Here is a 72,089-nt window from a genome sequence, read left to right on the forward strand (position 1 = left end):
ATATCCCCCACGAAAGTCAAGGGACCACTGTAAACCACTTTGGTTCAGGGGACGATGAGATCATGAGTTCTAGATTCCCTTTGCCATAAAAGCCAGATGAGTTACCTCTCTCAGTCCAACACACCTCACAAGGTTCTTCTGGTGGAGAAAATGGGAGGCAGAAGTATTACGTATGTTTGCAACCTTACCTTAACTATTTCTAGACATACATAACTACCACACACACACACACACACACACACACACACGGGCTGTGGTAGCTTAGTGGATAAGACACTGAGCTTGTCAATCAGAAGGTCAGCAGTTCAGTGATTCAAATCCCTATAGCCGGGTAAGCTCCCCTTACTTGTCCCAGCTTCTGCCGACTTAATAGTATGAAAGCATGTAAAAAATACAAGTAGAAAAATAGGGACCACTTTGGTGGGAAGGTAACAACACCAGGGGAAGAGCCTTCTCTGTGGCGGCCCCAACCCTCTGGAACCAGCTCCCCCCCCAGAGATTAGAATTATCCCCACCCTCCTTGCCTCCTTGCTCCTTAAAACCCACCTCTGCTGTCAGGCTTGGGGGAATTGAGACACCTCCCCCGGGCCTATACCTTTTATGCATGGTATGTTTGTGTGTATGTTCTTTGCTTTTTCATAAGGGGTTTTTAGTGATTTTAAATTCTTAGATTTGGTATACATTGTTCTATTGTTGTTGTGAGCCGCCCCGAGTCTACGGAGAGGGGCGGCATACAAATCAAATAAATAAATGAATGAACAAACAAACAAACAAACAAACAAACACTCAGTGCACCTTCGGTGTTGAGTCATGCCAGCCACAGGCCCATGGAGATGTCTTTGGATAGCGCTGGCTCTTCAGCTTTGAAATGGAGATGATCACACACACACACACACACATACACACAAAATCACTTTAATGTCAACTTTCAGTATGCTATGTTTAATTGTGCATTTATCATACCCTGTATGCAATAACATTTACAGTTTAAATTTCTTTGCCCTAAAAAAAGCAACCAAATTATTCTGGTTTGTTCTTAAAACCCAGAATACCGAGCACACAATATACAGGCAACAATTCTTCCGATTGCATAAGGGGCGTGCATAAGTGCACCAGAGTGCCTTCCGTCCCCTGTCCTAATGTTTCTCTTTTACTGGTATCATGTATGTAAATATAATTATATCTTTGTATACCACCAAAACAACAAAGAAACAAACAAACAAACAAACATACATAATAAACAATTGTACTGCAGTGAATACATTCATTCTTGAGGGATTTACTACCACCATTGCACATATTTTTTTCCCTTTAAACAAGCCTGGTCTATGATTTTTTCTGAGATTGGTATACCTGATGATGTCCCTTGTCCAGATGTTGGAGTTTCTTATTTTGTTGACAGAGTCTCAGAGTGGATAGACTTGCATCTTTATTTTTTCTTCAAGTAATTCATTTAGTTTACATTTGGTACATGTCCTTTGGGGCTTCTATGGGCATGCATATACAGTATACATGAAACATACCTTGCAAATTACAAAACTGCCAGTCTCTTTTTCTGTGATTATGTTTTCAAGGCTATATTTTCATAGAAACATAGAAGATCGATGGCAGAAAAAGACCTCACAGCATATATGCTCCTCCGAAAATTTTAAAACATTTTAGAAGTTCATTTAAAATTTAAACATTTCAAATATTTTAAAAACCTTGAAAGATTCCCCCACCACCACCACCACCAATTTAAAAATTCTAAAAAAAGAAAATTCAGTTCCTCTCCTTTTGGGAGCCTCTTGTGAGTGGCTCAGTGGCTAAGAAAGCACTGTTTCGAAAGCATGTAAAAATAGATACAACCTTTGGTGGGAAGCTAACAGTGCTCTGCGCACCTTCAAAGTTGAATCATGCCATCCAGACTATGGGGAAGTCTTTGGACAGCACTGACTCTTTGGCTTTGAAATGGAAATGAGCACTGCTCCCTATCATATTATCATATTACCCTGGATTGCTGCAGCCATCATAAATACAAACTTGTTGCCAAGTGCCTGAATTTTGATCAAGTAACTACGGTCATAAGAATGAGAACTGGTTTTTGGTCACTTTTTTGTATGATATAAGTTTAAATGGTAACTAAGGGAATTGTAGTTCATGTATTCCCCAGTCTGCTCCAGAATTCTCTGTACTAAATCCAGGTGACTATTTCATCCAATATTTTCCAGAGATACAGTGTTCCCTCGATTTCCATGGGGGATGCGTTCCGAGACCGCCCGCGAAAGTCGAATTTCCGCGAAGTAGAGATGCGGAAGTAAATACACCATTTTTGGCTATGGGCAGTATCACAAGCCTTCCCTTAACACTTTAAACCCCTAAATTACCATTTCCCATTCCCTTAACAACCATTTACTTACCATTATTACTGGTATTCACTATTGAATAAGACACTTAGTGATCCTGATATTTATAAACATAATTATTTATTAACAATAATTTTTTTTTTGTTATTTATTCGCAAAAATTATTAGTTTGGCGATGACGTATGACATCATCGGGTGGGGAAAACCATGGTATAGGGAAAAAACCACGAAGTATTTTTTAATTAATTTTTTTTTAAAAAAAGTGGTATAGGCTATTCGCGAAGTTCAAACCCGCGAAAATCGAGGGAGCACTGTATTTTTTTTAAGGGCCATCTTATTATGAACTAAGTTGACAACAATAGAAACAATATCACAACACAGCAACAACAATAATGTTACATGTGCCAGAAGATGGGACTCCTCTTTACTCCTCTTTCAGCCAAGAGTAAAAAGAAAGGTTAATTTTGTCACACAGCCTATCAGGAATATGAATCCCAGGAGTTTTAAAACAAATAGCTAATTAACAGCATAATTCCTGGTAGACATAGTCAATTCTTCAGACGGGAGTCCTCATTCTAAGCCAACTTAGATAATTCTGAAAAGAATCGAAGAAGTGCATTTTGTTTCTCCTGAAGTGTTTGTAGGATACTGAGGTAAATGATCATATATTTCCTCAACCAATGTGGCATTCAGTGTCTGTTTAGACAAATACGACAGTCAATATAAGGATATGACAACAAAGGTAAACCTCTACTGAAATGTTGTGGTGTTTGAAATGTTGAGTTGAAATGTTTCCTTCTGTCTTCCAGACTATACAGATTGAGTTCATTAAGTCTTTCATAAAACTTATCAGGAAAGACTTAATGAACTCAATCTGTATAGTCTGGAGGACAGAAGAAAAAGGGGGGACATGATCGAAACATTTAAATATATTAAAGGGTTAAATAAGGTTCAGGAGGGAAGTGTTTTTAATAGGAAAGTGAACACAAGAACAAGGGGACACAATCTGAAGTTAGTTGGGGGAAAGATCAAAAGCAACATGAGAAAATATTATTTTACTGAAAGAGTAGTAGATCCTTGGAACAAACTTCCAGCTGACATGGTAGATAAATCCACAGTAACTGAATTTAAACATGCCTGGGATAAACATATATCCATCCTAAGATAAAATACAGAAAATAGTATAAGGGCAGACTAGATGGACCATGAGGTCATTTTCTGCCGTCAGACTTCTATGTTTCTAAAATCAAATGTATTCAATCCATTTGATGAAATATTTTTCAAGATGGTGGTGTAATTTTTCGACTCTAGATTATTTAAAAAAGAAACATTCTGGTGTGCCTGTGTGTTGATTCTGCCTAATCCTTATCTTTATTGGCCTGCTTACAAAAATGCCTCTCCAGTTAACCCTTGTTAACAGCTAATGGTTCTTTTATTTTTATTATTATTATTATTATTATTATTATTATTATTATTATTATTATTATTTGTGTTTTTTTACAAATATGACATACAAGAAAAAAGAAAAAAACATACATAGAGACATACACATATAACATTTGGGAAATGAAAGCTTCCCCACATTTTGGATATCTGATCTGAGAATTTTACTTCTTTTACATAATATTAATTTTTCAATTCTTTTATTTGACGTGTTGCTTTGCAGAGATTTTTATTTATTTCTTTATTGTTCTTTTCTTTAGCCAATCATAAAATTTTGCCCATGTTTCATAGTAATCTGATTCTTCTTTTCCCTCTAATCTTTTGGATAGTCTGTCCATCTCTGCACAGTCTAGTGTCTTTTTAATTATTATATTTTCTTCCGGTAATTTGTCTATTTTCCACTGTTGGGCATATACTATTCTAGCAGCTGTTAGTATATATATAACTAAGTATCTCACCTTTTTTTCTATTTTTTTTATTAAAAATGCTCAATAAATATAATTCTGGGTTTTTTTAAAATTTCTTCATTTACTATTTCTTTTAGCCAATTTGTTATTTTATTCCAAAACTTTTTTGCCTTTGTGCATGTCCACCATTGGTGGTAGAACGTGCCTCTTTCTTTTTTACACTTCCAACATACTGGAGAGGTTTTGGGGAACATTTGCGATAGTCTTTATGGTGATAGATGCCACCTGTAAAACATTTTTAATTGGTTTTCCTTGAATGCAGTCGATTTTGTCATACGCCAATTATTAATCCATAATTTTTCCCATTTTTCTAGTTCAATTGTATAACAGCTAATGGTTCTTGATACTATGTCCAGACTTACTGTCACCTGAGCTGCTCCTCTGGAGAGGATTGGCTTTCTAAAGAGGATGGGTGGTTTTAAGCTTTTTACATTGCTTTAGTGGTTCCTGACATTGTCCTTTTGGGGTGTGCTTCCAATAGGCAGAATGCAAGCTTGGCACTCTATCTGATTTTTTTACTGCCTTTCTGGGAGTATATGATCTTTCCTAAAATTTGGATGTTTTCCTTAGGATATCTTACGAGATGAGTGAGATCAGTTGATATCTTTAAGTAGTGCAAATGGATCAAAGGATTGCTTCTCCTGGGAGTGAAAGGGTGCTTTGTCAGTTCACTGTACACAGGAGTCTCTTGTCTATGGGTAGTCTTCAGTCATCTACTTTCATGGTTATCCCAAAGCAGTGGTGAGTTGCTACCGGTGAGGTAGGTGACTCCACATTGGTAGCAGCCACCAAATTGCACAATTTGCAGGTGACTGCTCCAATGCCAGTCCTTCGGGCACTGCCATTTTTTTCTGGAATTTAGGGTCTTTTTTGCTTCCTGCACATGTGCAGAAGCAAAATCTCATGAGGGGACGTGCAACCCCTCACAAGATTTCAGTGTGTTTTTGCTTCCTGCGCATGCACGGAAGCAAAATCACACTGGGGATGTGCACACGTGCATTAGCATAGCACACGAATGCACACAAGAATCTTTATGCTGCACGCACAGCACAATTCCCTTCAACTTTGAAAACGAATTTTACATTATTTTCTCTTTCAGGAAAGAATCAATTAAACCAGTGAAATGATTGGAGGAAACTGCACTGAGGTGAAAGAGTTTACTCTTCTAGGATTCACAAATCATGTAATGCAACAGTATGTGCTCTTTGTAATATTTTTATTGATTTATGTTATCACTATTGTGGGGAATATTGGGATTATTGTGGTTGTGAAAAATGATTCTCACCTTCAAACCCCCATGTATTTCCTTCTGAGCAATTTATCCTTCTTAGACCTTTGCTACTCATCTGTTGTCACCCCAAAGATGCTGATGAATTTCCTGGTACAGAAGAAAGTCATCTCATACACTGCATGTTTCTTACAGCAATACTTATACTGCTGTTTTGCAACTACTGAATGCTACCTTGTGGCTGTGATGGCCTATGACCGATATGTGGCCATCTGCAACCCATTGAAGTATACCACCATTATGTCCAAAACTGTCTGCATTCCATTGGTGGTGTTCTGCTATATAGCTGGACTTCTGAATTCATCCATACAAGTGGGATTTCGTTTAAGATTAACCTGCTGTAATTCCAACATCATCAACCATTTCTTCTGTGATGGACCTCCTCTGCTTCATCTTTATTGTTCTGACATACAACTCGTTCAGATTCTGCTCTTTGCTTTTGTAGGATTTAATGAGGTTGCAACTACATCCCTAGTAGTAATCTCCTATTGCTGTATCATTGTCACAGTCCTTCAAATGCGATCACTTGCAAGTATTTACAAAGCATTCTCTACTTGCTCTTCCCACTTGATTGTTGTCTGCACCTTCTATGGGACTCTCCTGTTCATGTACCTGCGCCCTAGTTCCAGCTATTCCTTGGAGCAAGACAAGATCGTATCGGTCTTTTACACTGTGATCATTCCTGTGCTCAACCCAATTATATATAGTTTAAGGAATAAAGAAGTTAGAAATGCCATGAAAAAAACATTTCAGAGAATAGCCACTTCCATGTAATTTGCAAACAAAATTTAGGAGAACATATTGATGCCACTTACTTGCCATAAATGCATTATATTTTTTATTTTTAAAAAATCCTTTGAAGTATCTACCATTGTTTTAGAGTTATTTTTTACTTGTCCTTCCAAAGATTTTGTACTGAGTTTCTTTTATGCATGCAATGGATGTTCTTTGTCATGTCACTGAGCAGAATAATTTATCTTAATGAAATCCACATTCCAATAATCCTAATCCAATAAACTTTTTCATGTTTCTAGAATGCATGGGGGAATTGCCAGCTATAAAGATCTTATAGCTTTCTGATGTCTGGGTGAAAGGAAGTGTTGGCAACCCAAACTCCCTGTGCCTCAAATTCTTATTTGAAACCCCATAACTGTGATTCTAGACCTGTATCAGGTGGCAAACTTTCTAGATCTTTGAGTGTGCTATGTTTAATTGTACATTTGTCACATCCATTATGTAATAAACACTACAATTTAAATATATTTACCCTAAAAAATCCACCCAATTACTCTAATTTCTTCTTAAAACCCAGAATACTGACCGTGCAATATATGGATGGCAACAACTGTACCTTGGTGGATGAATTCATTCTTGTTGAATTTACTGATCAACTGATCAGTAACTATCAGAACTATAGATCATCCTATACATAATCTCCCTTCTGGTTTATATTGTCATTATTGTGGGAAATACTGGACTAATTGTAATACAAAGGATTGATTCTCATCTTCAGATTCCAATATACCTCTTTCTCAGCAATTTGTCCTTCCCCATCATGTGCTATGCCTCTACCATTATCCCCAAGCTATTAGTGGATTTCTTATCACATGAAAACACATTCTGTATTCTAGTTGTTTGACCAAATTATATTTATATGTTGTTTCTGCAACCACAGACTCCTATCTCATTGCCACTATGGCATACAATGTAACTGTTTCTAATCCCTTGATGTATTATTATTTATTAGATTTGTATGCTGCCCCTCTCGGAGAACTGTCATCATATCTCATAGACTATGTGTATGACCGGTATTGGGGTTCTATGCATGTGGATTTCTAAACACAACTATACAGATAACGTTAAAAATATCATTTGACTCCAACATCATCAACCATTTCTTATGTGACTGGCCACCTTTAATCAAGCTGGCTTGCTCTGAAAGTTGTCTCAATCAAATCCATGTTTTTTTGTTGGATTTAATGAAGTTACTCCCACATTCATAATCCTCCTCTCTTACTTTTGCATCTTATCTCCCATCCTCAGGATGCAGACCATAGAGGGCAAGCACAAGGTTTTCTCAATTTGCACTGCATATCCGACCACTGTTAGTTTCTTCTATGTGCTGTGGTTAGCTCTGGCCCAGCTCCTGCCCCAAGGAACGTGCAGGTGGATGTAGGGGAAAAATCCACATACCACAGGCCTGTTTTGCTCCCGATGGAATCTGCCGACGAACCCTCCTCTGACCAAGGAAGTGTGAGTGACAGGGAAGAGGGGAGTTTGGCAGACAGCCCAGGAGAAGATCAATCATCTGTATCATCCTTGGATTCTGAACAAGAACCAATGACACTTCCACGCATGCATAGAGTGATGCATTGGAGACAACAACTGAAGGATTATTACAAGAGAAAATGAGGCCACCTGTGGTTGGGTGGGGCTGCTGTAATTAGTGCTACAGATAAAAGTGCAACCTGGTGTTTTAGCCTCATGGCAGTTTATCTGATTCATTGTTTCGTCAAGATCGTGGTTTTTGTGCTGTTCAAGATTGTGTATGGATTCTCTGGACTTTAGAATTGGACTCAATTTCCCAGTTATTCGGTGAGCAATTGGATTGCATTTAACCTGTGCCTTGTGTTTATCAGAAAATCTCTTTGACATTTAAAAAGGGAGCTGTTTCTGTTTTTCTGTTTATAAAAACTTTTGGGTTTTTCTTTTATCGTATGGTGTGTGTCTTCCTGGACTAATTACCCTGTAATTACGGGCAGTTGAAACACGCTGGCAGAACACTATGGAATCCTTCTCTTTATGTATTTGTAACCTAGCTCTAGTTTCTCCCTGGAACAGGATAAAATCATTTCAGTGATATATATTGTAACAATCTTCTTTCTCAATCTTTTGATATATAGCCTCAGGAACCGAGAGGTGCAGATTGCCATATTAAAAATAAGAGAGATTCAGAATGTCTCTGTGGATGTCACCTTAACTTTGACATTAAGTCTTTCAACTGTTATGAGAAACAACAAGAAGATAAACACTTTAAATAATAACTAAAGCAAACCAAATATTGAATAAAATAATGCTGAAATTTTGCCAAGAAAATTGCAGGGAGTTGTTGAGACAGTCTTCAAGACTTGAATATGACTGAACAAATATCCAGAATATCCTCTGGAGCAGATGTTACCTGTTCCACACTCACTAGATTCCTTATTTGTTGGGAAAGCTAATTGGACTAATTGTGGTGGTAAAGAGATGGGAATAACATTTATTTTATTATTTTATTAATTTATGTGCTGCCCCACTCCCAGTGACTCTAAGCTTTTGGAAACATGACCATACTGTATAAAGTCATATGTATGTATATTATATGTCTTTTTTTAGTGTATTTATAAATTGTTGTTTGTAAAGACTGTAATTTGCAGACTCTACGGTAGTAGGTATTTGTCTATACATATCCTTGCATGCCTTTTGATAAATCCAAATATTCCTTGTTTGACTTCTCTACAGGTAATTGTCAGCCACAGATCAAAAGAAGGCATGGTCAAAACTTGGGCAGACCTGAAATATCAATGTTTATTTACATTTTCTTTTAATGCCATGGAGTATGGAAGGAGCTTTTGTTTAAAAAAAATGTTTTTATTCTCTTGAGCAGTAATTAAAGTACAAAAATAATAAGCAGAGGAGAATGGTATGTTTTGATGTTCAAGACATGGAGTACCTTTCTGTGATCATATAAGACTCTAGAACTGTTTAATAGTAAAATCATCCAAAACACACACAAACACACACAAACACTTTCCCTTTATTACTGTATGGTTATAACTTTACTGAATATGCACTTTTAAAAGAGGATTAAAAGTAGTTCATAACTTTCCCTACTAATAACCAGGATACTAATGATATGTAATACCAAGGATAATGCCTAATTCCCAACTAACATCCAGGGTAGTTAAAAATGGTTCCCATGTCTCCCCACTGTTAACATCTAGAGGTAATGCATGAAACAACAGCAACTCTGGGTTCAAAATTGGTTGCCAAGAGTGTTGTTATCCGAGCCTACTCTTCAAGAGGCTTATTTATTAATCTGAGTAAAATCAGTATTGTACAATCAGCAGAGAGCAAGTGGCCTTAATGTATCTAAAGCCAGGGTGCTAATTCTTCTAAACCAGTGACAAAATTATTGATTAATCGGATAAGTTATATCTGGGGGAACTGGCCCGTAACAAGATAATAAAAGTGGGGAATACAATAGAACTATGTAAGTAAAGGGAATGTCTCACAAAGTAATATGTGAGAATTGTCAAAATTCTAAAACTTTAGAAATTCTGTCTATCGTAAAGATTGTCATCCCAAGTTAGCTGATCACTAAAAGCAAAAACATAAAATTAAAATCCATGATTTGATCTTGCAGAGACTTCTGCCAATGCTGGCACTTAGCCACCCATGCCTCAATTTACTGGTCCATTTTAGGCCACCAGGCATAGCTTCACCCAAGTGGTTTCATGCAAACTCTGCCTGGGTGGGCCCTGTGGAGGCAGTGGTGGATGGTGTCCCTGAGAACTGGTGGCACTACAACTCTATGCCCCCACAATAGGTAACCTTTCATGACTGTCAACTCATGTCTTCTGTTGAAAAAGGGCTAGAATTCCAGGGAAGGGGACACTCAGGGCCATCCCTTGCGCACCCAAACCAAAACCTGAATAATTACAGGGTCTGATGCCAAATGAGAAGCTATGTGGCCAGCAGTAATTGGAGTCTGGAGTTCCTCCACAAGCAAAACAGGAGAGGCAGGAGCAGGGTCATGGATTGGAATGGGCAAAGGGCAGCAGCATGGCCCATCTGGCAACCTGGGTGATAGTGTAATTGATAGAAAAAGGAGGTGAGAAATCCAAACCACTGGAACATGTGGGCACTGTTCACTCTAAGCTGCACGCCCGCGCGCCTGCGTGCCACAAAATAACCCCCCACGCACCTTTTTCCAAGACCGCGCAAGGAGCCAGGCATTGGGATTGGAGGCGGGGAGCGACGAAGGTGCGGAGGTGCCATGCGCGCTCCCCATCCCCCTGCAAGCCCGCAGGGGGCGGGGAGGTGTCAGCAGTAGACATGGGTGGAAGGAAAGGGAGCCGTGGCCGCCCCTGCCTGCCCACGGTGCCTCTGGCCCCCTTGCGCCCCTGGCCTCTCACTGCTGCTCCCCGCCCACCCGATCCGCCCCCTCTCCGGCTTTCTCCTCCTCCGCCTCCCACCTTGGGGTGCAACTTCTCCCACGGTGGTGGCTGCAGCGGCGGTAGCGGCTGCACTTCTCCTCCTCATCCACGCTCCCAACCAGGGGGCTGTGAGAGGGTTTTCTCTGTATGCTTCGGGAATGCCCGCCCCGTCCCTCTCACAGCCCCTTCGCTGGGAGTGCTTTCATCCCAGGCTGTCAGCAAGGGGGCTGTAGTAGAGGCAGGGCAGGCATTCCCGAAGCGCTCAGAGAAAGCGCTCTTGCAGCCCCCTCGTTGACAGAGAGAGAGAGAGCAACAGACAGAGCGAGATAGAAAGAAAGAGAGAGGGAGAGAGAAAGTAAGTGAGAAAGAGAGAGAGAGAGAAAGAGGGGGAAGAGAGAGAGAGAGATAGCAAGAGAGAGAACAAAAGAGAGAAAGAAAGCAAGAGAGATAGAAAGAAAGAGTGAGAGAGAAAGAAAGAAAGAACGAAAGCAATAGAGAGAGAGAGAAAAAAAACAACAGAGAAAAAGTGTGAGAGAGAAAGTGAGTGAGAGAGAGAAAGAAAACAAGAGAGAAAGAGAACAAGAGCACGCGAGAGAGCAATAGACAGAGTGAGATAGAAAGAGGGAGAAAGTGAGAAAGAAAGCAAGAGAGATAGAAAGAAAGAGTGAGAGAGAAAGAAAGAAAGCAATAGAGAGAGAGAAAAAAAAACAACAACAGAGAAAAAGTGAGAGAGAGAAAGTGAGTGAGAGAGAGAGAGAAAGAAAACAAGAGCGAGAGAGAGAGCAATAGACAGATTGAGATAGAAAGAGGGAGAAAGTGAGAAAAATAGAGAGAGAAAGAGGGGGAGAGAGAAAGAGAGAGAAATGACTCTTGATTTAAAGCATATGGTAAAAAGCACCCAAATAGTAAAAAAGAAAAAAGAAAGCCAGCCCTCACCTGTTATTGGAAATGGTTCAAGAGTTCACACACACACTCTCTCTCTCTCTCACGCACACACACACACACAAACACAAGGGGGGAGGAGACATGGATGGCACTTAGTTCATTGGAAATTAGTACTCCAAGCTCTTTGACTGAGTGAGGGTCCTCTGTGAATTCAGTTTGTCCAAGTGTGTATTTAGTATTTGTATTATTCTTACCAATGGGTAGGACAGAGCATTCGTTGGATGAGATTTGGAGTTGCCAGTTGTTAGACCATTCAGCTACATGGTCAAGATCCTTTTGAAGGGTAGAAGTGTTATTGGGGGTATTAAATAGTTTAACATCATCAGCAAAGAGAACACATTTACTTGCAATATTGTCACAGAGATCGTTTATGTACAGTATATAGAGAGTGGGTCCTAGGACACTGCCTTGGGGAACATCACTGTTAGCTGGAGCAGGATTAGATATGGCATTACCTGTTTTGACCACCTGTTGTCTGACAGGAACGCTGATATCCAATCGTACAGTGGTCCTGACATGCCATAAGATTTTAGTTTAATAAGAAGTTTGTCATGAACTACTGAATCAAAGGCTTTGCAAAAGTCTATGTAGATTGCATTGATTGATTTACCCTGGTCCATTTGGGTAGTCCATATGTTTTTGCAGTGTAAGAGTTGCAGGTTGCTGTATAATTTTTTCTTGAAGCCGAACTGAGGGGCTGCTGAGCCATCTCTGCATTTGAACTCGGGACCGTCTCTGGACACTTTGATGATTTCTTCCATAGGGAATACTGCTGCAATGATATTGCGAAACTTGTTAATATCAGGTTCATTTGTAATATCCAGGCCAAATAGGATGGCATTGTTACCTTTTTGTTACCTTTCAAGGGTGTGTTTGATTAGTAGGGATATGTTATTTGGGTGATTGGTGGATTGATGATGAGGTGCTTGATGTGGTTGCTCGTATGGTGGAGGTAATGGATGATGGGTTATTGGTTGAGATAGAGGTTATTGTTGGTCAATTGAATTTCTGTTTGCCTATGCTGAGATTTTGTTGTCCAAGGATGTGAAGCATGCTTGCATTCGTGCTTCTATCTGTGTTTCCATGGACTCAATATATTCTTTTTGTGAGGACAGGGTTGATTCGAGGTTGTGAAATTTATTGGACATGGTGATTAGTTCATTTAGCTTGGGTAGACATGTTTGGCAAAAATGAATAAAAGTGGGATGTTTTTGAAGGAAGCTATTTATGTTTTTGTTTATTTCCAGGCAGGAGTTGTGGGCATAATTTGAGCACATTTGGCATTTGTTACATTCTTCTATATATAAGGTCGTTTTGTTGCATTTATAGCAAATGGTATGTTTGGTAGCTGTATCTTCCATTTGGGGATGTTTGTAAGTGGAGGTTTTTGATTTCTTGTTTGGCGTGGTTGATGAGAAGTCTTTCTGGGGCTTTGGGAAGGTTCCTATGCAAACAAGGGCAGTTGCCTTTTTTCGTTAAATGTTCACCACTTAAGATTCACTCTTTACTCTTTACACTTTAAGTTCACTTTAAGTTCACTTTGCATAGGAGGTGGAGGATGTCTTCAAAAAAGGGCACCACCCCTGCAATCCTTGGAGTAGCAGCTCCATAAGTCTTTGGAATATGCCAGGAGCTATGCTCATGCCAAACTAAAGGCGCTTGCACCCACCCTGGTGGGGGACAATGGCTTGAGCCATTGCAGTTGCCTAATCCACTGGGAGCTGTTGGTAGGCCTGTGCAAAGTCTAACATAGTGAAAATGGAGCCCCTGCCCAAGGAGTGCAGGAGGTGCTGGATGACAGGGATCAGATAGGGATTGGCTTGCAGAGCCCCATCTGCCTGCCTGCCTGCCTGCCTGCCTGCCTGCCTGCCTGCCTGCCTATCTATCTATCTATCTATCTATCTATCTATCTATCTATCTATCTATCTATCTATATCTATCATCTATCTATCTATCTATCTATCTATCATCTATCTACTTACCTACCTATCTACCTATCTATCTATCATCTACCTACCTACCTACCTACCTACCTATCTATCTGTTCTGTCTGGGTCACTCTGGAAGCTAAAACCAACCCAAAAATATAAGCCACACATACCGGTAAAAGGCAAAGGCAGTTTATAGAATTCAAAGAAAACACAGGTAACAGAAAATGTCCTTACAAACAGGAAAACGCTGGAACTTCAAAGATATACAGGATTCTTGCTGCCAAGACGAAGCTGTAGATAGCAAACATACGCCTCCCACGAGTCTTCCAGACAGCTAGGCCATAAGCCAAGATCAGAGATGCCGAGAATCAAAGCAGGTCACCGCAACTCCAATTGATAACACTCCACATGGCTTCAAGGGCTTCCCTGCCTTTTAAACCCTGCTGATGAGGACCACACCCAAACCCAGCTGTTTCTAATTCAATGGTGATAATATTTCTTTACCTGCTCCTTTCGTTGCTCTGAATGTCTCTGTCGCATGTCAATGACAGCTTGTGCATCATCACCTAATGATTCCAAACTACTGGCTGGGGAGAGCCCCCCCCCCCGGGGCTCTCCTGCTGTTCTTCCTCATCCCATTCCTGACTGTCCCCTCCCCCATCTGACTGCTCAGCCCCCTCCTCTTCGCTGTCCTCCTCCTCCGGGCATGGAGCCAGCAGAGACGCAGCCGGTGCCTGAGCAGCCTCAGGCTGAATCACAACACTATCTATCTATCTATCTATCTATCTATCTATCTATCTATCTATCTATCTATCTATCTATCTATCTATCTATCTATTGGATTAGATAGATCATCTCCATTAAGGGTTGCTTATCTCCATTAAGATAATGTTTTATAATTGGCACAAATCCTAATTGACCCATTGGATTTCAGAGGGATTTCAGAGGGATGCCTCAACAGTTAAAATAGTGTCCTGCTCTGCTCCAGTTAAGAAAAGGGTTCAAATGCTTTTTAAAACAAAGGACATTTTTCTGGCCTCTGCAGCTCCAAGATATCAGCAGAACATCTTCTTAGGGATGATGCTCCTCAGAAACTAAGTAGCAAATGCTGATCCTTGGCACTCAGCTAAAATTGGTCCCTACTCAAATCCATCCTGTTAGAATTAAGGAGGGTACTTGTGAAGGGAGAGAAGATGAGGAGGCAGAATAAGCAGGGACTTATTATGAGGGGTATTTTATATGCCTCCTAATATTACTCAGAAGGAGCTCTTCAATGCTTATTAACAAATAGATGTCAAATAGGAGTGTATGCAGGAAACATTTCTCCTGCCTGCCTTCTTAATTCTTTCTTTCTTCTGCAGTAACTTAAGTGTTGAAAAGGTCTAGAAAATATGAGAGAAATGCCAGCTGTCTGAATGAAGATGGTGGTAAAATGGTCTCTCTTTGGTGGTGGTATGAGGAGCGAAAATCCCCAGACATTTCTTAGAAAAATTTTACCCAAAGGGAAATCTTTTCCTCCTCAAAAGTGTAGCACTGGGACTGGGGAATTACTCCTCTTTCAGGCCAAGAGTAAATAGGAAATTTAACTTTGTAACACAGCCTATCAAGAATACGAATCCTAGGAGTTTAAAAACAAACAAACTAATTAACACTATACTATAATTTGTTCCATAGTCAATTCTTCAGATGGGAGTCCTCATTCTAAGCCAAATTAGATAATTCTGAAAAGAATCAAAGAAGTACATTTTGTTTCTCTTGAAGTGTTTGTAGGATACTGTGGTAAATGCTCATTTATTTCTTCATCCAATGTGGCATTCAGTGTATTTAGACAAATAGAACAATCAGTCAATATGAGGATATGACAACAAAGGTAAACCTCTACTGAAATATTGTGGTGTTAGTAAAATCAAATGTATCCAATCAAATGTATTCAATACATTTGATGAAATATTTTTCAAGATGGTGGTGTTATTTTTCGACTGGATCATTTAAAAAAGAAGCAGTGATTACATTACAAAAAAGGTTTCTTTGCAATGCTTCTTCGTGACTCCTCACCCTCACCATTGTTCAAAACATGTTAGTGTCCTTTTAAATATTGCAGCTGACATTTTTATAAAATTGTCTTTTATTAGCAATCGAATCAAAATCACGCTTATTTAAAGATCTTCAATCTCAGATGAACCAGTAGGGTAGAATATGATATTTCAAAGATAGGAATTGGATCTTGTTTTCACCTCACATAGAGCATAAACAGCATTTTGAATCATGCCAGACCAGATATGTTTTATATTTTTATATTTATATTTGACAACAGAATAGATGTTTCCTATAATTTGTTGCAGTAATAGGTATAACCTGAAGTTTCAGATTTCAAGGGCAATCTTTTTGCAGTACAAATGGGATGTAAGCAGTGAAGGGTTATCTGTCTGTCTGTCTGTCTGTCTGTCTGTCTGTCTGTCTGTCTATCTATCTATCTATCTATCTATCTATCTATCTATCTATCTATCTATCTATCTATCTATCCCCCCCCAATCAGGGCAGCAACCGACTCCTGCCTGTAAGTGGAATTTGTACATTATGATTTAAATCTGACAGATCCAGGAAGAAGACTTGCTAGTCTTCAGGAAACGAAGAGACTCTTGAGCACCATCAGAAATGGAACAGCCAAACCCAGATTTCCAAATAATGAAGGAGACATTTCAAGAGAGATATTACTTTGCCTAGCATTCTTCTTTCAGAGAAGAATCAACCAAACCAGGGAGATGATTGGAGGAAACTGCACTGAGGTGGAAGAGTTTATTATTCTAGGATTTACAGATCATGAAACGCAACAATATGTGCTCTTTGTGTTATTTTTATTGATTTATGTTATCACTGTTGTGGGGAATACTGGGATCATTGTGGTTGTGAAAAATGATTCTCACCTTCAAACCCCCATGTATTTCCTTCTGAGCAACTTAGCCTTCTTAGACCTTTGCTACTCATCTGTTGTCACCCCAAAGATGCTGATGAATTTCCTGGTACAGAAGAAAGTCATCTCATACACTGCATGTTTCTTACAGCAATACTTATACTGCTGTTTTGCAACTACTGAATGCTACCTTGTGGCTGTGATGGCCTATGACCGATATGTGGCCATCTGCAACCCATTGAAATATACCATCATCATGTCCAAAACTGTCTGCATTCCATTAGTGGTGTTCTGCTATATAGCTGGACTTCTGAATTCATCCATACAAGTGGGATTTCGTTTAAGATTAACCTGCTGTAATTCCAACATCATCAACCATTTCTTCTGTGATGGACCTCCTCTGCTTCATCTTTATTGTTCTGACATACAACTTGTTCAGATTCTGCTCTTTGCTTTTGTAGGATTTAATGAGGTTGCAACTACATCCCTAGTGGTAATCTCCTATTGCTGTATCATTGTCACAGTCCTCCAAATGCGATCACTTGCAAGTATTTACAAAGCATTCTCTACTTGCTCTTCCCACTTGATTGTTGTCTGTACTTTCTATGGGACTGTTCTTTTCATGTACCTGCGCCCTAGCTCCAGCTATACCTTGGAGCAAGACAAGATCGTATCGGTCTTTTACACTGTGATCATTCCTATGCTCAACCCAATTATATATAGTTTAAGGAATAAAGAAGTTAGAAATGCCATGAAAAAAACATTTCAGAGATTACCACTTCCTTGTAATTTGCAAACAAAATTTAGGAGGACATATTGATTCCACTTACTTGCCATAAATGCATTATATGTTTTATTTTTAAAAAATCTTTGAAGTATCTACCATTGTTTTAGAGTTATTTTTTACTTCTCCTTCCAAATATTTTGTACTGAGTTTCTTTTATTCATGCATTGAATGTTCTTTGTCATGTCACTGAGCAGAATAATTTATCTTCATGAAATTCACATTCCAATAATCCTGGAGAATGGTGTGGCTGATGCTCCGTCTCGTGGTCAGTTGTCCAGGTTCTGAACGCTGGCTCCGGGGGCATGAGAGTTGCCAGACACCTTCCCACAGCATGGGCTTCTGAACATTGGAGGATCGAGGAAGGCAGGGCCATGAGCCTCTCACTAGCCCCCAATACCCGGTGGGCCTATCAGAACTCAGGCAAGGAGTTTTGGGATTTTCACCAGGCGAAAGGCTATGGTTATCTATGGCCTATTCCAGTTGAACTTATGGAGTTCTGTGTTTTGCTTAAGCAGTGCGGTCTTTCAATTAAAACCATCCAGAGTAAACTGGCCAGCCTGGCGTTTATTGCCAAGGCCCAGGGGTTTTATGACTCTTCATCAGACTTCCATATTAGGAGGATGCTAGAAGGTTGGGTGAGAAAGCAGCCCTGTGCTTTTATAGACAGCAGGCAAGCGTTGACCCTTCAGCAGCTTTCCAACATTAGTAAGACCTGGGCTAGGCTTTGTGTTCAATGTATGAGGCCCGCCTGTTTCGCGCCATGGCTACCGATCAGATGGGTTGCTCCGTGCCTTGCAGTTTTCTGATGTGACCTTTGAGTAGCAAGGGGTGTCCCTGCAGGTTAGGAGATCCAAGACAGACCAGCTGGATAAGGGAACGAAGGTCCTCCTAGCACCCACCTCAGACCAGGCAGTCTGCCCTGTGACAGCTTTATCCTCTTTCTGTATGTTTAGAGGCTCGGTGGCTAAGACACTGAGCTTGTTACATAGAAACATAGAAGACTGATGGCAGAAAAATACCTCATGATCCATCTAGTCTGCCCTTATACTATTTCCTGTATTTTATCTTATGATGGATATATGTTTATCCCAGGCATGTTTAAACACATATCCATGTTGAGGCAAAATTTGTCAAATTCCCTGATACTCAATCCATATTAATTAAAAGTCAATAATATTAGATTTATACAATCAGCTTGGTCATTCTCAGACTGAAAAATCTCCCCTGAATCAATGAAATGCAAAGAGAACAAAGCTCCTATATCATTAGCAATCAGAAGAATAAAGAAGTTCAACTGATAATGTTTTCACTGTTTAAATCTTCACCAAATCTTCCATCTTATTCTGGTACTGTAAAACCATAATTATAGTATTAATGTCTTATTACAATTAATATAATACTGAGTAAGTACACCAGGCTCTCATATCACTATATAATATTATAATTATAACATCAAATGAACCATTATAAACTTTTTGAAAAATAATTGTTGCATTCAATAAATACTATAGTATCAGAGACAATCACAGAGGAGAGATATGTAAAAAAAAATATCAAAATGAGCCAGGGTGGCGCAGCAGGTAGAGTGCTATACTGCAGGCCACTGAAGCTGACTGCAGATTTGAAGGTCAGCGGTTCAAATCTCATCACCAGCTCAAGGTTGACTCAGCCTTCCATCCTTCCGAGGTGGGTAAAATGAGGACCCGGATTGTGAGGGCAATAGGCTGGCTCTGTTAACATGTTGTAAGCCGCCCTGAGTCTAAGGAGAAGGGCAGCATAAATAAATAAATAAATAAATAAATAAATAAATAAATAAATAAATAAATAAATAAATAAATAAATAAATAAATAAATAAATAAATAAATAAATAAATAAATAAATAAATAAATAAATAAATAAATAAATAAATAAATAAATAAATAAATAAATAAATAAATAAATAAATAAATAAATAAATAAATAAATAAATAAATAAATAAATAAATAAATAAATAAATAAATAAATAAATAAATAAATAAATAAATAAATACATACATACATACATACTAGAATTAAAAACATCTGGGTATGGAAGGGGCCAACCAAATTGAGGTGAAGCCTGGACCAAAGGGCTTTTGGATCGTCCCAATCTAATATGGGGGCAGCAAGTTGGACTGGCCTAGACTGCTGCCAATTATGGCACTCAGGCCTCAATTTGCTGGTCCATTTTAGGCCACTAGGAACAGCTGCACCCAAGTGGTTTCATGCAAACTCTGTCTGGTGGACCCTATGGAGGCAGTGGAGGATGGCGTCCCTGAGAGCTGGTTGCACTATAATTCTATGCCCCCACAATAGGAAACCTTTCATGACTGTCAACTCACGTCTTCTGTTGAAAAAGGGTTGGCACTGAGGTCTACCCCCTGCACACCCAATCCAAAACCTGAGTGATTATAGGATCTGAGGCCAAATGAGAAGCAATATGGCCAGCAGTGACTGGGGTCTAGATTTCATCCCCAAGCAAAACATAAGAGGCAGGAACAGGGTCATGGATCAGAATGGACAAAGGGCAGCAGCTTAGTGCATCAACATGGTTCATCTTACAAACAGGGTGATAGTGTAGTTGGTAGGAACAGGAGGTGAGAAACTCAAATTATTGGAACATGCGAGGCCAGATGATGTGTGGGCTTGGTCTGTCACTGGGAATTAGACCAAAGATAGGTTGGTGGTCCATAAAGGTAATCATGCCATAAAGATAATGATAAATGTGGTGTATGCCAGCAACACAAACAAGGGGCTCATGGCCAAGTTGGTTACAATTACATAAAGTCATAAAAAGAGTTGTGAGTAGTATGCCAGAGGGCCCTCCGGGCCATTGGGCAACATATGGCTCAGGACTGCACTTACCCCATAAGGAGAGGCGTTACAAGCTAAGAGCAAGGGTAGGCTGTCTCTATATTGTACTAGGATAGCCTTGGATGTAAGGAGATTTTTGACCTTCTGGAAGGCCTTAGCCTCAGACTGTCCCCAGTGCCAGACAGTTTTGGCATCAAGTAAGCAATGCAGGGGTTCAGCAACAGAGGCCTTATGAAAGAGGAAAATTGAGTAAAAATTAAATAAGCCCAGGAACACTTGGAGCTTGGCTCTGGAGGAAGGAGGGAATATGGTGAATAACCTCAGCATTAATCAGGGACCTTAGGAACTATCTTGAGGACCCTGATATAACATTTGTCCTTCTGCAATTTAAGGCCAACCTCACAGGAATGGAGGAGGACCACACTCACTTTGCATAGGAGGTCAGAATGATTGGAGGTGGAGATTAGGATGTCTTAAAAGAATGTAACCCCTAGAGTAGCCATTCCAAAAGGCTTTGGAATATGCCAGGGCTATACTCATGCCAAACTGGAGGTGCTTGCACCCCCTTGGTTTGACAATGGTTTGAGCCATGGCAGTGGACTCATCCAACTGTGGGAGCTGTTGGTAGGCATGTGCAAAATCCATCTTGGCAAAAATGGAGTCCTGGCTCAAGGAGTGCAGGAGGTGCTGGATGACAGGGATTGGATATCAGTTGCCAGGTGAGCTATATTCAAGAATTGGTCTAGCAAATGTTTTGTATGCTTTGGTTAGTAGTGTAATTTTGCCAGAGCAAAAGCTATGCAAGATTAGATTAAGGAAGAACTCATGTGCCATCCCAAGGCCTTCTTAGGGACAGGAGGCTTATGAATCCATTGTTTTATAATAAAGGAGAGCATGCTGATTTTTATTCTGGTATACTCTAAGTAATACTTTCCCTAGCAGCAATCTTCAGGAAATACCTTACAAAGATACACAAACACAAATATAGGAATGCTGGAACTTCCTTTAGGTTTCTGATGAATGCATTTTCTCAGTTAATGCAAAGGATGGGTTTTTATGAGCACTCGGTTGTTTTTATATATCACTTGGTTGAAAGTACATGAGAAAAATCTATTCAGCAGGTTGATGGGGAGAAAAAAAAATTCTTCAACAGCCTTTGAAAAGCTCCCTTTACTTTTTTGTTCCTCAGACTATAAATCAGAGGATTCAACATGGGGATCACCATCGTGTAGAAGACAGAGGTAATTCTGTTTAAATCCCTTCCATGGATTGCATTAGTCTGGCAGTATATTAGGAGAATTGTCACATGGAAGACTGAGATTGCTGTGAAGTGAGAGGGACCAGGGGAGGAAGCCTTGTATTTTCTCTTGCTATAGTAAATCTTTGAAACACACACGATAATTAAAATGTTGGACATGAGAATAATGATGATGGTACTACTCTCCACAAAGATGGCAAAAATGAAAAGCAGTGTCTTATTGAGCTGGGTGTCTGAACAAGACAGAGTTAACACTGGCACAACATCACAAAAGAAGTGGTTGATGATATTTCCACGGAACAGCAGATGAAAAATAGAGATCGTATGAATTAGTGCACAAATAATAATAATAATTATTATTATTATTATTATTTATTCGATTTGTATGCCGCCCCTCTCCGAAGACTCGGGGCGGCTCACAACATGTAACAACAAATCATAATAATGCCCCACAGATTATTTACAACTGACCTGGCATTAAGTAGCAGCAGTCTGAGCCCAGGGTCTGGATTTCACTTGTCACCCATCCCCCGGGCTGAGCAAATGGGGCTGGAAAAAGGAATCCCTTTCAAGCAGCAACCTCTTGTTCCCCAGGAGTGGCCTACCCCATGTCTCCTGCCATATCTGCCTCTCCTGAGCAAGACTGGAATATTCTGGCTCTCTGCCACCCCACAGATAGGCTCCCCCATACCTCTCACCTCCAGAGCATCAGGCAAACTGGTCCTTCCATTTACTTCACTCATCCCAGACATCTATTCATATTCAATCTTCCATTGCTAACCCCCCCTTTAATTAATTTGAGTAATAATAATGAAATATACATTCCCCTCTCAAACATACCCCACTCATCCATTTCATTCCTAATGCATCCTCTCCATTAAATCCTTCCCACTAAAATATTATAGCTTAAAATCCCAATTAATTTTAAAAAATAAAATAAAAAAAACTTTACAAGTGTTAAAATAGATGTTAAATAATGCTTTTAAAAGTTCAAACCAAGGTTAAAATGCAAAAGCCATAGATGTAAAAAGTCACCCCTCCCCTCCACCAGGGAGTATCCTCTCTCCCCTAAAAGGGAGGAATAATGTTCCTAGAAATGTCTGTTTAATTAATCCTAATATTATTATCCTAATATTACAATATTATCCTGGAATGTTGCAGCTGTCATAAATACAAGAGTGTTGCCAAATTTTGATCAAGTACCATAAGGATGAGAACTGGTTTTATGTCACTTTTTTGTATGATATAAGTTTAAATGGTAACTACATGAATTGTAGTTAATATATTCTCCAGTCGGCTCCAGAATTCTCTGTATTAAATCCAGATGACTGTTGCATCTAATATTTTCCAGATATATATTTTTAAGGCCAACTTATAATGAACTAAGTTGACAACAATAGTAAAAGCAGCACAACGTAACAACAACAATGTTACATGTGCCAGAAGATGCAACTGTGTTAGCAGCTTGATAACTTTCTGCAGTACCTAAAGCCATGATGTGTGGCACACAGGGGGCACACAGAGCCATATCAGAGGGCACACAAGACTTTGCCATGTTTCAGCTCCAGAGTGCATACACACACTGGGCAGCTGATTTTCAGTATTGGGAAAGGCCATTTCACCCTCCAGATGCTTCAGGAAAGCTTTCCTGAGGCCCAAGAGGCAAAAAAATTGCCCAATGGACAAACCAGAAGTTCAGTAAAATGCACTTCCAGTTTGCTGTTGTGTTGTTTTTTGCACTCCGGAGGGTTCAAGGAAGCTTCCTGAAGCCACAGAGTGCACAAAAACAGCACAATGGGCAAATCGGAAGTGCATTTTCCAAACTTCTGGTTTGTCCATTGTGCTGTTTCTCTGCACTCTTGCACTCCAGAGGTTCAGGAAGCTTAGCCAAACCCTCAGGAGTGCAAAAAAACAGCACAACAGCAAACCAGAAGTACGTTTCCCCAACTTCCGGTTTGCCCATTTGGGCATATTTTTCACCTACCAGGCTTCAGAAAGGCCTGTGTGCATGTGCAGGGGGCAGTGCGGGGGGGTACACATCTGTGGGGGGAGACGGAAGAGGTGGGGGCACGTGCAGGCATGCTAGCGCACTCACACATCCACCTTTTTGGCATGAGAACTATCACTGACCTAAAGTGTTGAAAAAGTCTAGAAAATTGGAGAGAAATACCAGTTGCCTAAAAGAAGATGGTGGAAAAATGGTCTCCCTTTGCAGCTGGTATAAGAAAACTTTTACTGTAAGGGAAATCTATTCTTCCTCAAAAGTGTAGCACTGGGACTGGGGAATTACTCCTCTTTCATGCCAAGAGTAAATAGGAAGTCTAACTTTGTAACACAGCCTATCAGGAATATGAATCCTAGGAGTTTAAAAACAAACAAACCAATTAACACTATACTATAATTTGTTCCATAGTCAATTCTTCAGATGGGAGTCCTCATTCTAAGCACACCTAGATAATTCTAAAAAGAATCAGAGAAATTCATTTTGTTTCTCCTGAAGTCTGTGGTAAATGCTCATTTATTTCTTCATTCAATGTGGCATTTGGTGTCTATTTAGACAAACACAACAATCAGTCAATATAAGGATATAACAACAAAGGTAAACCTTTACTGAAATGTTGTGATGTTAGTATAATCAAATATATTTAATCAAATGTATTCAACACATTTGATGAAACATTTTTCAAGATGATGGTGTTATTTTTCAACTCTAGATCATTTATAAAAGGAGCAGTGATTACATTTCAGAAAAGGTTTCTTTGTGATGCTTCTTCATGACTCCTCACCCTCACCATTGTTCAAAACATGTTAGTGTCCTCTTAAATATTGCAGCTGATGTTCTTATCAAATTGTCTTTTATTAACAATAGAATCAAAATCACACTTGTTTAAAGATCTTCAGTCTCAGATGAACCAGTAGGGTAGGGTATGATATTTCAAAAATATATATTGGATCTGATTTTGACCTCACATAGAGCATATATAGCATCTTGAATCATGCCAGATCAGGAAAAAAATTTTTTTTTAATATTTATATTTGGCAACAGATGTTTCTTATAATTTGTTCCAGTAAGTAATTTGATTCGCAATATGTATAACCTGAAGTTTCAGATTTCAAGGGCAGTCTTTTTGCAGTATATTCCAAGGGTACAACTGGGATGAAAATGGAATGTGTACATTATGATTGAATCTGACAGATCCAGGAAGAAGACATGCTAGTCTTCAGGAAACGAAGAGACTTTTGAGCACCATCAGAAATTGAACATCCAAACTCAGATTTCCAAATAATGAAGGAGAAGTTTCAATAGAGAAAGAAATTATCCTGCAACCTACAACTACTTCACTGCAAACACATATGGACTACCCACCTAGATCAAGGAAAATCCATTGATGCAATTTATATTGACTTTTGCAAAGCCTCCGACTCAGTGATTCACGACAAATTACTCCTAAAACTCAAATCCTATGGCATCTCAGGATTCCTCCGCAGCTGGATTACTGCATTCCTGTCAAATAGGCAACAAGTTGTCAAAATTGGAAGCGCCATTTCCACCCCCATCCCTGTCAAAAGTGGCATTCCCCAGGGCAGCGTACTAGGTCCTACTCTTTTCATTCTCTTCATCAACAACCTTTGCGATCATATCACAAGCAACTCTGTTCTTTTCGCCAAAGATGTAAAACTATTGAACACCACGGACAACACATCTACTCTCCAAAAAGACCTTGACTTTGTCTCAGATTGGTCTAACACCTGGCAACTTCAAATATCAACCAACAAATACTCTACCCTCCACATCAGCAAAAAGAATCCAAACCTCATATATAAACTGAATAAACAAAATCTCACAGCCAACCCCCACTCAGGAAAAGACCTTGGAATAATAATATCAAATGACCTAAGTGCTAAAGCCCACTACAACAATATCGCCAAAATGTTTTCTAGAGTTGTTAACCTGATCCTACGCAGCTTCTGCTCCGGCAATCTCACACTACTCACCAGAGCCTACAAAACCTTTGCCAGACCCATCCTTGAATACAGTTCATCTGTCTGGAACCCATACCACATCTCGGACATCAACACCCTAGAAAATGTCCAAAGATACTTCACCAGAAGAGCCCTTCACTCCTCCACTTGAAACAGAATGCCCTATGAAAGCAGACTATCAATCCTAGGTCTAGAAAGCTTAGAACTATGATGCCTAAAACACGATCTAAGTATTGCCCACAAAATCATATGCTGCAATGTCCTGCCTGTCAATGACTACTTCAGCTTCAACCACAACAAACAAGATCACGCAACAAATTCAAACTTAATATTAATCGCTCCAAGCTTCACTGTAAAAAATATGACTTTAGCAATCGAGTTGTCGAAGCATGGAACTCATTACCGGACTCAGTAGTGTCAACCCCTAACCCCCAACATTTCTCCCTTAGATTATCCACGATTGACTTCTCCAGGTTCCTAAGAGGTCAGGGGCGTACATAAGTGCACTAGTGTGCCTTTCGTCCCCTGTCCAATTGTCTCTCCTTATCTCATATATCATATATCTTTTCTTCCTTTCATATATCTTCTCCTCTATTTTTATATCTTTTCTTTATATATAATACTTCATGTCTATTCTCTTCAATATGAATTGTGTATTAGACAAAATAAATAAATAAAATAAATATAAATAAATAAATAAATAGAAATATTACTTTGCCTAGCATTCTTCTTTCAGGGAAGAATCAACCAAACCAGGGAGATGATTGGAGGAAACTGCACTGAGGTGGAAGAGTTTATTCTTCTAGGATTTACAGATCATGAAACGCAACAGTATGTGCTCTTTGTGTTATTTTTATTGATTTATGTTATCACTATTGTGGGGAATGCTGGGATCATTGTGGTTGTGAAAAATGATTTTCACCTTCAAACCCCCATGTATTTCCTTCTGAGCAATTTAGCCTTCTTAGACCTTTGCTACTCATCTGTTGTCACCCCAAAGATGCTGATGAATTTCCTGGTACAGAAGAAAGTCATCTCCTATTCTAGATGTTTCTTACAGCAATACTTATATTGCTGTTTTGCAACTACTGAATGCTACCTTGTGGCTGTGATGGCCTATGACCGATATGTGGCCATCTGCAACCCATTGAAATATACCATCATCATGTCCAAAACTGTCTGCATTCCATTAGTGGTGTTCTGCTATATAGTTGGACTTCTGAATTCATCCATACAAGTGGGATTTCATTCAAGGTTAACCTGCTGTAATTCCAACATCATCAACCATTTCTTCTGTGATGGACCTCCTATGAGTCATCTTTATTGTTCTGACATGCAATTTGTTCAGATTGTGTTCTTCGCTTTTGTAGGATTTAATGAGGTTGCAACTACATCTCTAGTGGTAATCTCCTATTGCTGTATCATTGTCACAGTCCTCCAAATGCGTTCACTTGAAAGTATTTACAAAGCATTCTCGACTTGCTCTTCCCACTTGATTGTTGTCTGTACTTTCTATGGGACTGTTCTTTTCATGTACCTGCGCCCTAGCTCCAGCTATACCTTGGAGCAAGACAAGATCGTATCGGTCTTTTACACTGTGATCATTCCTATGCTCAACCCAATTATATATAGTTTAAGGAATAAAGAAGTTAGAAAAGCCATGAAAAAAACATTTCAGAGATTACCACTTCCATTTAATTTACAAACAAAATTTAGGAGAACATATTGATGCCACTTATTTGCTATAAATGCATTATATTTTTTTTATTTTAAAAAATCCTTTGAGATATCTACCATTGTTTTAGAGTTATTTTTTAATTGTCCTTCCAAAGATTTTGTACTGAGTTTCTTTTATTCATGCAATAGGTGTTCTTTGTCATGTCACTTAGCAAAATAATTTATCTTCATGAAATCTACATTCCAATAATTCTAATCCAATAAACTTTTTCATGTTTCTAGATTGCATGGGGGAATTGGCTTCATAAGGAAAGTTGCTCCATCTCTTCAAGCTTCTGTTGTAACATTGTGGCCAAAATGACTACCCAGTCCTCCATATTTTATCATTCCTGCCTTTTGGAAACTGTCTTGTTTCTAAAAGGAAACACACATTCCCCTGTTTGGGAGTTACAGAGCCAAAGATCAAGCACTATTGTTCTAGTTTTCATTACTGGCAGCAGTATTAATGATACTATAATCCTGTATATGTACATAAATAATTTCTGTGAGATTCATGTAGAGAAACAAATATAAAATTCTAATGCAAGTCTAGAAAGCTAAGCATTACCAGTTATAAAGATCTTATAGCTTTCTGATGGGGTGTAGGACATTTTGCCTCTGCCAGTTGGGCAAAGCTTTTTGTTCCACATCCTTTGATCTCTGATTATTGTCTGCTGCCTTTTCTCCTTCACCAAAAGTCCCCTAGCTGTTCTTCCCAGCCATTCCATCACAAAATACCACATTCAGCCTCAGCTGAAATTGGGACACTTTGCTGCCAGCCAATCAGGATGGTTCTAACAAAATGCTACTTTGGGAAGGAAAGTATGGGACAGTTTGCCTCCTCTTGAGTGACGCTAAATCCTTAAAAAGCTAATTTGGAAACAGAGGAGGTCCAATTCCAAGAGAGGTCCAGAAACCCTCTGGGGCATCTTGATGAGCCTCTTTCATACCCATACCCACACCCACACCAGTTCATCTTGAGGGTCCCAAGAAGTGGGGTGGGGGCTTTGGGAGAGAAAGAGGAGGAGGTCTAATCTCATCCCCTCAGAGAGAGAGGTCTTGACAGGCTCCAAGCATCTAGATGATCCCATGCCTCTTTTCACCCCCTCCTTCATTCATCTTAAGGGTCCCCAGAAATAGGGTGGGGAGGGGGCTTTGGGAGTTCTTTCACACACACAAACACATACACATGCACCAGTTCTACTCAGAACCCCTCCTCAAGTAGGAAACTTATACAGAATGATAGAGATGGAGGGGACCTCAGAGGCCATATAGTCCAACCCCCTGCTCAAGCAGGAGACTGTTACAGAATGATAGAGTAGGAGAGGATCTCAGAGGCCATCCAATCCAACCCTCTTCTCAAGCAGGAGACTGTTATGGGTGACAAGCTTTCTACATCTTTGAGTGTGCTATGTGTAATTGTGCATTTGTCACATCCAGTATGCAATAACAGCTACAATTTAAATATTTTTACCCTTAAAAATCCACCCAATTATTCTAATTTCTTCTTAAAACCCAGAATACTGAGCGCACAATATATGGATGGCAACAACTGTACCTCAGTGGATGAATTCATTCTGTGGGATTTACTGATCAATAACTATCAGAATCATAGACCATCCTATTCATAATCTCCCTTCTGCTTTATATTGTGCGGAGAGGGGTGGCATACAAATCCAATAAATAATAATAATAATAATAATAATAATAATAATAATAATAATAATAATAGTACTTCTGATGGGAAATACTGGACTTATTGTAATACAAAGGATTGATTCTCATCTTCAGATCCCAATTTTCTTCTTCTAAGCAATTTGTCCTTCTTCAACATGTGCCATGTCTCTGTCATCCTATTGGTAGATTTCTTACCACATTAAAAAAAGCATTTTCTATTCTTGGAGGCAGCACCCCAAATAGCAACTGGGAAACAAATCAGATTCCAATCCAATTCTCTCCTTCAAGGTTCGATTTATTATCAGAGCCATGTTGGTCATGCCGTTGCAAATCCTGATACTAACTCCTCTCCAGTTCCCCATACGGGTTAAGGTTCATCCCCCATCCCCACATTTAAAAGTTCATCACAAGGAACAATCCGAGTGCAGGGATTTCAGCGGCCACCTCCTTACATCCATTGATGCAGAACAAAAGGTGACCTTGGATTTTAAGAAAGGAATTTGTTGTGGCTATTAACTTTCCCTTTCATACAACCACCCCTCCCAATTCCCGTAATACTAATCTACTGTGGCAGGACAAAGTCTCTGACTCCACATGATGGCTTTCGCCCAGACACTAGGTGTATGACTGAATTATATTTATATGCTATTTCCGCAACTACAGAATCTAATCTCATAGCTGTTACAGCATACAGCCACCATGTAGCTATTTCTAATCCCTTGCTGTATACTGTCATCATATCTCATAGATTTTGTGTTTGGCTATTATTGGGGTTCTATGCATGTGGGTTTCTAAATATAACTATACAGATACTTTACCTTAAAAATATCATTTGATGACTCCAACATCATCAAGCATTTCTTCTGTGACTGGTCACCTTTAATCAGGTTGGACTGCTCTGATATCTGTCTCAATCAAATCCTTGTTTATGTTTTGGTTGGATTTAATGAAGTTATTCCCATATTCGTAATCTTCATCTCTTACTGTTGCATCTTCTCTACCATCCTTGGGATGCAGACCATGGAGGGCAACTAATGATACTTATGATATCTAATAGCCAGGATAATGGCTAATTCCCAACTAACATCCAGGGTGGTTAAAAGTGGTACCCACATCTCCCCACTGTTTACATCCAGAGATAATGCATGCAGCAACAGCATTTCTGGGTTATACATTGGTTGCCAAGAGTGTTGTTAGCCAGGCTACTCTTCAAGATACTTATTTATTAATCTGAATAAAATGTTTATTTGATCAGTACTGTACAATCAGCAGAGAGCAAATGGCCTGGATGTATCTAAAGCCAGGGAGCTATTTTTTCTAAACCAGGGACAAAATTATTGATTATTTGGATAAGTTATATCTGAGGGAACTGGCCCCAAGATCTTCAAAGTGGGGAATAAGATAGAACTATATAAGTAAAGGGTTTTACATGCATGCACCCCTCAGAAATACAAATAATATGTGGAATTGTCAAGAGAATACTAAAACTTTTAGAAATCCTGTCTATCATGAAGATTGTCATCCCAAGTCAGCTGATCACTAAAAGCAAAGACATGTAATTAAAATCTATGACCCGATCTTAGCAGAGGCTAATATTATCAATATTTTGAGGCAAAATTTGTCAAACTCCCTGATACTCAATCCATACTTACTAAAAGTCAGTAATATCAGGTTTATGCAATCAGCTTGGTCATTCTCAGACTGGAAAACCTCCTCTTTGAAATGCAAAGAGAACAAAGCTCCTATATCATTAGCAATCATAAAAATAAAGAAGTTCAACTAATAACGTTTTTGCTGTTTAAATCTTCACCAAATCTTCCATTCTGGTGCCGTGAAAGCATAATTATAGCATTAATGTCTTATTACAATTAATATAATACTGACTAAGTACATCAGGCTGTCATATCACTATATAATATTATAATTATAACATGAAAAGAAACATTATAAACTTTTTCAAAAATAACTGTTACATTCAATAAATACTATAGTATCAGAGACAATCACATAGGAGAGACATGTAAATAAAAAATTCAAAATAGCAGCTACAGTCATTCAAAGCTCTAGAAAGGGACAGAGTTTTGATTTGTAGGAGTCTAATTATAGTCTCAGAAGAAGTGGTGGGCATGTGAGCCAGTTCAACCCATTTCGAATATGTTAGATCCTTAGCAAAGTGAAGGATTGCAGACTTGGGTAAGAACAATTCTTTATTAACAGTGTATAACGGTTACAGAATAGAACAAGAACAAACATGGCCGTGCCTGGCAGCTATATATATGCCGGGCTGCCAGGCTGAGCCAACCAATCAGGATACAATATTTTCCCGCCCAAAGAATGTGGGGCGGGTACAAAACCTAACTGTTCTTTGGACACAACAGAATAGGTGTCTACTAGAATTAAAAACATCTGGGCATGGTAGGGGCCAACCAAATCAAGGAGAAGCCTGGACCAAAGGGCTTTTGGATCCTCCCAATCTAATATGAGGCAGCAAGTTGAACTGGCCTAGACTGCTGCCAATTATGGCACTCAGGCCTCAATTTGCTGGTCCATTTTAAACCACCAGGAACAGCTGCACCCAAGTGTTTTCATGCAAACTCTGCCTATGGAGGCAGTGGAGGATGGCGTCCCTGAGAGTAAGTGGCACTACAATTCTATGCCCCCACAACAGGAAACTCTTCGTGACTGTCAACTCATCTCTTCTGTTGAAAAAGGGCTGAAATTCCAGGGAAGGGGACACTGAGGTCTACCTCCTGTGCATCAAATCCAAAACTCGAGTGAGTATAGGATCTAAGGCCAAATAAAAAGCAATGAGGCCAGCAGTGACTGGGGTCTAGATTTCATCCCCAAGCAAAACATGAGAGGCAGGAGCAGGGTCATGGATCAGAATGGACAAAGGGCAGCAGTTTAGGGCAGCAGCATGGTTCATCTTACAAACAGGGTGATAGTGTAGTTGGTAGGAACAGGAGGTGAGAAACTCAACTTACTGGAACATGCAGGGCCAGGAGATGTGTGGGCTTTGTCTGTCACTGGGAATTAGACCAAGGAGAGGTTGGTGGTCCATAAAGGCTGAGGTGGGCTAGTGCAGTGGGGTAGCAAAAATTCAGCTCCACCCCAGAGCACCTAATTTGCACTAAAAGATGTTGAAAGAAAATATAGAGCATCCTGCATAAGCCATGCCCACAGTGTGGTAGTAAAAAGTTTGGTAGCCCTTCACTGCATAAAGGTAATCATGCTATAAAGGTGGTCATGAATTTGACGTATGCCAGCAACACAAACAAGGGCCTCGTGGTCAAGTTGGCTACAATTACATGCAGTCATGAAAAGAGTTGTGAGTAGTATGCCAGAGGGCCCTCCAGGCCGTTGGGCAACATATGGCTCAGGACTGCACTTACCCCATAAGGAGAGGCATTGTAAGCTAAGAGCAAGGGTAGGCTGTCTCTATAATGTACTAGGATAGCCTTGGATGTAAGGAGGTCTTTGATATCCTGGAAGGCCTTAGCCTTGGATTGTCCCCAGTGCCAGGCAATTTTGGCATCAAGTAAGTGATGCAGGGGTTCAGCAACAGAGGCCTTATGAAAGAGGAAAACTGAGTACAAATTTAAAAAGCCCAGAAGCTTGGCTTTGGAGGAAGGGGTTGGAACCAGTTGAATGGCCTCAATTTTGGAGGGAGTATGGTGAATACCCTCAGCATCAATAAGGAAACTTCGGAACTATCTTGGGAACCCTGATGCAACATTCGTCCTTCTGCAACTTAAAGCCAGCCAATTAAAGACAGGAAATGGAGGAGGACCACCCTCACTTTGCATAGGAGGTCAGAATGATCGGAGGTGGAGATTAGGATGTCTTAAAAGAAGTTAACCCCTAGAGTAGCCACTCCATAAGGCTTTGGAATATGCCAGGGCTATACTCATGCCAAACTGGAGGGTGATAAGGGTTTGAGCCATGGCAGTGGCCTCATCCAACTGTGGGAGCTGTTAGTAGGCCTGTGCAAGATCCAGCCTGGCAAAAATGGAGTCCTGGCTCAAGGAGTGCAGGAGGTGCTGGATGACAGGGATCAGATATCAGTTGCCAGGTGAGCTGTATTCAAGAATTGGTCTAGCAAATGTTTTGTATGCTCTAGTTAGCAGTGTAATATTGTCAGAGCAAAAGCTATGCAAGATTAGATTAAGGAAGAACTCATGTGCCATCCCAAGGCCTTCTTAGGGACAGGAGGCTTATGAATCCATTATTTTATAATAAAGAAGAGCATTGTGAGAGAAAACATGCTGATTTTTATTCTGGTATACTCTATGTAATATTTTCCCTAGCAGTAGTCTTCCAGAAATACATTACAAAGCTACACAAACACAAATATAGGAATGCTGGAACTTCCTTTAGGTTTCTTTCTGATGAGTGCATTTTCTCAGTTATTGCAAAGGATGGTTTTTTATGAGCACTGGGTTGATAGGGTCTGTTTTTATATATCATTTGGTTGAAAGTACATGAGAAAAATCTATTCAGCAGGTTGATGGGGGGAAACAGTTTTTCTTCACCAGCCTTTGAAAAGCTCCCTTTACTTCTTTGTTCCTCAGACTATAAATCAGAGGATTCAACATGGGGATCACCATCGTATAGAAGACAGAGGTAATTCTGTTTGAATCCCTTCCACGGATTGAATTAGGCTGGCAGTATATTAGGAGAATTGTCACATGGAAGACTGAGATTGCTGTGAAGTGAGACGCACAAGTGGAGAAAGCCTTGTATTTTCCCTTGCTGGAGTGAATCTTTGAAACACACATGATAATTAAAATGTAGGACATGAGAATAATGATGATGGTACTACTCTCCACAAAGGTGGCAAAAATGAAAAGCAGCGTCTTATTGAGCTGGGTGTCTGAACAAGACAGAGTTAACACTGGCACAACATCACAAAAGAAGTGGTTGATGATATTTCCACAGAAAGGCAGCTGAAAAGCAGAGATCGTATGAACTAGCGCACAAATAATGCCCCACAGATAAGAACTAAGCACTAGAAAGGTACAAACATTTCTGGACATAATTACAGTATACAATAAAGGATTACAAATGGCTACATACCGGTCATATGCCATTGCAGCCAAGAGAAATGATTCAGCAACAACAAACATGATAAACAAATACATCTGAACTGCACATGCAAAGAAATAAATGCTTTTTACTGCAGAGGCAATGCCCATCAACAATTTGGGTGTTATAGATGAAGAGTAACAAATGTCAATCAAGGATAGATGGCTGAGGAAAAAATACATTGGAGTATGGAGACGAGGTTCAACCTTGATTAACAGGATGATCCCAAGATTTCCCACCATGGTAATAATGTAGATCACAAGAAACATCAGAAAGAGAATGACCTGTAGATCTTCTGAATGGTCTGAGAAACCCAAAAGAATGAATTGGGTCACCTGTGTGTAATTTCCTTTCTCCATTCCTTTCAGATCACAAACCGGAAAGTATCACATTTGATACAATACGAAGATACATTTAACCAAGAAAAAAACTAAAGAACATTATTAGTTGTTTCTGCATCCTATTTTGTTCTTCAAAGAGCAATTTCTTTTTTCACCCTGTGAATGATACTCCTTGGGGGTGGGGGGAAGAAAAGGAGAATTAAAGAAAATAGCAATAAAGGAGTGTTTATCAACATTTTTTTTAAAAAAAATGGCTCATGACCGTCAAACCAATCACTTATTAAAATCCATCAATGGTTGAAAAACTCATCCAGGCCTACAAAAATCTTGGTTGTAACATGTCTTTAAAAAAATATTTTCTACACTCTCACCTGAATTTCTTTCCATCAAATTGTTGTGCAGTGACAGATGAGCATGGGGAGCGCTTTCAAGACATTGCAGGTATGGAAAAAAAATATCAAGGTAAATGGAGCCCATCAATGCTTGCAGACTACTGTTGGACAATTGTAAGAGGCAATCCTTCCCTTGAATACAAAAGAGAAGTCAAGAGAAGCAAATGTGAAAAATAAATTCCAATCACTTTTTGTAGGTAAAGAAATGTAAACGGGAGCTAAGGAAGAAATTGAAACTTATTGCAAATAATTTAACCCCCTAAATGGTGGTGGGTTTTATTGGTGTTGGGCACTTTTTCTTTAAGTATTTTTTGTTTGTTTGTTGTAATAAAAATTTAATAAAAATATATTTTTTTAAAAAAAGGGAGAAGCAAAAGGGACACAAACTGGAGGCAAGGTTAACGAGAAATTTAAACTGTTGAACATTTTAAATTTGTTTACTAATTGAGTTGTTCTTGATAAACGTATACAATAGATTATTTCATGTGTTCACTGTTGAGAATATAATTCACTTAATTTTAATAAAAAATATATGGGTTTATATATACGTATTACGTTTTGGCGCATTATTTGCCTATTACCTGTAGTTGGAAATTGTAAAACGTCCATTGCATGAACACTAGAGACAACTAACAAATTTCATTATTATATTTGAATTCAGCATGTGAAATTCATAAAGAAATGGCACATTTCATTTCTGCAACTAAAAATAAAATAAAATTGTAGAACAGTAATTATCATAGATAGTCCATAAAGGAGATTTCCTTTTGTTTGTTCAATTTTAATTCCTTATGTCCATAGTACTAACAGAATACTGATGAAAATAGGACACTAATGATCATTCTGCTATTCTGCACCATGAAAGGAACAATTTGGTGAAATGAGAAGGCCTCCAAAAACATACCTTTTTCCACATAATATTTTACTAGATCTCTTTCTGTTGCTAGTAACATGTACTTTCCATATGTTGATCACAGTATAAATGGGTAAATAAAAACACTCTCTGATTGCAACTTATAGTGGTCGTCTTCACATTATTTATTTATTTATTTATTTATTTTATTTATTTATTTATTTATTTATTTATTTTGTCCAATACACAATACAGATTGAAGAGAATAGACAAGTAGTAATATATATAAAGAAAAGGATAGAAGAAAAGATATAAAAATAGGGGAGAAGATATATGAAAGGAAGAAAAGATATATGAGATAAAGGAGAGACCATTGGACAGGGGACTGAAGGCACACTAGTGCACTTATGTATTACCACATTGCCACAAAGGAGACACAAAGTTGAAAATCACCTACTCAAGTTATCAGAATCAACACTTATCTATATAGACAGCTTTCTGGTTTTTACAGGGCTCAGACTGAAGGGCGCCTGTTGGATTAGAAAGTGAATGGATTCCAATTTGTCAAGAGGATACTAAGCATTGCTCTGCAGAGCTTCTAAGGGGCAATTCAATTTGACAAAGCTTCGATCAAATTACCTCTTTGAAGCAGTCTCTAAACTGAAGCAAGGTTCAATTCAAAGGACCAGCTTCCCCATTAATTGCCTATGTGCTTATCTTTTTATTCTTGATTTTTGAATAGAATAAATTTGCCCTGCATGCTGACTTGCAAATAATTGAGTCATGCTTTCTTCATATTTCAGATATCCTGTTTTATTTTTCAAACTTTAAGTTAGATTGGGCTAAATTTTATTTTATTCCAAAACTTACCAGGTGCCATCTGACATTAGAAAGCAACAGAAAAGCCCTATATACCTGCAGTTGCGCAGCCAATGGCAAAAGACTCCTCTTCCTTGACCTCAAATGCAAATGCTATCGGAATGTATGAGGGGCCCTTTTTCAATCATCTCTGTGCCCTTTGGGATGTGATCTCTGAAGTACTTTAAATTTGTCTCCTCAAGAGGAGGGATTCCTCAAGCAATATTGGCAACAGTGGAAGGTTTCTGTATTCCATATTTTTTCTTCCGCATAGTTTGTCTCCTTTTATCCAGTCAGGCACCAGCTTTCTTTTCCAAACAGCATATGCATCAGTGAAGGGCTGCAAATTTTTTAACTACCACACTGTGGGTGCAGCTTATTTTGTGGGTGTGGCTTGCTGGTCATGTGACCAGGCAGAAGTGGTTTGCCAGCCAAGTGAGCAGATGGGAGTGGCTTGCCGGTCATGTGACTGGGAGGTGGCTTAAAAGTCATGTGACTGGCTTAAAGGTGACCAACTTGATGTCACTCACGTCAAGGATTGGGGTGCCTGGCCTCTCCTTGCCTCAAAGAGATACAATTTCCCTATCGTTTACTATTGCTGAACATCCAAAATATACTATTTAATTCTATGTACATATGCCATATGTGTACATACATATTACACACAGGAACACAAAAGTATACATTATCTACTATATAAACTGTATGTGTATGTACACACACACACACACACACACATGCACAGCTCTTCTAAAATTATAAACATTCAACCACATTTACTGCGATAGGAAAAACATACCCAAAGCCCAGAAGGCGAAAGAAGAAAAAAATCATTTTTTTTCTACCGGTACTGCGTACTGACCATTTTTTTAAACTGGTTCTGTGTACCTGACCGTACCCAGGGGAGCCCATCAATGCTATACATAACTCTTAGAAGTCTGAAGGTTGAGTCATGGCAATTGGACTTATTTTCTTATAGGTTTGAGACATTACACTGATCATACAAGCAGCTTCATCATTCAGAGCAAGAGCCTTTGGAATGTACCACCTCTTTCTTTGGGGAGGAAACCCCTGAGGTTGATGCTGGAGGAGTTGGTACATTCCAACGACTCTGCCTAATTAACTTGCTCTGACAAGGAACCTTCTTGGATGAACCAGTAAAATGTCTCTAACAAAAAATAAGTCCAATTGTCAAATTCAGCTTTCAGGCAGGTTTACCTGGATGACTGAGGATCTTTATCAACATCCTTCTGAAGCATTCTGGCTTACTTGCTCAGTAATCCTTACATGATGTGTACTTGTCCATAGATTGTGAAACTGGAGGGGAGATGAATTGTTCAGATCACTTTCTTGATATACCCTATATCAATTTTATTCATATGGAATCTCCTCCCAAAAAACTGGGGAAAGAAATATGGAGAGTGAACTGAAAATACATGTATTTTGTCTAGAAAATTACTAGTGCCTTTCTCACCAAGAGCTTTTAAAAGCTCTTGAAACTTCTCATGTTTACATCTGTATCGTGAGCCACATTATATTAATAGCCCAAATTTTCTCCATTTCTCAGAAGGCAGCAGAAAAGCATTTAGTTGCTCTGGGCTGAGACTGAAAAAATTGAACAGGCTCAGATCAATTAGTTTTTGAACAGGAGACCACTGACAACACTGGGGAATCCCAAGTCTTATAGCCATAAGATTTCATAGTGATGAATCCTTCAAGAAAATCCCCACCCACAGTGTCTATGAAATCATTAGGAATGAAGCTTGATTTGAAGAAACCATTACTTTTTGTTCTATCTCTAGGAGCTCAAGGCAACATAAACAGCACTTATTCTCCTTCAATTTTCCCCAAAACTATATGTGTTAGACTTGGCTGAATGTTAGCGACTAGCCCAAAAACCAGTAAGCTTCCATGTCTGAGAATTACTACCTGGTCTTCCCAGTACAAGCCCAATGCCTTAGCCATTAAACATATTATCCTCTCAATGGCTTGTTTTATTTCTTTGTTTGATTGCATGCATGGCTGACAATACTCAATAGTCTTCTCTTTGTGGCTAAAGATTCAACAATAACATTTAAAATATACTCCTCAAAAAATAAAGGGAACACTCAAATAACACATCCTAGATCTGAATGAATGAAATATTCTCATTGAATACATTGTTCTGTACAAAGTTGAATGTGCGCAACAGCATGTGAAATTGATTGTCAATCAGTGTTGCTTCCTAAGTGGACAATTTGATTTCACAAAAGTTTGATTTACTTGGAGTTATATTGTTCCCTTTATTTTTTTGAGCAGAGATCATCTATAGTCCCCAAGCACTTCCAAGCTTAGTATACTTCGATTTATTATCAAAACCAGAGAAAGTGAATTTTTATAAATGACTTACTTCATTCTGAAAATAAACTAATGGGATAATAATTAAGTGGCTCATAAGAAAATAGCCATACCAGTGAAAATGTAGGGTTTTTTGTTTTTTTGTTTAAATAGATTTTATAATCCTATAGGAGAAGAAAAAATTAATGGCAAAGGAAACATTATTTTATAAATTAGGTAGTTCAAGGCTGACTAAAGCAGTTATTGACTTATCTTTCCTCAATCACTAAAAACAGCTTCAGCTTGCAAGGTCACAATTGTCAACTTTCAGTTACAGCCCAAGCTCCAACATCACAGATTGGCATCACAATTATCTCTGCTTTGTTAGAAAAGTCTTTCAACCATATCTTACAATCCACTGAAGACTGTCTGAAAGGTTACAAAGATACCTTATGGTCAGAAATGCCCGACCGGCGGCTTAAACCGCCGGCCAAAATTGCCCCCGGAGCAGGTGGTGCTGTGGGCGGCTCCACGGAGCCCTGAACTTCCGGGTTCTGATGAAACTGCTGGGAACTAGGGGAGGTCCTTGATCGCTCTATTTAAGGGTGATCCGAACAGGACCTCCTCCTTGCTGTTGCTGCCCCGAGAAGCAAACACCCGCCCACCCTCCGCTATTAACAGTGTGTCCTAAGGAGGTCGCTTCGGGGCCGAATAGGATTTTTTTGCGGCCTCTCCTTTAGAGGCGGCTGGTTTTTTGCCTATTCCACACTGACGGTGCGGACTGGATTGGTTAGGGGGTGCGGTGCACTTAGATGTCAGTATAGGCCTCCCTTTGGTCACTGGGGTTTGGCAGGTTAGGGGTGGAAATGGGCAATTAGAAGCGACTGCGCATGTTCCTTTGGGCATCCTTTTAAAGGGTGATGGACCGCCTCTCTCCAGGAACTAGAGGTTGGAACAACGTCAGGGATTGGAGAGAGGACGTCCTTGGGAATCACCAGATCCAATTTCCCACAGGGATTGGAGGGTGAGCTCCTCCCACACGACTAAGGGGCTTGGCATGGATCCAGGTGAAGATGGCTACCTTCACCTGGTTCAGCAAGGAGTTTCTGCCCAATGTTGCCAAGGAAGTTTCTGGTAGGAATTTCTGCCCCGTTACTTTTGGCCTCTGCAGGTCCTTAGTTATGTTGAATTTAAATATTTAAATTTACGTATTTAAAGTTACGTTATTTAAATTTATGTTAATTTAATAAAATGACCCTTATTTAATCCACAATATGTCTCAGCGTCTTTACTCCGCTTCCGGGGCAATGCCATGTGGCCCTTCACAGCTCTTTCATCATATTACTGAAAATATCCTAATTTTATTAGCAAATATTTCACCTTATTGACTGTTTTTAAATATTTATTTTTTTTACATTTGTCAACTGGTCCTGTCCACAATGATATTATTTCCTGGCACACAGTAAACAATTTTGTGTCACAAGCAGGACATATTGTCCCCAACAAGATAAGACAGATGAGAGTGTAATTAAGAAAATATTAGAATGTGCAGAAATGGATAAACTAATGCTTACTATTAAGGACAAAGAAGAAACTGAATATTTTAATATGAGACCTCTTTTACCAATGGTTAGACAATAGAAAGAGATAAATGTCAAAATGTAGATTTGTTAAAGAAGATAAGTTAAATATTGTTGCTATTATAGTACAATGTTATTGTGATGAACACTATTGTAAACTTTTGATTATATTTGCCTAAAAACAAATGTATTCAGACAACATACAGTTTTATGGAAGTTGAATTTGTATATGTATATGTAAAGTAAATAAAATAAATAAAAATGGGGGGGGATGCATAGAGGAAAGTGAAATTTATGCACCTCTAAATGAGTGGTTCTCAACCTTCCTAATGTCGCAACCTTTTAATACAGTTCCTCATGTTGTGGTCAGCCCCAACTATAAAATAATAAAATTATTAGGAAATTCAGGGGTGGGTTCTAATTTTCCTCACTGCTGGTTTGCTTCTTCCTGTGCGCATAGTGCTGATTAAAAAAAAATTGCAAAAAAAGAAATGGCAATGCATATGCAATAGTCTATTTGTATGTGGGTGGATCCGCCTAGAGATGGATCAAAGAACGGTGTCTTGGTTCCTAAGACCATCGGAAATGTGTTTTTCCAATGGTCTTAGGCAACCCCTGTAAAGGGTCATTTGACCAGCAAACCGGTCGTGACCCACAGGTTGAGAACCGCTGCTCTAGATCATTTCACTGATTTTCCTAAATGAATCCTTCCAGGCTCCCTTGAGCAAACAGTCACAAGTAAAAATTATTGGAAGCAAGACATAAGCAAGTTTAAAATTAAACATTATTCTTGTGTCCCCAGTGTGTTTGAAATCATGATTCAGAAACACTTGGGGAAATAATAAATTATTTTCAGCAATTCATAATTCCAGATAAACAAGTATACAACAGCAGAAGCAGAATTTCACAGGGAGGTTAAAATGAGAAGACCTGTTCTCTCCATTCATGCCTGTTCCAAGGTGCTGAATTGGCCACTGTTACATTGTTTTACGGAAGTTCCCCTTTCATGTATTCACGGCCAAGGAATAGCTAGTAGTGCAATCTCAGCAAATACAATACAGGTAATCCCCCCACACACACACAATAAATGGGCAGAGTACTTAACCGAAGGTTTGAGGGGCTAGGAAGAATATGGGGAAGATGTCCTTGAAGGTCAACTTTAATTTCTTTGAAATGCTACCCTTTCAAACAGCCATGTTTCTATTTTGATCTGCTTTTGACTTAGTTCAGCAACATTGGTGTAATTCTTATTGATCTCTGTTGTATAGGGTCCCCTGTTAAATTTATACAACATTGTATGCTCAGTCTGTATGACAAAGCCCTTACAGAATTTAGTGTTTAGTTTTTAATTAACTGAAATTTTACTGGAGTTTTGTAGAATATAAATATAGTCTGTAAAGACTCTTTTTGCAAGGTGGGAAAGTAAAGGAGAATTTGTATGAGGCTTAAATATATTTCCTACAGAATTGAAGAAATATCTACATACTGTAAAAATACAGCATGTAATCTGTAATCTGGAACTTCACCATCAAGGAAGCAATGAAGTAAACAGCTGCTTCTCAAATGTTCAATTTTATTAAATATCCTAATCATTGTAAAATTTAAAAATACAAACATCAAAGTGCACATTTTTCAAATGTTATGAAACTAGACAGGGTAAGTTAGAAGGTTGATAATTAGAAACACAACCTGTCATTTGCCCCAGAAGCGGAGTAAAGACGCTGAGACATATTGTGGATTAAATAAAGGGTCATTTTATTAAATTAACATAAATTTAAATAACGTGACTTTAAATACATAAATTTAAATATTTAAATTCAACGTAACTAAGGACCTGCAGAGGCCAAAACTAACAGGGCAGAAATTCCTACCAGAAAATTCCTCGGCAACATTGGGCAAAAACTCCTTGCTGAACCAGGTGAAAGTAGCCACCTTCACCTGGATCCAAGCCACGCCCCTTCGTCGTGTGGGAGGAGCTCACCCTACAATCTCTGTGGGAAATTGGATCCAGTGAGTCCCATGGACATCCTCTCTCCAATCCCTGACGTTGTTCCAACCTCTAGTTCCTAGAGAGAGGCGGTCCATCACCCTTTAAAGGGATGCCCAAAGGAGCATGCGCAGTCGCTTCTAATTGCCCATTTCCACCCCTAACCTGCCACGGAGGGGGGGGTCAGATCTCAATCTTGGCCCCCCGACCCCCACCCAGCCTCCTAAACTAATTCCTGGAGGCACCTCTGCAGGTCCGACAGGAAAATGGCGTTCCCCTCATCTGAGAGGTGAACGCCGTCAGCCCAGTAGAGCCAGGGTGTTCCAAATTTAATCAGCGGATGTTTCACTACGTATCCCCCCAACTCCCTAACAACCTTCCCAATGGCCTGGTTAACCCTTAATCTGGCCTTGTTGACAGCTTTGGGAGACACAGCATTCCGCCAGACAAGTCTGGAGAGAATTTCGGACCACACGAAACATGTGTCCGGAAACGCAGCAGCGATGGCCCGGAGGTCATCGTGGGCTTGGATGCTCACTGCCAAGCCACTCAAAACACCGAGGTCATTGCCCCCAAGGTGGATCACCAATGACTCGGGGGCTCTCTCGGATCAGCACCGGCCAAAAACCAGGGGGAGGAGCCCCTCCCAACATAGACCCCTGCGGCCCAACCAAACAACATCCGTCCAAAGGCCCAGGGACAGCTGCGATCCGAAGGGAGACTTTGCAGCAAACCTTCCGGCCCAAAAAACGAAACTGTGGCCACATAGCCAAACGACGGGCCGGGAAGAAGAAATGGCTGAAAGAACAAGCAACAATTAAAAAACAGCCGATAACAGAGACCCTATTGAGGGGGCCTAACATATGAATGGAAGGCTGCGGACCTCCAGCGGCCAATGGCCATGATGCGGTGGTCTGCAAAACCAGCTGCTGTAGCCACAGTAGCGGTGCCTATACAGAAGGAGTGTGTGCCAAACCTGGATGGGTCCACACCTATCTGATCTAAAGCACTGATTGTGACTATCCAAAATTGGTACTTGGTTAAAGGGGCCCCGTTAATATGGCGAAAGAAGTTTCCCTGGCCTTCACCGCAAACTGCGCGGAAGGCCACCAAAGCTGCCACCGTCCAGTTGGCAAGCTGTTCTCCCCAAAGTTCCATTGCTACTACTAGGGGAAAGAATTCTAAAAAGTTAAGGTCCCTACAAATACTGGCTGCTGCCCAATCAGCAGGCCATGAGGAGTGGCACCACCTATCTCCCAGTATTACTCCAAAGCCAAGGGAGCCTGAGGCATTGGAGTGCAATTGCAAGTCTGCTTGGAGAAGCAAATCTTGCCGCCAAAAGGAAACCCCATTGAACTGGGCCAGGAATGTCTGCCAAACTTGCAAGTCTTCCCTGGCCCCTGCATTGAACCGCACACAATGGTGGGGCGAGCTCAAGCCCTGCATGGAAGAATACAATCTGTGTAAAAACGCCCTACTGGGTGCAATCACCCGGCATGCGAAATTAAGCAGCCCTGTGAGCTCCTGGAGTTGTTTGAGGGTTACCTTCTTGAGGCAGGACACCTCCTCCAGCTTGAGCCGTATCTTCACTAACTTCTCCTCAGGCATTCTGCAAGACTGCATGGAAGAATCTAATTCTATGCCTAAGAAGAAAATCTTAGAGGATGGCCCTTCCGTTTTTTCAGGCGCTAGGGGAACCCCTAGGTAAGAACATAGCATTTCAAATGCCGCCATTAAGGCTTGGCATTGAGGCGAGCCCACTGGGCCCGCCACTAGAAAGTCATCCAAATAGTGGATGACTGACCTGGATCCCGTTCGCCTCCTGAGGGCCCACTCGAGGAAGGTACTGAAACTCTCAAAGAGAGCGCATGAAATCGAACATCCCATAAGGAGAGTCCGATCCAGGTAGAAACCTCCCTCGAAGCGGAAACCCATGCTGTGGCTGGTCTCCAAAAAGGAAAAAACCTTTAAATTTTTTTTTAAAAAAACTGCTAGCTAATAGGCGCTCTAAAGAGCAGGCCCAAATCACCCAAGCCTCCCGGATGGGGGGTCCTGGTGCCCTAAAAGGGGAAAAACTAGCTAAATCCCTGTTAAACAGATCCCTACTAAATTAAAACCCCTAATAAAAAAGACCTTTGGTGGCCCACCACCCCTGCTACCCTTCCTGAGGCCCCCTGAGGCGATCCAGGACCTCCCCTTACAGCCAGAATGAAGCGCGCCTTTCTGGCGCGCTGCCAAAATCCAAACTTCCGGTTTCACCGGAAACCGGAAGTTTGGGGCTCCGTGGAGCCACCAGCAGCCTCCCCCTGCTCCAGGGGCAATTTCGGCCGGCGGTTTAAGCCACGGGTTGGGCATATCTCATTAAAAAGATGGGGAGAAAGAGGAGGAAAGGAGAGAAAAAATAAAACTTCAAAACTTCTAGTGTTTTGCTTTATTTTTAAACATTACATCTCTCAAGTTAGTAAGTTAAATTAGTAATTTAAATTATGTGCTCCCATAAGTATTCTGACTGAAAATATTTAAAGCACTAATTAATAGCAGAGAGAAATGATTCTCAGATTGGTCTCACAAAGTAAATGGAACCTAGAGATGAATAAGCTTAGCCAAATCTTCTAGAAACACTGGCTGTTAGTTATTAGTGAGAAGGATTAATTGGACATCATAATAACATCACTGAAGCAATGGATTTGGAGCTAACTAACAGGTAACATATTGTTCAGTTAATTTCTTCCTGGTCCTAAAGGTGGGAAATGTTATTGTCATTCAAGTTAGATAAATTTCTTTTATTTCCATTTGCTCATTCATATGTTCAGAATATAGAAGGTAGCTAAGACAGGAATGCTGGATGTTTGACTGGGCTGTTTGTGCAATGACTTAGGTTTGGTTGTGTTTGTGCATACTGTAACAGCCAAAATAAACAATGTTGGAAGATCCATATACATATAACATAATTTTTTGTCACCATGCAAAGGGGAGATCTTTACAAATTTGTTCTATATTCTCAGGACTCTTTTCCCATTTCAAAAGTGTTCCATTTACAAAAATTAATAGAAAATTTCATACATACAAAAAAAGAGTTATTCTTTTTGTGGCATAAATAATACTGCCTGATCCTACCCAATGCAGCTATCATGTGTAATTAGGTTTTGCAAATTATTTCCAGAAGAAAAAGCACCTTTACCCCCGGAAGCCGAGTAACGACGCTGAGACATGTTGTGGATTAAAAATGGGTCATTTATTGAATTTAAATAAATTTAAATAAATTTAAATAAATTTGCCTAAATTTGCATATGCCAATTTCAATATTTAAATTCAGAACAAACTAAGGACCTGCAGAGGCCAAAACTAACGGGGCGGAAATTCCTACCATAACATTCCTTGGCAACCTTGGGCAAAAACTCCCTGCTGACCCAGGTGAAGGTACCACCTTCACCTGGGTCCAGGCCACGCCCCTTCATCGTGTGGGAGGAGTCCACCCTCCAATCCCCGTGGGAATTGGATCCGGTGATTCCCATGGACATCCTCTCTCCAATCCCCGACGTTGTTTAAACCTCTAGTTCCTGGAGAGAGGCGGTCCATCACCCTTTGGGATGCCCAAAAGGAGCATGCGCAGTTGCTTCTAATTGCCCATTTCCGCCCCTAACCTGCCAAACCCCAATGACCAAAGGGAGGCCTATACCACTAAGTGTGCCGCACCCCCTAACCAATCCAGTCCGTACCCTCAGTGTGGAATAGGCGAAAAAATGGCCGCCTCTAAAGGGGAGGCCGCAAAAAATTCCTATTCGGCCCCGAGGCGACCTCAGGAGGACACACTGATGATAGCGGAGGGTGGGCGGGTGTTCGCTTTAAAGCCAAGTGAGGGGGAGGTCTTGTCCAGATCGCCCTTAAATAGGGCGATCTGAGACCTCCCCCAACCCAACAGGCAGCGGGCCACCCTGGCGCGCTGTCAAAAGCCGAACTTCCAGGTTACGAAGAACCCGGAAGTCCGGACTTCATAGAGCTGCCGGCAGCGTCTCTCCGGCCCCGCAGGTAATTTCGGCTGGCGCTAAACCACCAGCCGTGCATTTCTACTAATCCAAAATTCACATAGAATGAAACATATAATGTAGTAACATAAAGGCTAAAATGCAGAAGCCTACTATTTTTCCTTTATTCTAGAACAGTGAGAGAATAGTGTGCATAACTATAGTATGTATATTCATTTCTCATGGATTCATAAGTGATGCACCCACTGCCATTTAATACATATAATGCAATAGGCAGATGGAAGGACATTTCTGGATCCAACCTTTCCCTTTTATAGTTTAGGATCTTTTCCAAGCCTATGAGTGAGGGACAAACTTTCCCTATTCCCATCAGTTAAAAATATTACCTGTGGTATTGGAACATTTCTGAGGTTTGCAAAATCAAGGTAAATGTGTCCAAATCTGGAAATATTTACCAGCAATAATTAGATGACAATTGTAGAATATACCTGCTGATAATATTTTCTAAGGAAAAAAGAGAATTTGATAGGCCATTATTTCATGAAAGACTGCTTAAGTGATTTCTATCAGTATATCATACAATACAGATACTTGAGTGCATTTTCCAGAAGACGATAAGGTGATCGTGTATGTACAATCTTTCATTGCATATTATGAGAATTGTGCTAAACTCATTATGAAATAGATATTGCTTAAAACTGGTTTGTCTGTGTAATTAATAACTGCATTTAAAACTACCTGGAATAAAAACTGAAAAAAGTCCACAAAATAATATATTGCTGCATATCACAAACAAAAGTATATAAAGTTCATGATTATTAAACTTTAATAATATTTTACAAATATGCAAACTGTTAACATACACCTGATTTTACAAAGACATTGATTTTATATTTGCAGATTGAGAAAGACTCATAAACATTATTGCCTATATACTCTAAAGTGACAAATTATGATGTATTGGCAAACAAAATCCCCTTAATATTATCATATTTAAGAATCAGTTTCTCTGTTGATGGTTTAGGATTTGGGATGGAGTTTTGGGAGGTGCTTGTTGTTGTTGTTTGGTTTTTATTATTGTTGTTATTGTTATTAAATAAAATGCTTAATTATAACTTTGGAAGGTACAGGAAGATCCATATCTTTTCTCCATGAACATCTCAGGAATCATTCAGAAACAGAGATGTCTATTGAAAATCACAGTGCGGTATCTGAATTCATCCTCCAGGGTTTTACAGAAAACCCCAAACTGAAAGTTCCAATTTTTATATTTTTCTTACTAATCTATATTATCACAGTGGTAAGTAATTTGGGCATCATTTTGCTGATCAGAATGGACACTCAGCTTCATACACCCATGTACTTTTTCCTCAGTAACTTGGCTTTCATAGATTTTTGTTATTCCTCCAATATTATCCCCAAAGCCTTGGAAATTTTTCTGGCACAGAAGAAAACCATTTCCTTCACAGGATGCATCATGCAGATTTATTTCTTTGATGCTCTCGCAAGTACAGAGCTCATTCTTTTTGCGTTGATGGCATATGACCGTTATGTGGCTATCTGCAATCCTTTGCTGTATCCTTGCCTCATGTCCTATGCCCAATGCTTCAAAATGGCAGGAGGAGCCTTCACAGCCGGCTTCCTGAACTCTGTTATTCATACCACTCTGGTAGGCACTTTATCTTTCTGCCACTCCAATGAAGTCAACCATTTCTTCTGCGAGATCCCCCGACTCCTCAAACTCTCATGTTCCAAAATCTTTATAACTGAAATATTTTTGTTTATTTGTGCTGCAATTAATTTGCTGGGTTCTCTCCTGATAATACTGAGCTCATATATACATATTCTTTTGACATTATTTAAGATGAATTCAGTGGTTGGCCGTCAAAAAGCTTTTTCTACTTGTATTTCTCATTTGATTGTTGTATTCATATTTTATGGAACAGGCCTCTTTATATATTTGCAACCCAGTTCAAATTTTTCGGATGATCTGAATAAAACTGTTTCTTTGTTTTATGCCTTCATCATCCCAATGCTTAACCCTTTAATCTACAGTGTGAGAAACAAGGAGGTGAAAGATTCACTGAAGCGAGCAATGAATAGAAATCTATTTTTACATTTGAAATAATTATTAAGTCGAGAAGGTTTCAGCCTACCTAGAAATGTTCCTCAATTTGAATTTTTCTATGTGACAGTTGTATTATACTTTGAAATTGTGAAATAATATAAATATTGTAAACACTTTCAAAATATTGTAATTTATTATTAAAATGGTAAATAAATTCAATGGCCTTTTATAATAGAAAGTATCATGAAAGGAAAAATTGATAGAAAATGGTTGAAGTTAGTGTGTTTGCAAAACCCAATGAAGAAAAGGTGCTATCTCCTAGCATTTCAAGGGTTATCATCTGGAAAATGGCACATAATTGTTCAGTGCTGTCCATGAAGATAGGACAAGGAACAATGTGTTCAGACTATAAGGAAGCAGATTCCAGTTGGGCATCAAGAAAAAATTACTAAGACCTTGTTAGTGACTACCTCAGAAAATGGTAGGACCTCCCTCCTTAAAAATGTTTAAAGGCATTCTGAATTATCATCTGTTGGTAATGCAAATACTACTTGATTCCTGTACTGGACTCAGACCTCTGCTAGATTATTTGCTAAGTATCCAACATTGGCAGACATGCGTAGCCAATTATGGTGATCATGTAAAGACATAAACAAATAACAAAATAGCTAATTCCAAGAATTAGTTTCTTGCTTGATTGTTAAAAATATCCCCATTTATGAAGATAAAGGTATGACTTTTCATTCAACCTCCAATGGCAATTTGGAAGATAGTAACACTTAATTCATTGAATAAAATTAGAGCTGATAGTTAGCCACTTATCATGTTCCTTTGGGTAACCAATTAAGAAAATTAGGAGGGAACATTTGAATATCATATGAGTCAGCTGATGAATTTGAACTGTCCCATCTGGGAGGTTTGTAGAAATAGCTTCCTTGTGGCTATTAAAAATCCAATTGTTTTGCAAACTATTTTCTAGCTGTTTTAATAACACCAAATTCTGCAGAGAGAGATTGGACCATGATTCACGTTATCCCCAGTCACTACAAATTTTGAACTCCCAAGCAGGTTTTTTTTTCCTGAAAGTTATTTAACCCTGGTATTCTCCTCCCATTTACTATACACTTGTTACCCCCTGGGTCCTTTTAGACCTGGAGCCTAAAAAGATTGGTTCTAGCTAGTGGAATGGTCTTTTTCAATACTTTTTTCACTAGTATACTAATTTGAACATTTCTGAACACAATGAAATGAAAATTGAAGTGAAAGAAATAATGCTTATTTGTTTATTTTGCTCATCAAACCCTGCCCCCCATTTTTTTGAAAGTTTGTTCATTTTCATCTAGATTAGGCTGCAAACTCTGACTTTTTTTACTATCTTTGGTATTGGGAAACTAGGTTGAATATTTCTGAACACATTGATATGAAAATTGAAATGAAAAAATTGCTGCTTATTTGTTTATTTTGCTCAGAAAAGGGCCTCCCCCAACGGCCGTGTGCACTTTTTTCAATTTATAGATAGAATAGCCTGCCAAATCAGAATTTTTTTGACCATCTTTGGCATTGGCATACTAACTTGAACATTTCTGAACACAATTAATGGTTTTTTTAATACTTTTTTCACTAGCACACTAATTTGAACATCCCTAACCACAAACAAATGAAAAATGAAATTAAAAAAAAGGATTTTGCAGGCTAATCTATCTATAAATTGAAATAATTGCACACAGCCGGGGGGGGAGGCTTTTCTCAGCAAAATAAACAAATAAGCATTAATTTTTTCATTTCAATTTTCATTTCATTGTGTTCAGAAATGTTCACTAGCAAAAAAAAGTATTCAAAAAACCCATTCCAGTAACTAGAACCAACCTTTTCTTTTACTCCAGGTCAATATGACCTGGAGGACTAGAAGTGTTATAAACATTTTTTTTTTATTTCATTATGTTCAGAAATGTTCAAATTAGTATGCCAATGCCAAAGATTGTCAAAAAATTCTGATTTGGCAGGCTATTCTATCTATAAATTGAAAAAAAAGTGCACACAGCTGTGGGGGGGAGGCCCTTTTCTGAGCAAAATAAACAAATAAACATCAATTTTTTCATTTTCATTTCATTTTCATATCATTGTGTTCAAAAATGTTCAAATTAGTATACTAGTGAAAAAAGTATTCAAAAAGACCATTCCAGTAGCTAGAACCAACCCTTTTATACTCCAGGTGTAAAAGGACCCGGAGGGTAACACTGGTAACTTTTTTTGCCCAGCAAAAACTATATATATACACACACACACACCAAAAAACCCCACCAACCTTAGAAAGAACCCCTCAAATGAGAAAAAGTCATGGAATTTCAAGTTTCAGATATGCAGGGAAATTTTTTTACAGGATCTCAAACTTCATTTCGGGTCCTTTTAGACCCGAGGGGAATACCAGGGTTAAGGGAATTAAAGAAGGAAGCAATAGCATAATACAGTGATCCCTTGAGTTTCGCGATCTCGATCTTCGCGAAACGCTATATCGCAATTTTTAAAAAAATATTAATTAAAAAAAAAACCACTTCCGGGTTTGGCTTCGGGAGTCAGCTGGGAAGCGGTGCGGCTGTTTTAAAAGGTCGCAGCCGGCCTGGGGGGCTTCCCAGCACCCCCCCAAACCCAGGTTCTGGGGGGTGCTGGGAAGCCCCCCAGGCTGGCTGCGACCTTTTAAAACAGCCGCGTCGCTTCCCAGCTGAGTCCTGAAGCCAAACGCCAAAGGCGAACTTCCGCGTTTGGCTTCAGGACTCAGCTGGGAAGTGGCGCGGCTGTTTTAAAAGGTCGCAGCCAGCCTGGGGGGCTTCCCAGCACCCCCCCAAACCCCCAACCTGGGTTCGGGGGGGTGCTGGGAAGCCCCCCAGGCCGGCTGCGACCTTTTAAAACAGCTGCGCCGCTTCCCAGCTGAGTCCTGAAGCCAAACGCCAAAGGCGAACTTCCACGTTCCGCGTTTGGCTTCAGGACTCAGCTGGGAAGCGGCGCGGCTGTTTTAAAAGGTCGCAGCTGGCCTGGGGGGCTTCCCAGCACCCCCCCCAAACCTCCAACCTGGGTCTTCCCGGACGCCCATGCAAAGGGGAAACCCCGGCTCCTCGCTGATGCCCGCCGCTCGCCCGCCCGCCAGCAAGAGGGGGAAGACCCAGGGAAGGTTCCTTCGGCCGCCCAGCAGCTGATCTGCTCGGTAGTGCAGCAGCAGCGAGGAGCCGAATCGGGGTTTCCCCTTTGCGTGGGCGGCGGGGAACGCAAACTCCACCATCTATGCATGCGCGGCCATAGAAAAAAGGGCACGCATGCGCAGATGGTGTTTTTACTTCCGCAACCCTACATCGCGAAAAATCGATTATCGCGAGGGGTCTTGGAACGGAACCCTCGCGATAATAGAGGGATCACTGTAACATCAAAACTATGCACTGGAAAGTTCATATGATAGATTAAATGTGCAAATACAATCTTTGAGAGACAGAAAGAAAATGCTTCTGGAAATACTATGGGACATTTCTATTATCACATGAATTACCTCTTGCTAATACTGGTAAATTGTCTATAAGCACAATTGACCAAGTGATTCATTCATAATTATTTTTGTTACATGCCTGAGAATGAGAAAGAGCGGGAGAGGGAGAGAAAATATGGAGATACAGGAAATTATCTTTTTGGTATAGCCAGAATGCTTTTATATCAGTTGAATGTATGCAAGAAATGCCGAGGAGTATTAACACAACTTTGGGGAGAGAATTATGAATTTGATGACTGATACATATGTACATTTGAAAAGAGGGTATCTGTGTGAAAGTGTAGTATATTTGTGAATTGGGGATGATTTCTTCTTATTTATTAATTTTATTTATTTTTTGAATTTATATGCCAATCTGCTAGTGAATTTAGGGTGGCCTGCAGAACAAAATAGTACAAGTTAAAATACTCCAATATAAATTTAAAAAGTAAAAAAATTAAAATTCCATATAAACAACGTACAGTCATCACACATTCATACTAATACTTCTTCTCCTCCTCTTTCTTCCTCCTCCTCCTCCTCCTGTACACTGTGGTACCTCCCACATTTTTCTGCACAACATTTCTGCATTACAGTTGTTCTTAACAGAATTGTATAATTGTTGGAATATATATCTCAATTGCCTTTCAGTGTTCTTGTATCCCTCTCATAATCCATGCATAACCAAGAAATAACAGTTTGCTTCTGAGACTTAAACAGTGACATATATTATCATCCATTATGTCATTACATGTCCTCATGAAACAATTATAGAAAGAGACTGACACTGTTCTACTCTTTTGCAAAGCTGCCCCAAATATCTAAATTAATGGCAATTCTTACACAGCAAAATGCAGAATTAACCTGGAGACCCTTTAAATTTCTTGGGGTAGCTTCTGTCAGTAATCTCTATGTAAACTGCCTCTTTTGGAGGAAAGGTAGAATGTAATAAAATAAATAAATATATGATCTCCAGGCATTTGGTGAAATGGAATTTGATCCAAGAAAGCTGCATTACTAAAACTTTATGAGACGACTCTTCAATATTCCTTGAAACTTCTCCAAACCACAAAGAAATAACGGTTCTTCTACAACCCAACAGAGAAAGACTTGTCTCCCATCCCATAATTCCATGGGACATCAATATCCTTTTGAGAAGAGTAGTGGGTACAGGCTGCCTAGCAAGAAGGCTGTCCTGGCTTTACAGAACTTCTCTTTTTCCTACCTGGGCCCTTAGAAATCATGTTTGTCTTTATTTTTTTCCCTGATTTAAATGTGGGAGGGGAGGAAGAATGTTTGCAAAATCTGAATTCTTTATAAATCTTAAAAAGAAAACACTTTTACTTAGCAAACTGTAACTTTTAGAATGCTTTTGAATTTCAGCATAGTGTGAAGCAACAACAGAAGCAGGAAAAATGGTCTGACGGTTTTCTGTTTTTTCCATATGTGCTTGGGTAGATTCAGATTTAGGCTACAGTTTAGGACTTCACAGCCTGAGGTGTGTATGCATCAGAGGGAGGAGGATCATTTGTTACAGTCTCATACATGAAAGTAAATTAAGCCCTCCTGTGCCGTATGGTGCTCACGCAGCTTTCATTACATTATTCAGATATGCTTTGCTTCTCATTGCCTTCAAAAAACTCTTGACTCCTGGTGAACTAGTCTCTGCAATTTTCTGGCTGACATTTCAGAAGTGATTTGCCCTGTCTCCTTCCCGGCACAGGGAGATGAGTGTGACTGGCTCAAAGTCACCCAGCTGAGTTTCTGCCAAGCCAAGACTAGGACTCATGCCCCCCCCACACACTTTGTAGCCTCATGGTCCCCCCCCCCCCCCAATTTTGTAGCCATTACACCAAACTGGCTCTCTTATCTTCTATTAGCATTTGCAAATATAATCTCTACAGCTTCCTGGAGCTTAGGGTCTCACCATGGCTACATCCAGCAATATACCTATTACAGTGATCCCTCTATTATCGCGAGGGTTCCGTTCCAAGACCCCTCGCGATAATCAATTTTTCGCGATGTAGGGTTGCGGAAGTAAAAACACCATCTGCACATGCGCACCCTTTTTTTCTATGGCCGCGCATGCGTAGATGGTGGAGTTTGCGTTCCCCGCCGCCCACGCAAAGGGGAAACCCCGATTTGGCTCCTCGCTGCTGCTGCGCTACCGAGCAGATCAGCTGTTGGGCGGCCGAAGGAACCTTCCCTGGGTCTTCCCCCTCTTGCTGGCGGGCGGGCGAGCGGCGGGCATCAGCGAGGAGCCGGGGTTTCCCCTTTGCGTGGGCGGCCGGGAAGACCCAGGTTGGGGGTTCGGGGGGGTGCTGGGAAGCCCCCCAGGCCAGCTGCGACCTTTTAAAACAGCCACGCCGCTTCCCAGCTGAGTCCTGAAGCCAAACGCGGAAGTTCGCCTTTGGCGTTTGGCTTCAGGACTCAGCTGGGAAGCGGCGCGGCTGTTTTAAAAGGTCGCAGCCAGCCTGGGGGGCTTCCTAGCACCCCCCCGAACCCGGGTTGGGGGTTCGGGGGGGTGGTGGGAATCCCCCCAGGCCGGCTGCGACCTTTTAAAACAGCCCCGCCGCTTCCCAGCTGAGTCCTGAAGCCAAACGCGGAAGTTCGCCTTTGGCGTTTGGCTTCAGGACTCAGCTGGGAAGCGGCGCGGCTGTTTTAAAAGGTCGCAGCCAGCCTGGGGGGCTTCCTAGCACCCCCCCGAACCCGGGTTGGGGGTTCGGGGGGGTGCTGGGAATCCCCCCAGGCCGGCTGCGACCTTTTAAAACAGCCCCGCCGCTTCCCAGCTGAGTCCTGAAGCCAAACGCGGAAGTTCGCCTTTGGCGTTTGGCTTCAGGACTCAGCTGGGAAGCGGCGCGGCTGTTTTAAAAGGTCGCAACCGGCCTGGGGGGCTTCCCAGCACCCCCCTGAACCCAGGTTGGGGGTTCGGGGAGGTGCTGGGAAGCCCCCCAGGCCGGCTGCGACCTTTTAAAACAGCCGCGCCGCTTCCCAGCTGACTCCCGAAGCCAAACGCGGAAGTGGTTTTTTAAAAAATTAATATTTTTTTTTAAATCGCAATATAGCGTTTCGCGAAGATCGAGATCGCGAAACTCGAGGGATCACTGTAGTACTGCTGCCCCAAGGCTGTACTGTTCTGAAACAGAGGACAGGTTACAGAATGTTTTTTTAAAATAAATAAATAAATAAATAATAATAATAATAATAATAATAATAATAATAGCTATTATTATCATCATCATCATCATCATCATCATCGTTGTCATCATCATCATTCCAAATGAATGAAAAATGACTGAAAAGAAGCAAGGAAGCAAGCAAACAAACAAAATCACTAGCAAAGTTAACAACTCCACTGACTTTGGTTCTCTTTTGGTGCATTTCAGCTGCTCCTCACAAATGATCAAATATCAGTTCTGTTAATCAATAAACTCAGATGTTAAATGATGCGTCTAAGCATCACAAACTTCCTTGCTCCACAGAGAACCAAACCAATGTGATCATTTAGTACCAGGAATTTCTACTTCATGGAGCTAAGAGAAACAGTATGTTCTTCTTTGGGGATAAACACAGCTGCAAAAAATGATTCCTGTAACTCAATATTAATTTTCAGCCTGCTCTAGATAAACTATTTTCCTAGTTTTTTCCATTTATGGGGCTGTTGCTATCACCAATTTATTAAAACACATCAATAAATTTGTTGTACTGCTACTCAATTACCTTGAGATGCCTCTTTAATTCTTGCAGTCTCACTGGAGTTAGTTTTTCTAAAAGTTTCAGTGGGAAAAAAAATACTTTTGGCTCCTGTGTCTTTCGTTGGATGGACATCACAATTATACAATTCATTGAATAGCTTTCCTGCATCAGATATCAAATTGTTTGGATTCTCTGTAGTGTTATCAAACCACATCACTGAAAATAAAACAACCACATTCCTTGAATGTAAACTAAAATTGTATTTGTTAATATTAAAGCAAGCTATAATGACATCCACGGAGGTACATCATGAAACAAGTATCAAGATGTTGCAACACAATAATTAATAAATCTAATATGGCGCCCACCCCCTAACCATTCCATGCTTACCGTCAGTGTGGAATAGGCAAAAAACCGGCCGCCTCTAAAGGGGAAGCCGCAAAAAATTCCTATTCGGCCCAGGAGCGACCTCCATAGGACACACTGCTGATAGCGGAGGGTGGGCGTGTGTTCGCTTTGGGACCCAGGCAGAGCAAGGAGGAGGTCCTGCTTGCATCGGCCTTAAATAGGGTGATCTAGGACCTCCTCCCTTGCCCAGCATGCAGCGCACCTCCTTGGTGCGCTGCCAGAAGCCGATGTTCAGAGGTCCGTGGAGCTCAATGCAGCATCCCCTGGCTCTGGGGGCAATTTCGGCTGGCACTTTAGCCGCCAACTGGGCACTTCTAGGAAAAAATATATCTTAGAAGTGTATCTCAAGAATAACATAATGGAAATCTTTATTTTAAAAATTCCTTCAGGAATTTATATTAATGGCTATGCCAAATAGAGAAAACTGTACAGAAGCTTTGTGTGCTAGAAAAATTACATATAAAAGAGAATACGTATTCTTAAAATTGCTTTTTTAAAAAATGGTTAAAAGACAAATGAGTCAAATACCTATTTTATATTACCGTAATATAAAAAAATGAAATGGTGGAGATAGCAATCCAATGACACTGATTCATACGTGAATGACCTCAAGGTATGTAGAGTGTTAAATATTCACTGTTTGTACTCTCTTGGCACAAAATTTTGCCTTCTTTTTGTCTATAAGATTGGGAGGTCACTTCCTTCTCTCTTTTTTCCTAAGCTCAGGTATAGAGTACATACTCCTTGACTCTGCTTCTGATAGGACACAGTTGGCTTTGTCTACATTTGTATTTCATTTGTTGTAAATATTCTCCTCCTTTCCCCATAGTTCTACAACCTACAGTGCTTCACTGATCATTGCCAACGTCACTCACGTATACACCCAAAACGTTCAATAAATGCACGACTGGCGGCTTAAACCACCGTCCGAAATTGCCTACGAGGCCGGGGGGGACGCTGCTGAAGCTCTTTTAGAGCTCCGAACTTCCGGGTTTGTTTGGAACCCGGAAGTTCGGCTTCTGGCAGCGCACCAGGAAAGCGTGCTGCCTGTTGGTCAGGGGAGGTCCTAGATCATCCTATTTAAGGGCGATCCGGATAGGACCTCCTCCTTGCTTCCTTGGGCTCAGAAGCGAACACCCGCCCACTCTCCGCTATTAACAGTGTGTCCTAAGGAGGTCGTCTCGGGGCCGAATAGGAATTTTTTGCGGCCTACCCTTTAGAGGCAGCCGTTTTTTTGCCTATTCCACACTGATGGTGCGGACTGGATTGGTTAGGGGGTGTGGCACACTTAGATGTTAGATAGGCCTCCCTTTGGTCACTGGGGTTTGGCAGGTTAGGGGCAGAAATGGGCAATTAGAAGCAACTGCGCATGCTCCTTTGGGCATCCTTAAAGGGTGATGGACCGCCTCTCTCCAGGAACTAGAGGTTGGAGCAATGTCGGGGATTGGAGAGAGGATGTCCATGGGAATCACTGGATCCAATTTCCCATGGGGATTGGAGGGTGAACTCCTCCCATGCGACAAAGGGGCGTGGCTTGGATCCAGGTGAAGATGGTACCTTCACCTGGTTCAGCAAGGAGTTTTTGCCCAATGTTGCCAAGGAATTTTCTGGTAGGAATTTCCGCCCCGTTAGTTTTGGCCTCTGCAGGTCCTTAGTTCGTTTTGAATTTAAATATTTAAATTTATGTATTCAAATTTATTTAAATTTATATTAATTTAATAAATGACCCTTATTTAATCCACAATATGTCTCAGTGTCTTTACTCCGCTTCCGGGGGGGAAATGTCTTTTCTGTGGCTATTTGAGGTTTGTGTGGGAAGTCAAGCCCAAAAGGGGGGCGGGACAAGACAGGTATCTTGGAAAAGAGAACATTTTAAAGCTCCATCTGCTTACTCAAAAGACTGAAAAGGGATGTGTTCAGGACGTGGAGGAACAGGCTGAATTGTGATTACTGCAAAGCTAAGGGAATGTAATTATGTTGGGAATTCATCCTGTGAGGATGAGGCAATGCTGATTTCCAAACACAGAACAATAAATTAACCCCAATCCCTGATGACTCCTCATCTGAGCCTCCCAATAAATTTAAAAGCAACTTTAATGAGTACAGATTTTTACTGATCTGCAGATTCTTATTTACAAAACATTCAATTTATTGCTGAATCTCAGAAGTATATAAATGAAGAACCTTCTTTTGGGCATAATTATTCCACACCAAGTATGTTTAAGGTTGTTTTGCAGGATTATTGGCGTCAACCAAGAAACAATTTCCAAATTGTCCTCTAGTACCAACCATTTTATGTTTTTTAAATTTTATTTAGTTCAAAGTCAGTGCTAAATTTCCTGATCCTAAGAAATTGCCAGGATGAATTTCTTTATTATTTAAAAAAAATGGTTTGAAGAGGTTCTTTATTGAAGGCATTAGGGAAGGATATGGATAAGATTTTCGTGGCCTGATATCTTTTTTGTCTTTTTTAGAGAAATCTTTCTAGATGTAATGTGGCTACTTCCTTTTTACCCATTTCAAGTATTATGAATGATACCGCAATACCTCAAGTCATAAGTTATGCTGATGTATTCTAATAAATCACCCCAGATTTCATGTCCAGCATCTTCATGAGCAAGCAGCTTCCTTTCTTCATTCAACTTTTACTTTTCAAACTTAAAGTAAACCACTCGAAACTCAACTGCAGGAAATACGACTTTAGTAACTGTTCTGCCTGACTGGGCTCAGGCAATGCGTAACAGTCCAAGGAAAAGAAATCAAACACACATTTGCTCTGCTAATCAGCAAACTTGTATTAGATAAACAAAAAAGGGTTATTCAAAAACAGTTCTTAGTGTCCGAAAACAATGAGAGTGCAAGGCTTAATTCAGCCACATACAAAAATACAGGAAAAAACAAACAAAGACAACCTGGAATGAGCAAAGACGTTTTAGTAGTCCTTTTGAATCTTTGGAGCAAACAGCAAGTCCCAGAGTTTTCACCTCCCACTTGTCTGAAAAAGCTGGGTTGAAAACTCCAACGGCACGGAACAGAAACTTCAGAGCAGGAACCACAAAATAACACAGATAAACAGCCACAGTTTGCCTTGGCATTTGTTCCCTTTTATCCCTTTAGCCCTCATTAAGGGAACCACACCCAGCCCTCAGTATAAGAACCACACCCAGCCCAGGTGCTCCTATAATGACTTGTAATACTCCTTAAAGCGATCCCTTCTTTGCATAACTCTTCGGCTACGCAGATCAATATATTGATCTGCAGAAGAACCCAGGGATGAAAGACTGTCTGAGGGACTGCATGCCAAATCCCCTGGGCTGTCTGCTGAATCCTGCGTCCCAGTGGCCTCATACTCCTGGTTGTCTGCCACGTCTTCCTGGCTGTCTGCCACATCTTCCTGGCTGTCAGCCAGGCTTTCGCACTCACTTTGTGCCGCGTCTCTCCCATCTGTGGGAGCAATGGCTGGCCCAGGCCCAAACACAACAGTAACCAAGTAGTTGAAGCATGGAACTCACTACCTAACTGTGCAGTATAATCACCTAACCTCCAAAACAGTTTGTTTTCTAGTAGGTTTATTTTTAACTGTGATTCTCTTCTACCTGTCTGTCTGAGATATCCATTTGTCTGGTGTAGAGTTTCCTGCCTAATTAGGGGGTTGGACTAGAAGGTCCCTCCCAACTCTATTATTCTATTCTATTCTATATTGTATACATAAATCATCTTTGGATTATATGCTATTTTAATTAAGAAAGTTATCTATTATCTATTTCCAAATAAATAAAACTACTTTGAAGCTATATTCAGAGTTTTTTTTTTTCCTTGAACAAATCTTTCAAAAGAGATTTGGAGACATCTGATTAGAATTGACGAGCATTATCCACAGGCAATCTTGCAGCTTTGTACCACAAGTTTGTGTTTTCCAATATTCAATACATTTACTTATTAATTTTTTTAGCTCTCCAATAGTCAGAGTTTAGCTAGTTTACAATTTTTTCTTTGCTAAAAGTGAAAATTGATGCAATACAATCAATAAAATCAAAACAAAGAAACTTTGCTTTTGCACAAGTCTGTCTTGTCTACCAGTTGTGGCCCTACCTTGACCAGGAGGCGCTCCGCAATTACTCATGCCCTCATCACCTCTCGTCTTGACTATTGCAATGCACTCTACATGGGGCTACCTTTGAAGAGTGTTTGGAGACTTCAGCTGGTGCAGAATGCAGCAGCATGTGCAATAACACATGTACACCCGTATTACTCCAACTTTACGCGAGCTGCATTGATTGTCACTCGTCTCCGAATGCAATTCAAGGTGTTGGTTATCACCTTTAAAGCCCTAAATGGCTCAGGGCCAAACTATTTACAAACTATTTACATTTACATATAAATGCCTCCTCCCTCATACCTCACTGCAGCCAGTAAGGGCCCACAGAGTTGGCCTTCTCCAGGTTCCATCCACCAAACAATGTCAGTTGGCGGTATCTTGGGGAAGAGCCTTCTCTGTGGAGGTTCCGACACTTTGGAACCAATTGTCCCCTGAGATCTGCACTTTCTCCACCCTACTGGTCTTCTGGAAAGCTGCTAAGATCTGGCTTTTTTGGTAGGCCTGGAATTAGGTTGATTGCAAGTATGTATGGTTTTTTATATCATCCCTGTTTTATTCTATCATTGGTTTTTATTATTAGATTTTAACTGTTTTTATTGTTGTTGTATTTATCCCTACTGTTAGCTGCCCAGAGTCCGTTTTGGAGTGAGCAGCATACAAATAAATAAATAAATAAACAAAGAAACAAATAATAAATAAATAAATAAATAAATAAATAAATAAATAAATAAATAAATAATAAATAATGAATGAATGAATGAATGAATGAACGAACAAACAAACAAAAAAACAAAGAAACAAATTTCTGAATGGGCTTTTGACAATGTTCTTTTTAACAGTAGTCAAAATTAAGCAACAACCTATTCTGTTCTGCATTGGTAGGAGAATGTAGGTACATGCACTGCCTCTGGAAAAATAAAACTGTTAAGTTTTTACAAAGTAGACAATCCATGTGTTTTGCCCACAAAGCATAGTTTAATTGATTGTTCTGCACATTTAACAATCTTTCCTTGCTTAACCACTTTAAGCTACTCCAGGGATCCTGGTCTCTGGTGTCAGAATGATGAATTCAAAACCTTTAAAAGCAGCCGTTCTTGTAACAAAGCATCCAAGATTTCCCCCCGGCCTCCTTGGTACGTCAAAACCATTAGAGCAGAAACAGAATCTGAAGATGGTGCTCTGAATGTATTATGGGCAGTGATATAGCAGGAATTGGTGATGATGTTCCTTGAGAACGGATGTAGATGACTCAGACTGGCATTTGACTGGATTTTTATGATTAGGTGACTTGTATACTCTGGAAGGAGGGATGTGGTGGCTCGATGGCTAAGACACTGAGCTTGTTGATCAGAAGATCAGCAGTTCAGTGGTTTGAATCCCATTCATGGGAGTTAAATGGAGTGAGTTCTCATTACTTGTCCCAGCATCTGCCAACCTAGCAATTTGAAAGCACATAAAAAATACAAGAAGAAAAATAGGAACCACTATGGTGGAAGACTAACAATGGTAATAATTTAGAGACAAATTATTTGAGCTTTGGGGAATAAAATAGAAACAGTATTTATCACTGCAAGGAAAACAATAATTATGGGATAATACTGTCTGTATAATTTCATTTAGTTTTCCCCCCTTTCTTTTAAAAATATACTTCAATATCAATATATGAACAGTATGGCACTGGGTATCATTCATTTTGATACAAATAGCAATAATAATGTTAATAATAAAATTAGCATTAGATTCATCACTCAAAAATGCAAACAGAAATTAAATAATTTATCAATTATACACAAACCTGATGACAAACCCGATTTAGAGAGATAGAACATAACCATTACAGTATAGTAATACTAAGTCGCATAGTAACGAAAGTCAATGGATAGATGACAGATGCTCATATTGAAGAAAAGCAGTAACGCATAATCATAAAGGATTACAATGATAAAATATGTGTTAAGATAAAGAAAGGTATAGGTAGCTTAGCTTTGCTTTATAGTTGTTTTAATAATGTTAATTTGTTTATTATTTTTACTTTTTTAAATACTTTGAAGTATGTAATAAATAAAATTTAGATTTTACAATTGGGGGGAGGCAATATAGCCTGCATGATAAATCATTGAAATATATATGAAATTAATTTGTTAATGAAAAAAAGCACGTACAGTGGTACCTCTACTTAAGAATTTAATTTGTTCTGTGACCAGGTTCTTTAAATAGAAAAGTTTGTAAGTAGAAGCAATTTTTTCCATAGGAATCAATGTAAAAGCACATAATGTGTGCAAACCCATTAGGAATGAAATAAAAGCTCCAAATTTGGGTGGGAGGAGGAGGAAGAAGAGGAGGAGGATAGTCGCTGCCGAAGGAAGAAGGTGAGGTGAGTGGAATCAAAAAAATCCAAAACTTTAAGGCTTTTTTTTTAAAGAGGGACTCTGTCGCGGTGAGGAGGAGCATGCACCTCCCATACGCCTGATGTGAGGCTGCCTCCCATACTCTGTGCCAGAGAGAGAAACCCAGGGGGAATGGCAGGAAACTGGCCAGGCCTTCGTGCCGCTCTCAAATTTCCTGGGAAATTTTTCCAGGCTCGGGTTCTTAAGAAGAGGCTAAAAAAACTTGAACACACGATTCTTATCTAGAAAAGTTCTTAAGTAGAAGTGTTCTTAAGTAGAGGTACCACTGTACTAATTTATATACTTGAGACAAATTATAGTCTGGTGTATAATGAATATAAATATAGTGACTTTAATGCTAATATAATGCTAATATTTGTATAAACTACTATTAATTTAATTTTCTTTGATTTTCTTCTGTACTTACTATTGTGTTTTCTTTTCTAAAAGTGGATAATCAATAAAAATATTTAAAAAGAAAGAAAATAATGTTAATAATATTTGTTATGCTAGCCACACTTATGTAATCCTAGTATTAATACACATATTTCTATTAAGATTTACTTCATTTACTTTTTAATGCTGTATTGTTTCAATAAGCAGTAATTAGCTTAGGCATTTGGAGAAGGGGGCATACAGTACATTTAACGTGTACATACTTCATAATGTGTATGTGTGAACTAAAATACAATTGAATTTCATAATAGATTTGCACCTTTTTTGCTTTTGCAGCACCATTCTTCAAGCAAAGGGCAGCATAAATAGAAGGGGGAAACAGCCTAGTATATAGAAATGCATACATTTTTCAAAATACTAAATAATCTCCATCCTTTCTTTTATTATCTATTTATTTATATCCCATCCAAATTGTTGGGGGCAATATGCTGATCTTGTAAACCACTTAAAGCACTGTGAAGCAGTATACAAGTCTACATTCTATTGGTATTATTATTTTTGCAAATAATTCAAGGTGGCGAACATATCCGTCAATCTCCCTCCTATTTTCAGCAACATCAGGTGAAGTGAGTTGGGCTGAGAGAGTGTTCCTGGCCCAAATTTACCCAGCTGGCTTTCATAGGTAAGACAGGATTTGAATTCAGAGTTTCCAGCTTTCTAGCCCGGTGTCTTAATCACTAGACCATACCAGCTCTTAGTGTGAATTGTGACTTAAAATACATATAGTCAGTGGTGGACTGCTGCCCGGACAGGGGGGAACGCAGTGGAGTAGCAAAAATGGAGCTCCACTCCACAGCACCCAATTTGCACTGAAAGATGTTGAAAGAAAATACAGGGCATCCTGCATAAGCCGCACCCACAGCATGGTAGCAAACATTTTGGCAGCAGTTCACTTCATATAGTAGAAAAGACATACATGCAAAAATAAGTATACTAAAGGGGGAAAATCACAAAAAAAGTATATTTTAAACCTTTTTAAAAATTGCAAAACCATACCACAGTCAGGGCAGATGAATTTAAGGTTGAAAAAATCAGGCACTGAAAGGTCTGTCTCTCTAAATCAGATACAGTAATTATGAATAGATGTAAATTCCTCTACTGTCATATCCATCCTTTCAAGCAATGGTAAACAATAATAACAATAATACTAATTACTTATATAATATTAATAAACATTACTCCGGCATGAAATTATATGCTATATTTTTTCTGGGTTATCTCTTGTATTTTTTTTAAAAAAATTCTTTTTATTAACATTTATATCCCATTCAAATCCAGAGATTTTCAGAGAAGATTGCAAACATAATTGTCCTTGATACAAACTCATGTTTTGGTTCAAAGCAGGTCTATGATACTTTTCTCTCTTTTAAACTGTAAATCATTTGATTTTTTAAAGACATTAGGTGGTCACTGTCTAGCTATGGTCTTTCTTGCTAGTTAAATATAAAAGAAACAAATTTGTTTCTTTTTACTATTGTGTCATGACATTCATTTTCTTTGATTTACTTTTTGTATGCTAACCCAAACTGTTGAGAAATTGGGCAGCTTTAGAAGTGGGAGTTATACGTATATGAATCCACCCACCAATCAATCAATAAACATGAAAATCAATCCAACAGTCCATAGATCACAGACCACAGTCCTTGCCTTTCGTAAGCTCCTTAAAACCCATCTCTATCGTTAGGCATGGGGGAATTGAGATATTTCTCCCCCCCCAGGCCTATACAATATATGTATGGTATATTTGTGTGCATGTTTGGTTTTTAATAAGGGTTTTTAGTTATTTTAAATATTAGATTTGTTATATGTTGTTTTATTATTGTTGTTAGCCGCCCCGAGTCTACAGAGAGGGGCAGCATACAAATCTAATAGATAGATAGATAGATAGATAGATAGATAGATAGATAGATAGATAGATAGATAGATAGATAGATAGATAGATAGATAGATATAGATCAGCCTGGCTAGGGACAACATTTGTGTGAAGTTGGTGTCATTGGCCCTCTTCTAGAACAGAGATGGCTATTGCTCTTTTATGATTTGTGGCCTTCAACTCCCAGAACTTCCATGCTGGCTCAGGAATTCTGGGAGGTGAAGTCCACAGGTTATAAAGGAGCCACACTTCTCCATTCCTGTCCTAGAGAATACACACTGGCCAACATACTGTATATGCAGAAAACATGTTTGATATGAATAGATATGAAGTATATAGAGAATATATTCTTTCAAAGAGAATGCAAACTCACCCAACCAAGCAACCTGATGTCAAGTTTCCATGATCATTGGATTCCCTGCTTATCACTTTTCAGCATTTTGTTTATAAATATCAAAGAAGACCAATGGAAATATTTTCTCTTCTAGTTTGAGGGGGAGAGAGAAAGCACCTTTTGTAAACCATGTGTTTGTCGTTGTCCCCACAGTTCGTATCTCTCCTTGATTTCAGATCCTGAGTCAAGGACACCAAAGACTGAACAAAATGGCCAAATGGAACCACACAACAGTGCATGAGTTCCTTCTTCTTGGCTTCACCGATCGTCAAGAAATAAATGCATACCTCTTTGTCCTCTTCTTAGCCATCTATGTGATCACTCTGGTGGGGAACTTTGGTATTATCCTATTAACCTGGATTTGCCCCAGTTTACACAGTCCAATGTACTTTCTTCTCGGCAATCTGGCTTTCCTAGATACTAGTTATTCTTCCACCATTGCTCCCAAGATGCTGGTCAATTTCTTAAGAGAAAAGAAGGCCATTTCATTTGCAGGATGCATTGTTCAAATGTATCTATTTGCTTCCTTTGCAGATGCTGAGTGCCTTCTTCTGGCTGCCATGGCTTATGACCGCTACATGGCCATTTGCAACCCACTACTCTACCCTGTCCTTATGACTCACAAAGTGTGCATCTCTTTGATAACAGGTTCTTATCTGATTAGTAGCATGACCTCATTGGTGCACACTTGTTTTACTTTTCACATCTCCTTTTGTGGATCCAATGTCATCAATCACTTCTTCTGTGACATCCCCCCACTCTTGGCCCTCTCCTGTTCCAATACCTATACAAACGAGATGCTCCTTTTTGCTCTATGTGGTTTTATCCAGATGAGCACTTTCTTGTGCATCTTCATCTCCTATTCCTCTATCCTTTGCACCATTTTGAAAATTCCTACCAACACAGGCCGCCAGAAAGCTTTTTCAACTTGCAGCTCCCATTTCATTGCTGTTGCCCTTTTTTATGGAGCCCTCCTTTTCACTTATCTCCGCCCTACTTCTAGTTATGCCCCAGACACTGATAAAATAATCTCAGTTTTTTATACTGTGGTGTTTCCCATGATGAACCCCTTGATCTACAGCCTGAGGAACAAAGAAGTGAAGGATGCCTGGAAGAAAACATTGGCAAGAAATGTTTTCTGCCATTCATGATGGGATGCAAAGAGAAAAGAAAGCGTGAAGAGTGGACATTTGAACATTAATATGGCAAATCAAAATGTGAATTCATAATTCAGAAGATCATGTTTTATAAAAACCATTCCCTATGATGTTTTTATGCACAGTGGTAGTGTTTTATGCTTTTCAATTCAAGTCAAAGAATGACATTTTCTCTGTGACAATGTTTTTTTTCTTCTTGGCTGTTAGTGTCAAAGCCATTTTTTAAGAATGATGAAATATCAGGTTCCTACTAAGTCTGTCTCTTCCTTATATGTCCCTGGTCATGCGCCTTGACAATGAAGAGCCATGGTGGTAGACTTTAGGAGAAACCCTCCCATCCTTCCATCTCTCACAATGCTAGACAACACAGTATCAACTGTAGAGACCTTCAAATGGCTAGGTTCTATCCAGGGCCGCCGATAGACCGGTATTACTGGGAGTGGCATCACGGGCCTGGGCCAAGGGGGGGCCCGGCGCCCACCAAAAACTCCCCAACCCCGATTGAGACAAACTCTGCCTCTGCGGAGCTTCTCCGACCGCGGCCCGCACCTTCTTCCCACCCCCGCGAGGAAAGAAGGCAGGGAGGCCGGCAGACAGGATGATGGAAACTCATTCTTACACGCGCGTTCCCTCACCTCAACGGAGATATTTATAATATATACTGCTTATGTGCGTTGGATCAATTCACATCCAACCCACACCAACTTAATTCGGACAAAAAAGCTCCGGACTGACCTCCACCCCACCATCCCCGGCTGGGATTCCCCAAGGACACTCGGGCTTGCACGACCAGTGAGGGGGGGGACTCCCTTCCGAAGCTCCCAGGGGATCCCTTCCCTCCCACGGCCGGGAGGGAAACGAAGAAGGGGGAAGCAAAGAGAGAAGGCTGGCAGGCGCCGGTTTTTGTATGGCCTGAACGAGTTGCCTCTCTCTCCGTCTCTCCCCGCCCGGCCGCAGACAAAGGAGCCGCTCGGCACCATCCTGAAAGGCGCAGGGAAGGTGGAAAGGGTGGGAGGTGGTCAGATCTCTCCCCACGGGGCAGGGGAGGGAAAGTGGGGGCGAGGCAAGAGAGAGGGGGGAGGCCGGAAGGAGGGGAGAAAGCGGGGAGGCTTGGCCGCCGGGCAGCTGAAAAGGAAGAAGCCGGTTTTGGAGCTGCCCCCTTAAAACGCAAAGCGTGGAGCCGGTGCGGGCACCATGGCTCCGTCTTGCAGGAGGTGGCTCGCCAACGAGGGAAGCAAGCATCTGCTCACGACGGCCAGCAATGCTGCTGATAGCAACCACCCGATTGCTGGGAAGGCGTCTCAAAAGCCTCCTCAGAGGGTTTAAAGCAGGGGCTGGAAGATTGCCCCCCCCCCCGCCGCATTTTGAAAGGGAGAATCCAGCAGTCAAAAGAGATGAGAGCTGATCATTGTGAGTGCTGAGACAGTGGGAGGAGTTGTAAAACTTTGGAGAGATGGGTGGGGGTTTGGTAGAGGGAGGACGAAGCTTCGGAGAGGGAGGATGAAAAGGCAGGAGGGGCTGGAGTCGAGTGCCTGGCAGCATGTCTCTTCCCCACCCCGTTTCCCTCCAACACGACTGACCGGGTCCCCCCCCCCCGGTTTTGGAGCCATTGGGATCTGTTCCGGGACGATCCTTCCTTTATTTCTTTATTGGCCAAGTATGATTGGATACACAAGGGAGGAGAGATAAACATATGAGAGAGTGAAGGGGAGACAGAGGGAGAGGATGCAGGAATGAAGAGACCTGGAAGGAGAGAATGAGAGAGAAAGAAAAGAGAGAAATGGAGGGAGGAAGTAGGAAGAATGAAATGGAGGGAAAGAGGGTGGAAGGACCTTTGGGGGGTAATTTCTTTCTCTCTCAACATTCTAATAATACAATGCACCATCTAATTTTCCATGAATAAAATGCTGTATTTTCTTAGTAACTAATATCAATCATCCCAAAAGTTGCAAAAGGTTTTTTCTAATTTTGTCATCCAGTTACATACATTTTCTTTTAGTTAAATTCCCTCCTTAATGTTCCTTCAAAAAATATTTCTAACTTATTAACCAGTATGCCAAAGTGCTAAATTCAATTCCATTTATGCATTAATCCAAATCAGTATCACCTACTGCATATCGTATTATAATCAATACTTCTAACTTTATTAAAACAGATCAGCAATTCCTAAATTCATATATCTAAATAGAAAAATAGAAGTTAAAAAAGAGCAAACAAAACAATACTCTAAGCTTAATCAACCCTTCTCAAACTCCAATTTCTTCAATCTGAGCAGAACTTTGAACCAAACCCTTTTTTTAATTTTTTGTATCCCCTTTTAATCCCCTTTTCCATTTTATTCTTTCTATTCTTCCTTCTAGGAAGAAAGGATTTTGTTAGAAAAATAAAGGGGTTATTGGATCAAACTTTGGACACTTGACAAGTTAGTTATGATGGTGGCCATGTCCCAGGGTTATGTGAACATCTTTTGGGATGTTCAAGCAGCTGCAAGGATTAACTTAATGACTGTGGCAAGAAAGGTGGTAAAGTGAGGCAGAACTCACTTAATAACCATCTTACTCAGGAGATAGAAACATTGGCCTCATTGGTTCATTTACTGATGGTTCAAAGTCACAACGGCCCTGAATAAAGTGACATGGCCCTTTTTAACACTTAGCACCTTCGCAGCAGCCCGATGATCGAAGTATCAAAACTTTGCTGCCATTTTATTTTTATGACCGTTGCTGTGTGTCCTGAGGTCACGTGACCCCCTTTTGTTTCTAACCGATCCACGCCCAGGCATGGAAATGTGCCGCTCAGACATTATACTTTTCTGCTCACACCGAAAAAAAATTAGAGGGAACACTGCTTGAAGATATCTGGCTGGGGAATTCTGGGAGTTGAAGTCCAGATATCTTCAGGTTGCCAAGGTTGGGTAACACTGGCCTATGGGACCTCCTCGCTTGGTGTAAAGCGGGAAATGATCCCCGGGGGATGAAGTGGCTCGGTGACTTAAAGTAGTTTTAAAATGGCGGGGGGCCCAGACACTTAGGCTGTATGGGGCCCCAAAATTCCTGATGGCGGCCCTGGTTCTATCATATCTCAAGACCTAAAATGGACACCTAACATCAAAAAAGCACAACAAAGAATGTTCTTTCTGCGCCAACTCAGGAAGCTCAAACTGCCCAAGGAGCTGCTGATACAGTTCTACAGAGGAATCATTGAGTCTGTCATCTGCACCTCCATAACTGTCTGGTTTGGTTCTGCAACCCAACAAGACCGACACAGACTTCAGAAGATAATCAGAACTGCAAAAAAAAAAAATCGCTGCCAACCTGCCTTCCGTTGAGGACCTGTATACTGCATGAATCAAAAAGAGGGCAATGAAAATATTTACTGACCCCTCACATCCTGGATATAAACTGTTTCAACTTCTACCCTCAAAAAGCCGCTGCAGAGCATTGCACACCAAGACAACTAGACACAAGAACAGTTTTTCCCTGAATGCCATCACTCTACTAAACAAATAATTCCCTCAACACTGTCAGACTTTTTACTAAGTTTGCACTTCTATTTCTACAAATTTTTTCTTATGATTCCTATCATTCTTTTCCTCCCACTTAGGACTGTATGACTGTAACTTGTTGCTTGTATCCTAAGATTTTTCTTAATATTGATTGTTTCTTCATTGCTTATTTGACCCCTATGACAAGTGTTGTACCACATGTTTCTTGACAAATCTGTATTTTCTTTTATGTACACTGAGATCATATGCACCAAGACAAATTCCTTGTGTGTTCAATCACACTTGCCCAATAAAGAATTCTATTCTATTCAAGACATACCATCAGAGGTGGGTTTCTATTGTTCACCCCAATTTGGGCAAACTGGTAGCAGCAGCAGTGGGAGACTCTACCCACCTTTCCGGGAATCATCACAGACATTTTATGCATGCACAGAAGCATCATATGTACTCCTATTCCAGATGCGCTCCCATTCACTTACGAAAGGTAAGTGACCCCTATCACTGGGTACAAAACCTCTCCCACCCTTTTACTTTTACTTTCCAGAAAACTAGGGAGGGTCCCTTCAGAGATGCTTCCCATATCCCATTTCTTTCGGTGGCTTGAAATACCTTTTGCATGGCAGTTGTCTTGTCTAAGCTGTTTCTCCTATTTCCCAAAATCATTCTTGAATACCATTATACAAGAAGTGATAGAATTAGCCTGTTCGAGGGTTTTCACATTGCTGAGGACTTATCCAGCATTTTGCTTTCTTTTAGAACAGTCCCTGAACTTTGATTGTCTAGTTACACACTTTACACATTTTATACACTTTTCCTGAATAATATCTGTGTAGATTCTCTTAGATATAGTCTTCTTTTATTAGCACAATAACTATAAGGCTTGCCTTACATACAAAATGTCCCCAGTTCAACATGTAGAGATTCCTCCTGTTATTATTTTTCTTACCTTGAGTTACCTATTTTCCTGCTGTACTGGATTTTCTTTGGTTGTATCTAAGTTTGAAATAGTCTACTGGTATACTATTCGATCACTAAGCTTTTATTTAACTTATTTATCTGATACATTTTTTTCTCCTCACCCCTCAGAAGGTAGAAAGTGTAATTTTTTGAAAATGAAGGGATTACAAGAGAGTAAAGAGATATAGAATGGAGAATACATTGGATGTTTGTGTAAAATGCTCATGATTCACAACCTTTGTTAGAGCATTGCTTTCAATATGTATTCCCTATTGTGTGCCTGCTTACTCTCTATAATTCCTTACTGTCCAATCTCTGTGCTCTGTAAAAGAAAGAAGAAAAAAGAAAAATAATGTGTCAGGCACAGGGCCATGCATATTGATTGTAATGGTGATCACATGACTTCAGGACACTGCAATGATTGTAAATTTGTACCTTAATCACAAAATAGCTATTTTTCAGCACCATTGTAACTTTGGATGGTCATTGCATGATGCTTGGGCAGTTAGTAAGCAAAGTCTTCCTGTGCTTTTTTCCACATTTGTGGAAAAACGAAGAGATTCCAACAGAAAATTTAATAATAGATAAAGTATATACATGTGTAGAAATGGATGAAATTACAAATTCAATTAAGGGAAATAAAATTAATGAACCAAAATGAACATGGTACAAATGGCATGAATGGATTCAAAAGAGAACCTAAAAATAATACAGTACAAAGTATCAGTACAAAGAAAACAAATTTTATATACCTTGCAAATGTCATTCTTTTTTATTCCTATATGGAAAAAGTAACATATTAATGCAACAAATAAATAAATGTACAATGTGTAATATTGAATGTAAGATGCAAAAGGATTAAGGATACACACAAAAGGGAACAAAGCTGGACTATGATCTGTAAAAAATGATTAAACTATGTGATAAATACTTGTGAAAACAATAAAGACACTTCAAAAAAAAAAGTCTTCCTGTGCTACTATTATAGGTGGAAATGACTGGGCAAGATCTTGGAGTGATACAAAATGAAACAATGGGTTCACTTTGTTTCTGTTTTTGCAAAACTTTTATTGTTTCATAAAGAAAGGATGTTTTATAAAAAATTTCATAAAAGTTCAATGCTCCATTAAATCTTTGCACTGTTCCACTGTCCCCCCCCCCCTTTTTTTTTAATGAGCAGAGGAATGGAAATGTGTGCAATGTAACACTATGTAGTAATTATCGAAATCTCTTCATTTATAGATGCCTATTTTGGGTCAGATAACAGATCAGTTGTTTATAGCTTACACCAGGGGTCCCCAAACTTTTTACACAGGGGGCCAGTTCACTATCCCTCAGACTGTTGGAGGGATACTGTACTGTAAAAAAACTATGAACAAATCCTTATGCACACTGC

At 39.9% G+C, this 72,089-nt stretch overlaps 6 protein-coding genes across 6 annotated transcripts; 5 read left to right on the forward strand and 1 right to left on the reverse strand.

Annotated features, from left to right (window-relative positions):
* Positions 1 to 5,378: 5,378 nt before the first annotated feature.
* On the forward strand, positions 5,379 to 6,317 carry LOC139166477 (olfactory receptor 5AS1-like). The gene has a single exon (XM_070750112.1). It carries the CDS (start codon positions 5,379 to 5,381, stop codon positions 6,315 to 6,317), a length of 939 nt encoding a protein of 312 aa, XP_070606213.1.
* A 10,062-nt stretch (positions 6,318 to 16,379) lies between these two features.
* Positions 16,380 to 17,348, forward strand: LOC139166526 (olfactory receptor 5AP2-like). The gene has a single exon (XM_070750251.1). The coding sequence runs from the start codon at positions 16,380 to 16,382 to the stop codon at positions 17,346 to 17,348; it is 969 nt and encodes a 322-aa protein (XP_070606352.1).
* Positions 17,349 to 26,151: 8,803 nt separating this feature from the next.
* Positions 26,152 to 32,860, forward strand: LOC139166589 (olfactory receptor 5AP2-like). Its single transcript, XM_070750375.1, has 2 exons — positions 26,152 to 27,058; positions 32,820 to 32,860. The coding sequence occupies exons 1-2, from the start codon at positions 26,152 to 26,154 to the stop codon at positions 32,858 to 32,860; spliced, it is 948 nt and encodes a 315-aa protein (XP_070606476.1).
* Positions 32,861 to 33,280: 420 nt separating this feature from the next.
* LOC139158960 (olfactory receptor 5D18-like) lies at positions 33,281 to 34,228 on the reverse strand. Its single transcript, XM_070736300.1, has one exon. It carries the CDS (start codon positions 34,226 to 34,228, stop codon positions 33,281 to 33,283), a length of 948 nt encoding a protein of 315 aa, XP_070592401.1.
* Positions 34,229 to 47,365: 13,137 nt separating this feature from the next.
* On the forward strand, positions 47,366 to 48,310 carry LOC139158969 (olfactory receptor 5F1-like). Its single transcript, XM_070736312.1, has one exon. The coding sequence runs from the start codon at positions 47,366 to 47,368 to the stop codon at positions 48,308 to 48,310; it is 945 nt and encodes a 314-aa protein (XP_070592413.1).
* A 16,973-nt stretch (positions 48,311 to 65,283) lies between these two features.
* Positions 65,284 to 66,225, forward strand: LOC139153518 (olfactory receptor 5AS1-like). Its single transcript, XM_070727548.1, has one exon. The coding sequence runs from the start codon at positions 65,284 to 65,286 to the stop codon at positions 66,223 to 66,225; it is 942 nt and encodes a 313-aa protein (XP_070583649.1).
* Positions 66,226 to 72,089: the final 5,864 nt, after the last annotated feature.

This window comes from Erythrolamprus reginae, chromosome 1 (assembly GCF_031021105.1).
Source record: "Erythrolamprus reginae isolate rEryReg1 chromosome 1, rEryReg1.hap1, whole genome shotgun sequence".
NCBI lineage: Eukaryota > Metazoa > Chordata > Lepidosauria > Squamata > Dipsadidae > Erythrolamprus > Erythrolamprus reginae.

What these genes read in the sequence shown, in the direction of transcription:
- LOC139166477 (XM_070750112.1), top strand. Translation starts at nt 5,379, where the DNA reads ATGATTGGAGGAAACTGCACTGAGGTGAAAGAGTTTACTCTTCTAGGA.
- LOC139166526 (XM_070750251.1), top strand. Translation starts at nt 16,380, where the DNA reads ATGATTGGAGGAAACTGCACTGAGGTGGAAGAGTTTATTATTCTAGGA.
- LOC139166589 (XM_070750375.1), top strand. Translation starts at nt 26,152, where the DNA reads ATGATTGGAGGAAACTGCACTGAGGTGGAAGAGTTTATTCTTCTAGGA. An exon ending in AGTTAGAAAAGCCATGAAAA is followed by an intron (nt 27,059 to 32,819) that starts AAACATTTCAGA and finishes AAGGAGTGCAGG; the next exon opens with AGGTGCTGGATGACAGGGAT.
- LOC139158960 (XM_070736300.1), bottom strand. Translation starts at nt 34,228, where the DNA reads ATGGAGAAAGGAAATTACACACAGGTGACCCAATTCATTCTTTTGGGT.
- LOC139158969 (XM_070736312.1), top strand. Translation starts at nt 47,366, where the DNA reads ATGTCTATTGAAAATCACAGTGCGGTATCTGAATTCATCCTCCAGGGT.
- LOC139153518 (XM_070727548.1), top strand. Translation starts at nt 65,284, where the DNA reads ATGGCCAAATGGAACCACACAACAGTGCATGAGTTCCTTCTTCTTGGC.